The 61,669-nt window shown below is 38.9% G+C and overlaps 5 protein-coding genes across 6 annotated transcripts; 3 read left to right on the top strand and 2 right to left on the bottom strand.

The window, feature by feature from the left end:
• Positions 1-973: 973 nt before the first annotated feature.
• RB195_009118 (uncharacterized protein) lies at positions 974-1,174 on the top strand (the record flags this gene model as incomplete). Its single annotated transcript, XM_064195960.1, has 1 exon — positions 974-1,174. The coding sequence occupies one exon, from the start codon at positions 974-976 to the stop codon at positions 1,172-1,174; it is 201 nt and encodes a 66-aa protein (XP_064047105.1).
• A 7,899-nt stretch (positions 1,175-9,073) lies between these two features.
• Positions 9,074-39,565, top strand: RB195_009115 (uncharacterized protein; the record flags this gene model as incomplete). 2 transcript variants are annotated; one of them, XM_064195956.1, is made up of 21 exons in its annotated part: positions 9,074-9,140; positions 13,437-13,616; positions 16,401-16,529; positions 16,603-16,727; positions 19,395-19,478; positions 19,628-19,746; positions 20,488-20,545; positions 21,201-21,316; positions 21,496-21,559; positions 21,612-21,788; positions 21,935-22,102; positions 22,865-23,038; positions 23,098-23,170; positions 24,286-24,385; positions 24,492-24,645; positions 24,712-24,771; positions 24,991-25,108; positions 26,326-26,502; positions 26,649-26,763; positions 30,115-30,241; positions 39,296-39,565. In XM_064195956.1, 21 exons carry the CDS (start codon positions 9,074-9,076, stop codon positions 39,563-39,565), a joined length of 2,655 nt encoding a protein of 884 aa, XP_064047101.1. The 2 variants fall into 2 exon arrangements, with proteins under 2 accessions (XP_064047101.1, XP_064047104.1); XM_064195957.1 differs by lacking the exons at positions 9,074-9,140; positions 13,437-13,616; positions 16,401-16,529; ... (2 more) ...; positions 30,115-30,241; positions 39,296-39,565 and adding exons at positions 30,970-31,066; positions 34,153-34,317 and having other exon boundaries at positions 16,626-16,727.
• On the bottom strand, positions 36,193-36,828 carry RB195_009117 (uncharacterized protein; the record flags this gene model as incomplete). Its single annotated transcript, XM_064195959.1, has 1 exon — positions 36,193-36,828. One exon carries the CDS (start codon positions 36,826-36,828, stop codon positions 36,193-36,195), a length of 636 nt encoding a protein of 211 aa, XP_064047103.1.
• On the bottom strand, positions 36,949-37,254 carry RB195_009116 (uncharacterized protein; the record flags this gene model as incomplete). Its single annotated transcript, XM_064195958.1, has 1 exon — positions 36,949-37,254. The coding sequence occupies one exon, from the start codon at positions 37,252-37,254 to the stop codon at positions 36,949-36,951; it is 306 nt and encodes a 101-aa protein (XP_064047102.1).
• A 21,237-nt stretch (positions 39,566-60,802) lies between the features above and the next one.
• RB195_009114 (uncharacterized protein) lies at positions 60,803-61,578 on the top strand (the record flags this gene model as incomplete). The annotated part of the gene is made up of 3 exons (XM_064195955.1): positions 60,803-60,876; positions 61,115-61,174; positions 61,488-61,578. 3 exons carry the CDS (start codon positions 60,803-60,805, stop codon positions 61,576-61,578), a joined length of 225 nt encoding a protein of 74 aa, XP_064047100.1.
• Between the last annotated feature and the right edge of the window lie 91 nt (positions 61,579-61,669).

Genomic DNA, 61,669 nt, shown 5'->3' with positions numbered 1-61,669 from the left:
ATATTTCCGCTGCGTGATCCATGTGTCTTCGGACAACTTTATAGCGGATACCAATGTGTCCAACCTGGTATCATTTTTCGCTAGAGCACTTTTATCGAACCGGAAAGATTCTATTTGAGACAGGCGCTGATCTCTATATGATTGCCGTTTCTTTTAGAATTCAGGTCGTCCAATCTTATCTCTTACTCTGTCCCAGTTCAAGCTTGAAAATAATACAATCTCTGTATGTTCTGTAAAAAAATCTTCTCCTCGAAGGGGATAAGCAATGAGTTGCAGCGGATGGATTTCTTGCAGAGTTCACTACTTTTATCACAGCATCCTATATCGAAATGAATTCGTGGAATGATAGTGTCAAACGTGTGGCTGGTTATCTACAGTAGGGTTAAAACGACATGAGGCTCGGTGCAACTCGGGAAGCGAATCGAAGCGACACGGTGGGTTAAGATCGATGGAGGACCCTCGCTAGCACCAGTCTTCACTGGAGTTCTCGATGGTCCCACCTCGATTGCAACCGTTTCCTTCACCGCGCCGCTTCGAGTGCAGCCGTTTACGCAACTGCACCGTGCTTCATGCCGTTCTGATCCTACTATACTTCCATGTTTTTCTTCCACCAATTCTTAGAAAAACAGGACTTCGATGTTGCGGAGCTATTTTTACTTTTCTAAACGAAATCGTTTTCTTTCAAAGTATAGATAAGATGGTTATCGGTGAACAGTCGAAGCATAAAAACCTTGACGTTTGCTGGAGACGTCATTGGATGAGTAGCGTCCGTGGTGCTGTGGTTTTCAGTCAGTACCAAAGTATTGGGATATTATAGTCGGGTCAAAACGGTATGATGCTGGGTGCAGTTGCAGAGATGTCTTCTGAAGTTTAACCGGCACACACAACACCTAGCCGGTCTCCGCAGCTCCGACGTAAGAGGAATGTCCCGTCTTCGCGAACCAGCAGAATATATATCGAAAGCAAAGCATAGATGGGCCGATCACATTATGAAAAGAATCGACGATGGATTAAAAGAACGCTAGAGTGGATCCCAAGAGATGCTAAACGCCCTCGAGGGCGACCGCCAACGAGATGGGGTGACGCGTTCACTACACGGATGGACCAGCTGAGAGCTCAGCTGGATACGGCTCAAGGACCTCGTCAACGTCACTCGCGAAACTTGAGAACTTGACAATGGCGAGGGAGCGAAACGAGTGGAAGAGATGCTGAGGCACTCACATCCGGTGAAGACGGGTGATCTGAGTATCTAAGTAAGCAGTTGCGTAAGCGGCTGCGCTCGAAGCGGTGCCATGGAGACAGCGGTTGGAAATGAGGTGGCACCATAGCGCCTATGTAACTGTGCGTGCTTCATGTCGTTTTGACCTAACCATATCTTCCGTGAATTTAATCACTGGGATGAACAAGACATTTTAAATCATCGGCACATCTACGCACCCAGGTCAAAACGTTTCGACCTATGGGGGATCTGCACCACCTAACACCACGTATATAGAAGTTCTTACTGTATTACTTTGAGGTCGAGGTGGGACTTCCACTAGTTCCATCCGGGCTGCGAAGTTAAGCGAGGTTTTGGTTGTAATCGTTTACGCAATTGCACCATAAGTGAAGCTGCTCAAACTCGACAGAAAACACCACGTATATAGAAGTTCTTACTGTATTACTTGCTCCGTTTCAGAAATCTTGGAAAAAACCATGGTAATCACCTAGCATTACGTCTGAAAAGCTGAAGAGAAACACAAGAAGGAATTCCGTTTGCAACCGTACAGCACTACTTTTGCATAAATCCTGGATCGTTATTCTACCTAATCTTGCACGTTTTTGTTTTTTGGTTAACACCGAAATTTGAGAACTACTGCCTTTCTCAGATATTACTATTGTAGATTCAACAATGGCTAGAATATGTGAGAAGATCCATGATTTGAGGAGTTATGAACACGTAAGTCTATTGACAACATGCTTCAGTAATATTTAAGACGGAGAAAAGAATGACCATGCTTTTCAATCAATGGGATCTACAGAAGAACAAAAGAACAAAGAACAACAAAGAACAGAAAAAAAATGCTTTAGACAATAAATTTAGTTCTATAAATGAGGGGTCCTTTAGTTTCTTAAGGATCCTGGAATATTCTGCGATAAGCTTAGACTTGGTATATATACTACAAGGTGGCTGCTTAGTAAGCAGGCATCGGTCACAATCGTTCGAAATGTCGTAAATTTCCCAAAATGCTCCTATATATAACATTATTATATTATTCTGTATTATATGCAGCTAGAAATGGAGGAGGCACGGTGCTCAACAGAAAATGTTAGAAAGATTTGATAAAATTTATTTTTTTCATGCGTTATTCCTATTCATTGCTAACGTTTATTTAACTTAAACAGCTGGATACCAATTTTTCTGTCAAACAATTGAATTGGAAATAAAATCTGTGGTATTTCATTGAATCTCTATCTGACTTATAATAGATTTATGTGAATGTGAAAAAAAAAGATGTCTGCCAGCAATATCAGGATCTGCTACAAAATCTTGTTATTTCACAGCAGTCTTTTGCTAATTTCTCATTGCAAATGTAAAAAAAATCTCTGTAACATATAAAAATGAAGTGAAGAAAGTGTAAAGAAGCTGCGCGAGAATTCGTGGATTTGTTGTTTCACCTATAAATAGCACAGAAAGTCGAAAACAACACGTTCTACAGTAGCTGGAAAACTAAAATGAAACTAAACCTTATCTAGTGCAAAATACTGTTATTTGCACGGCTGAACTGGAGAAAAAAAGATATTTCTTGTTTCTTCAATGTTCTTAGTTATTGTTAAAGGAACTTCCTTGTTTTTAGTTACTGTTGAAAGAGGTTGAGGGAAAAATATTCTGTAATGATATAAAATTATAACTACATCGTGTGATGAGAAACAATAACAGCAGATGATTATATACGTTTCTTTCGAATCTAAAAAAAAATAATAGAATCCTATATGGCCTGGTGATTTTTTTCCTGATCTTATGTGAGAACGATTCATAGTTAGCGCCAAGTTTGTTCAACCAATAAACGGCTAGCGTCGATTGATACGTCGCTGTTGCGACGAGGAAATGCATGTCAAACAAAGAAAGAGTGTGCGCTGCGTGCAGACGCGTCGCGGTCAGCCGGTTCAAGATATTTGTTGCCGACTCTAGCTCCCTTATTAGCTATTACAAAAACTTCGTCGTTCTCAAATAACTTCCATAATAATTAACAATAATTAACCTCATAGAAAGTAATTATCAAAATTCGTGCGGAAAAACCCTTTTCTTTTCTATTCTGCGTTGCTATTGCATAACATCGTGCATCGTAGTTTATTATTCAACAATTTCGACTATATTTAACTATATTTCAACTTATTTCAACTATATTTTGACCACTATTCCTAAAACTCCGTTAGTATAGGTCATAGAGTGAAGAGAGATCATTCAAAAGTGAGTGATGTCACTGCCAATTCGTGATTATTGACCGTGCGTTATGACGTGACGCAACGTTCGGTTGATGATCACCAATCGTAGAGGTGCCATCATAACGGGCCCCTCATGCTGTTCAGTTGAAGGTAGTCCCAAGAAATGAACTAGTAACAAACAACCTGTAAACAGTTGCTTCGTTGGGTGATTTCATCTCTAGTCCACTTTAATCGCTTTCATTTTATGGTTCGCTCGTACGCGAAGAATTGCACTGAAGGTGAAGGTATCAGTTTGGTGCGCGTGATGGAGTTGATTTCTGGATTTGGATGTTTCGTGTTTTTACCGTACTACTTTACAGTTAAAATGAATTAAACTTAAACACACTTTGACCATTGAACATTTCTTTCTCTGATGGAGCTGAATACTGAATCCAAAAATCCCAGTAAATAATGAATACATTCTTAATCCCCGGGAACACTATCCAGATTATGCCAGGAAGGAATTCCACCATAATTTCCAAAATCTCCTTGGCATGGAACAGGAAATGGCCATGAATTCAGAATCTGTATTGCGTGAGTGAGTTATGCAGTCGATAGCACATCAACTCATAGCTTCGAGCTAAGCTCATACATTCAGAATAGCCTTCTCGGTGCAAACCTCCTTGCTGCGAGTGGGAATGACACGAAAAAACGCTTCAAGAGGTTTACGAGTGTGACTCATAAGAGTCCGCCGTTCTGCAAACATTTTCAGACACATTGCACACACTTCTATGTATAAAATCAGAGACTTGGAAGGGGTCCCATACGTTTGAATGTTATAAGGCGAAAAATTACTCGATCTTAAGCTTGTGATCGACCTCAAAGAAGTTAATAGAACCACAAAAAAAACTATCTAACTAAAAAAACAAACTAAAAAAGCCTGATATCTCAATTACAAACCCGGCCATGAATATGAATAAGGGACCGGATTGTACAAAATAAAAAAATTCAATGAAAAAGTTCTTTGTTATTAAAGACACTACCGTTGAACATACCCATCTCCTCAAAAATGTGAAAATGTTAGAATGAGCGTTAAAATCCCACCAAAAAACCACCAAAAAATGCAGCTAAAAATTCTAGAAAAAGTCTCCCCATGCCGAATAAAATCGAATCGGTTCCCCATGTTTCAAAATCAAATCGGTATTTAATTTTTCCAAGTCTCCCCATACACAGAATCGAATCGCATCGGTTTCTCATAATCATAACATAATTTCTTATAATCATAGTTGAATAGAACAGAAATCGCTTCAAAGAAACGTCGACCAAAATCAGGAAGGTTCTATAGTCTAAAAATTAGGATAATATAGTAATTTGTCCGGAACTCTCCTGTATTGAAGAAATTACAAGATATATGACTTATTTTCTTTGAAGGGATGCTCGGAAAATGCTGGATTTTACTACCCGTTGTAATCCATTGGGACCGAAGATCAGCACGAACACCATCGGATTGACATCCAGCACGTAAACAACAGCTACAAGTCCACTTCTTTAGTTCCTTTGTGGATCAGAGCTCCACATTTAGAACGGAGGCGAGAAAAATGGGTGTGGTCGCGTGTTTGGGATGGGATGAGCTGATAAGTGCCGGTGACCTTTGTTTCATAAAGAGTTCCCGACAATACTGGAAATAAAAATAAATAATATACAATAGAATAATAATAAGTGATGACAATAAAATAAATAATCTAAATAATAATAAGAATAAATATTTTATTGACTCAAAACGATGTCAGTTCATGTAGAGCTAATCAAAAATCAATTCATCATCCTAATATGCGGAGGTTCATTGAAAGTCGAACTTTCCGAATTTCAGTTTAATTTCATTGAAAACTTATAGGAATACCAAGTGTTCTTTAACCATCATCGGTATATTATTCCACAAAAGTCTCAAAAAAGCCGGATTTCCACGTTTCTCGTCTTTTCTGAGTAAGCGTTGCTAAGTGTTGCTGTTTTTCGGACCATTTATAGTCGGTGCCAGATGTGTTCGACTTGATAAGCGCGGCGCTTCTGCAGCAGCGTGCGTCGTCTTCCTCAGCTTCATATGCACTTCATTTTCTCACTTTTCTCCCCCAATCGATGAGCTCTTGGAAACCTCGCAACGGCAACGTACAACGTCCAAAATTTTATTGGAAAAGAAATGCCTTCGAAATTTTCTGCTTGAGGAAAGGCCACAAAACTTCGCCACCTTAAATTTTGAATGAAAAAAGGAAAATAAAGAAGATAAGCAACAAAATTCGTTATGGAGTAATAATATCAGCGGAATCTTTTCGCACAGCACAGTAAAAAAAATGAAAAAAAGGTTGTACTTCTATTTATTTTGGATAAACGGTCTTTTTCCTGATTCTCTTGTTCCAGAGGGTTTTTTCCGATTTTATTTTGCTTTTTCAAAGTTCACTCAGAAGATTGCGAAATAAAAAAGTTGCGAGGTCTGAATAACGGCATGTCAACATGCATTTCTAACTTTTATCTAGCAGTGGAAAATTTTAAAATTCTCTAAATCAATTTAGAGTAAATACAAAAAAAAAATGAAAGGAGAGGTTTTCAATTGAAACTTAGAAAAGTGGAAAGTTAATGAGGCTTTGTAGAGAAATGTTGACAGGGCAGTGTCGTCGGAAAAGACATCTACGAAAAATGTATGTACATTCAGGTCACATTTGTATTGTGTGAAATTTGTGTTGTCGAACAATTTCATATCTTGTTTAGGAATCGGCGGAGATCGCTATCAGTAGAATTTAATTACGATGAGTTTATGAGTTCGTCCTTATGCCTCATTTGCTAAGAAATTCCAAAGCGCTAAAGAGAAATATGATGTAAATAAAGTGGAATCTCGTCTTTGAATTAATGCCGGATCATAGCAAGATCCACTAGTTTTCCGCGCAAAATCCGCTAAGAATCAAACTTTTTGCTTTCCTTATCTATCCACTTATCCTAGTTCTAATGCCCGAACTTTAATAATTCAGAAGGATAGAGGATAAGGTAAACTAAAAAAAAATGTTGAATACTAAAAAACGGGTGATGTGAAGAGTTTATCACAGATCTGCTGAATTAAATCTTGATCAACAATAATTAAACTTATAAGGATTGTTACTCTAAAATTGTAAACACTCAGTTACTCAAATTTATGGAGATTTAGTTAATGTCAATGATTTCGATAGATACAAAAGAGCATTCGTTATTACCGTAACCTCTCCTTGTTTTTTTCAACTGAAGGATTTCAAAATAGTTCAAGTGTTCTCCGCATGTAGAACTGACCCTTTTAAAAAGAAAACTATAAAATCTTTCACCTAAATTCATAAAAAAGAAAACAGCGTTGTTAGAAAAACGCAATTCTAATTTTACCGAAAATGCCACCACTATTAATTTTCATTGATCAATGAAGGCGAAGCAAACAGCACAGAAAATCTGGTAGAGATAATCAAAAGGTCATCTATGTCAAGCAATTTTTTACAGGATCTAGGTTGAAAGGTAGTATGTATGTAGCAAACAGGTAGGTCTAGGTAGTAAACAAACTTACATCTTTTTCTAATTTTTCACTTTTTTATAGTTTTATTTATTTTAGATAAAACTAAGTATAAATTCATAAATAGAAAATATAATAAATTTAGTAGTGAATAAAATAAATAGATACTTAATATCAAATATATGTAATAAATGGATATAAACTGCTACGATTGCACGGTTAAATAAATGAAATACAAAGAAAATACTAATAAAATGCTAGAATAAAAAACTAAATAATTAAATAAAGTCTACGAATTTGCGTGTGGAGGCAAAGATTCGTGGAAGTATTTCTGTGGGACGGAGGAAGTGTATGTACATAAGAACAGTTCCGTGCCCTCCATTCACTCTAACCGATCTAGACTTTTCAATGTTCCCGCACACGTTTTTCGCACGATTCTTTCAGTCAGTGGTGCCGACAAAACCGCACCACATTAACGCAGCCGAAATACGTACGTAACATTCGTATGCGCGAAACAAATATACTTATTGGATTTTATCGTTCTATTCGATATTATTGTGGTTAAAGGCATCACCCCACAAATCTGGAATGGTACAGATTTCCGGTGGAGTATTCGTATACGGGATAGTAGATTATGGAGAGCCGGGTGACGCTCGAAGCCGTATCTTCTGGGCCGTTTTCTCACGGCAATTAGGAAGAAATGGCGGAATCACCCCCCCCCCCCCCAATCCTTAATCTACGATCCCGTATACGAATACTTCACCTGAAATCCGTAACCCTTCTGATTCGTGGGTGATGCCTTTAAGGATGCTTTTCTTTTTTTGAAGGATTTTTTAATAAAATTTAAAAAAATTAAAAAAAAAAAAAATTTTTGAAAAAAAAAAAAAATGACGGATTTAAGCAAGATTTCTTCGTAAATTTGTAAGATGAGGCAAGACTTTGAGAGATTCTGCGCAGAGCGCTTGCTTTTTCGACAAAATGCAGCAATCACGTCAAGAAAGTGATGTTTTTTTTTTGAAAAAAAAAGGAAAGAAAAGAAGAATAGAGAAGAATGATTAAAAAGTGATCGTATAAGTGAGCACAGCTGAAAAGGAAAAGAAAGTGCGCAACAAAAATCAGCTCTTTTTCTATCTATTGCCCTTTTTCACAAAAAATGTCTAATGAAAAAATGAGAGAAGGAAGAAATATGTTGTAGATTTTAGATAAAACTAAGTATAAATTCATAAACAGAAAATATAATGAATTCAAAAACTAATTAAATACATAGATACTTAAAATCAAATGTAATAATTAAGTACTATTAATATAAATATTTTCCCGTTGAAGCAGAAAACGTCTGGGAAATACCGACTTCACCAGCCGAAGACTACATGCGAGAGAGGAAGAAGTGACGCAGCACAAGGAGACCTCGATTTGCTTCCCGTCACATTTTTATGCCACGCACACGTATATTTAAGGAAATGAGAAAAACAAGCATTTCTTCCTGGTGGTGCGTGCAAGGATGGTCATTAGCTGGTTGCAAAAGTGTCAAAGTAATGCGAACTTCAGGATTGTCTTTATTCCTCGTATGGCTTTCGTTCTGCTACCATCCTGAAAGAAGCATATCACTACATAAATTGGCATTAAGATCCCCTATGCAAAAGACAAGCATTTCTCTTCAGGAGGAAAAGTGTATTCCTAAAAATTACCATTTTGATCACACTCGAGTCTCTCTAGATATCAAGGAGAACAAGTTTGAAACTGTCTTTTATGATCCCTTCTCCCCAACGATACAACTTATTGCGGGGACGGGAACAATTGCAATCTGCAACGCGAATGAACTATTGGAAAGTTTGTTCTGTTTATTTGAGTTATACTAGTTTGATTCCAAATCCTGAATGTTGATGTAATTACCTGAGTTCTATCGCGCAAGAAGTTGCATCGTAGGTGTGACCGGTGCGCCTAGGTTATTTCTTTTTCCTTTTTTTTTCTAAATTATTGGACGAGAATAAGCGTAATAATTTTTATAGTCGTTAACTAAATTCTTAACCTTATTTATTCGTGGAGAAATTCCAACATCGCCAATCCAATATGCTGCTGCATTCATCCGCTTAATGAAATGATTTCCAGCGTAATCCAGTATAGTAGGGTTCATCAGGAACATTCTTGGAGATGGGTGGGGTGGGGAGAGGTTCACTGGAGCTTTCTGAGTTAAACGACTATCCGCCACAACTTGGAAGTACGTGAAAGACAACCAATTCTTAGCAGCAGAAGTCAAAAGTGACATGGAAACGGATAAAAATTGATAAAATGGAGGAAGTTAAAAATACAATGGCTACTAGGTTAAATTAAAACTCTTGCACGAGATAATTTTCCATCTTACAGTTTTTCAAGGAACGGCTACCGTATCTTGTGGAAACGAGAAAGAAAATGGAGCCTTCTCGATCCAAAAATAACTGAATCAAAAGGTGATGGACAAAGGCAAAGTCGAAAAGATCAAAAGAAGATCGAAAAATCAGAAAAATCAAAGAATTTAGCGGTACTCGGGTTCCGAACAGTTTCCCATCCTCCGTATTCATCCGGTCTCGATAAATATGGCTACTATCTTCTAAACAACCTTGAACACTTTCTGCGAGAGAAACGCTTTTATCAACTACAAAGATCCTAGCCTTTTCTGCAAAAACACATTGAAAATTGCAAAACACATGAGAATGTGTTATCGATAGTGATGGTGATTGTATTATAGAGAAGTAATGATTGTGAATAAAACTATGAATGAAATAGAAGGAAAATATTTTTGTCGAAGTCGAAGATTTCCTACTTGACCTAATAACAAGTACTAGTATTCTTTTGTAATTGCTGGTGAATCCTGATGAGCGAACGAGGCCAGATGGGTCGGAACAGGGAAAGAATAGCCGCGCAATTTGGACAAGCAAAAAAAAAAAGACACAGAAGGAGAGCCGGGGAGAAAAAAGTGGGAGAGGAGCAGAGAAAGACAGAAGTCAACTAGATGTTCTTACTGCGTTCCAATTTCTTCCTCACTACTTATTTGAACCACGAAATGATAAAGGTAATCTAGCAAGTTAGAAACATAGTTAAAGTTTTGAATTCTTTAAATCTATTTTTTTGAAAATAAAAATTAAGGTAGTATTGATGTACCGAAATATGTTGATTTTCTTCGAACCTACCTCGAATGCTTTAATGTGTCCGATTTTTCCAAGACCAGAAGGTAAAAGCTCTAATTTATTATTATTATTATTATTATTATTATTATTATTATTATTATTATTGATTATTGATTATTGATTATCTGATTGTTTTAGTGGAATCTATTGAAGAGAAGGCAAAGCTTCTATTTTGTATTTTTGCAAAAGTCAAATTAGAAGCACCAACTCAGTCAGTAGTGACAAGTTTCTGGATTTCAGCCTGGTTTCTTTTCCACAAAGATAAATCTGGATGTATACGGTCGTATTCCCGTGCGGTTCATGTTTCATTCCTTAATTTACACACTTTTTGATGTGATGACTACCAGAAAAAGAAAAGATGCATTTGTAAGAAGATCTTCGTCGAATGCAACAAAAACCATTTGGTTCGTTCCCAACGTATTTTACGACCACGGCCACATGTGCAGTGTGCGGCGTAGTAGTTTCCTGCAGGTGGCCGATGTCCTCGAATCAAATGTCGCTTCCGTCGTTCCCCCGTTATTGCAGAAGTTGACTTGAAATTTCCTTGTGTTAGAGGTTTCGTAGCTGTACAGAAATCTACTCAGACTGATAAGTGTTCTATCCATGAAAGAAACATCGTTATGGAACGAGTTCAACAGACAAATCCAAGATGCTGAAAAAAAAGAAAAAAGATATGTATGAGGTCATAAAAGAATTAACTCTGTGCTAGCGGGAGGCGATAATTTCGTTGAAATGAGAAAGTGTCATACTGAGTTAAGGCATTGTTTTACGGAAGTTTTCTACGGAGGTTGTTTTTTGAACCCCTTATTTTTAAGTGGACGTGATCAGCAGAAAGAATAGATCATCTATGGTCCCAAGCATAGAGTAAAATGGATATAAGGTGTCTGATATTAATGAATTCGCTTGGGGCGCGCCAACGCGTTCACGTCAGCTCAGAACCGTTTGAGGTTCACGATCTCGTGTCTGCGATTACTTACGAGGGCTAGCCGTTGTATCAAGTCACTATTTTTTCCTCCCTAACATATCTGGTACAAATTTATCGACCCCGGAGGGGAGAAAGTTTGGTTGGAAGTAAGGCGGTTTCGAATCATTGATGGATCTAACCAAGCACAGCAGACACAGCGGAACCTCTTACCGACTGCGCCACATTCTCTCCCTCTTCAGTGTTACGTTAGTAGTGCGAAATGCGAAACTTCTAGAAGTTTTTAAATGCCAATCTTAAAAATTACCTTACCTACGTCGTAGTTACAGCCCAAATGCTTAGAAATCCACTGAAAGTTGTACAAGGACTGCATTGGTTTCTTATCGGAAATATAACATTGAATTTACACCCTTGTAACTGTACTTGAACCATACAAGGAAAAACCAGAATAAAAAACGGACTCTTCACTCGTAAACAGCACTTGCGAAAATCTCAGGAGAAGCAGATTTGAGGAATTCTTGAAATGCACCATATGGACTTACGACTATACGAAGCCCACTGTGCTATACTACCTTTCATATCCTAATACAAGATTGCCTACAATACAACAAAGTTAAATATGCAGATAAAATAATTAAATATTAATGCAGATTAATTAAAGGCATCAGCCCACGAATCTGAGGTGGTGCAGATTTCTGGTGGAGTATTCGTATACAGGATGGGAGACTATGGAGAGTTGTGCGGCGCCGCACAATGCTGGCGCGCTCCAGTCGAACTCCTTGTAGAAAATGGTGCGCTAGAACGCCTAAAGCCGTGTCTTCCGAGCTGTTTTTTTACGGCAATTAGGAAGAAATAGACGGAATCACCCCTTTCTCCATAATCCACTACCCCGTAAACGAATACTCCACCTGAAATCCGTACCACCTCAGATTCGTTGAGTGATGCCTTTAATAAAGGTTACCAGTCATAGAGGGACGACAAGCTTGACTGGCACTACGGCGGTTTCGAACAGTCGACCGCGCACTCCCAGCGAAACCACTTGCCAATTGCGCTACACCCAATGCAACCTTCAGGTTACGGTGTGATTTCCAAATCTGAGCTAAAACACCAATATAACAACATTTAAAGCCAAAAAAGAGTCAACCATCATCGTTACGACCGACGTAACTGCCAGATAGCGCAGTTCTGGTGAAATTACTGTTACACTGTCTTGTACTCCCATACCATAGATCCTTAGTTAGTGAATTCGAGCACCGTCATAAGGTACATGTCACGGTCGTAGGTTGTTGTTTTCAAAAATTTCATGTGCAGCGCAAAATTTCGCACAGATACTGAAAAAAATTCGGTCGAAAGTTCGCGAATTCATCAGTTTACTTGACGAAAGAACACTTTACACCAATTATAAGATGAGAGCATGTAAAATTTGGTTTCATCGCTAGAACACAATATGTTAAAATATTCTGTCTGGTTAGGCCGAATCCATGCGCTTCTCGCATTTTTAGCTGAAAGAAAAACTGTCTCTCGCAATCTCCAGGTCCTCTCGACTGAAAATCCGGGCATTGTGAATCGGATTTATGTTTTGTTGTGGTGCAAACGAGATTTTGGTGAAATGTTATGGGTGGGCTGACGTTTCGAGAACTTCGCCTTTATCAACGTCCTGAAAAAGTTACGAGGTCTTTGATGCTGTGAATATCCCACCGAACTTCTATAATCTCGCCAAGCCTCGATATATATATATATATATATATATATATATATATATATATATATATATATATGTATCGATCCTTATAGGTACATTACGCAAGAACTCCATATAGAAATAAAGCAAACTAATCAGTTTCACCGCGACTAGGGGGCTCAACGCGAATTAGATCTACGCACTGTGCAGTATCCTTAAGTACTAGCTTCTGGATAATGCTAAAGAACCGGATGCAGTACAATCATATAACTCACAGATTGTTACGAACAGAATTAAGTCAGTATTAGTCAGTAGTGAATGATAAAAGTCAGTCAGTAAGTCAGTAGTAAATGATAAAAATTCATTTTTGTCATCTCTCAATAACTTTCTCCTGAAATAGTCCTTAAACTTTCAATTTTGCACACTCTTCAATGTTTGCACGAGCTGCGAGCTTTCCAGAGGTCGACGATTATCGTCTGTTGCCGTGGTGTTATCCGGTGAGCGCCATAGTCCCATTGTCCTGATTAAAATGCGAAGTTCTTTCGACGTTTATGGCATATGGTAGTGCAGCTGAATCAACATTCGAATAGCGAACAAAATCGCTGGGAAAAAAAATCCTAGTGAAATCTGTCACACAGCACAGCACTTATGCAGCTGCTTCCACTACGAATATTCAGCTTTCTAACAGGTTTTGCTAAAAACTCGGTGGAATTATTGATCGGGTCTTCTAACGTGTGTTTTTTTAAGTTACGGTAGGACTTGCCGTAGGACAATGTCCTCTAGGTTTATACCCATTCCCAACGATATATCAGCCTTCAACGTGCTCTCCACAAGATGTGTGCGCATGCCAAATCCAACGACCTGGTGCTGCATGTCAGTACTCCCAACAACATCAGAAGTACATCTGCTGTGCTGGACAGGCACAAGGTGGGCCCTTAACAGAATTTGCGCTAATCTAGTACATTTATCAGTTTTCACAACTTATTCTACTCTTTAGCAGTAATGTGTTAAGCAAAGAATTCCTCTTTTTTTCACCTGTTTTCATTTCCGAAGCCATTGGGGACAATTTTTTTCCTACGAATATATGCACGTGTGTCTCAATTTTAGACTAAATCCAAATCGTTCTGTATTTTCACCATAGAACTAATTGAATTTATAATAAAGTAACAACTATAAATACTTGAAATTATATCAAAATTGAATAATTTAGAAATTAAATTTGAAAACGAAAAATAATAAGAATAAAATTCAAAAAGTAAAAAACATGATGTGAAATTTATACATGTTAAATTACATGACATAACATAAAACTAGCTAACGATGCACCCTAAAATCCTTGGGGATACCTAATAATTTAAATTCGGCTAAAAAATAATGCTAACCTCGAATCTTTGAAAAATAACAACAACAACAACATCAGAAAACAGTTCTAAAAGTGCGACCATGCGATGAATTTGAGCTATGTGGACGAGTTTATACGGATCCTGTCTGCCGACTGCACATGTCATGTCCGACTACACTTATGTACACGGGAACATTTCAAGCAGCTGGTGCATGGTGAAATCTCGCGACTGGTTAATTTATCAACTATTTCTCAGCGAATTTTTAATGTTATTCGCAATCAGGGAGTTCTCTGCAAGACCAGTTTTTTTTTGGTTCGAGAATTAATTAGAAGTTTAAACTTCTATATAAATTCTATATAAACTCAAATGTTTGTAAAAAGTTGTCTTGTTGCTTAAACTGACTCTCGTAAGATTTTTGAATTTCTGACTTGTAGAGAAGGGTGTTTAGTGTGATATCCTGAGAACTGCGTCCTGAATTCTATCTAACAGTGAGGGAGGTATCCTCGATCATTGACAATAAGCATATCGACGCTTGTAAAAAGTTGTTTCGTTGAGTAAATTGAGGCTTGTATGATCACTGGATTGTTGATTTTAGGGGGGATTTTCACTGAGGTTTATGAGAACCACATCCGGAATCTTATTCACCTATGGAGAAAATCCCCTAGAACACTAGCTTTAGACATTTCTTTACAAAACCTCTACAACGACTTCTCCAATAATCTCTAATTTTTCATCCAACTCGTATTTTTTCTGCTGCGGGAATTAGATGGTTAGAAAAAGATAGGTCCCGTTAAACAATACTAACGGATCACCATGACAAAAGGATTTTTTTCAATCTCTTAAAATTCAATATCTTAGCCTCACGGATTCGTAATGAAACTTCCTTTCATGACTTTTTGCTATTATTTTTGTAATAATTAAAAGTTTGAGTTCGACAAACTCATTCACTAACACAATCGGTAGATGAGACTATAACTTTTATTTTCAATCTCAATGTTTTCGCTGGCTACACATGTAGTTTATACGTGTTTGATTATTTGCATACCGTTTGCTTGCTATACGTATCGTTCGCAAACAAACGACAATGGAAACACGAATCGCAAACGTCGTTTTTGGCTTAGGAACACCTCGCCGACTCGTCGACTGTACATCCCTTGGATATTGAAGGCATCACTCCACTAATCTGAGGTGGTACGGATTTCAAGTGGAGTATTCTTATAAGGGATGGTAGATTATGGAAAGGAGGGTGATTTCGTCCATTTCTTCCTAATTGCCGTAAAAACGACCCCGACGACGCGGCCCGTGCACAAGGCTGGCGCGTTCCAGTCGAACTCCCTGTAGAAAATAATGCGCAGGCACGCCCGAAGCCGTATCTTCCAGGCCGTTTTTTTTACGGCATTTAGGAAGAAATGTACGGGATCACCTCCACTCTTTAATCCACGTCCCCGTATACGAATACTCCACCTGAAATCCGTACCACCTGAGATTCGTGGGGTGATGACTTTAACGCCAGACACTTTATCCTTTTTATCCTTTAACCTAAACCTAATCAACACTAAGGAATAAGGAAAGAAGTTGAGGTTTCTATTTATAGTAGTCTTCTCCTATTCCTGTACTTTCCACCAATCTTCTGCTTACTTTTCGTCTAAATTCATTCATTCTTCTCGAACATTCCATATAAGCTTCCCAGATATCTGGCCAGAGTGCAAGTTTCATCGCAGAAAACCATGCTGTACCTTACAAGCGTTACGAGAAGCGCTTTAATTGGTAGCAGTGGGAAAAAGAAGAGAAGGGAGAAGAAATATGGTCAACTGGAGAAAAAATTAAAGATGTGTGGTGAATTTGCGCAATATGGATGACGTCCATTGTTCCAGCTGCGGTATCCACTATCATTTATTTAATTTCTTGACCTCAAAATCGGTGCTACAGTACTTCGTTGCGGGACTGTCCGTCGGAAAAAAAATTGTCAGCGTTAAAATAGGTGGATTCATAGTCGTTTCCATGGCGTAATGCATTTTTCCCTAGACAAATTCTAATTGGATAGAAATACATCCAATTTAGCTATCCGCTGGAGTACCTGATTATCATAATATGAAAATTATATTTTAGATATAATTACTACATTACTACTAATTACTTCTAGATATAATTACTTACTATTACATATGATTTTTATGCTTTAGATTTCGATTGCATTAGGTTTTGAATGAAATTAGATTACTACTACTACTACATTACTTTTGTATTTGTATTCTATTTATATTGTATTGTATTTGTGTTTATACTATTCATATTCTTATTAAATTATTTGTATGATTTATGTTAGGTCCTAATTTTGAATGAAATTATGCTACAATAAACATTTTAGAATGTGGTGCGTCTACCTCTCCACTCATCTCGTACACTGGTCAGAACGTGCAGTGTCGTGAAAACGGCAATGAGTGTCTTGAAGGATATTCCTGTACGAATGGTATCTGTTGTGCCAGTAAAATAAATCGTGAGTTTTCTCATGTTTATCTCGGTAGTCCACAGTTTAGTTCTCATCGCTAATCAAATCCCCCCTCGTTTAGCTGCTTGTGTCGCCGGTCAGTGCATGAACGGTCAAGTTTTCGTGAATGGACAATGTTTGAATCGTGCTGCCATCGGGTCACCATGTCAACGAACTGAACAGTGCCTTGGTGGTTCGACATGTGTGGTAAGTGTGTGCGTGGCGGAGTTTGCAAAGGTTCCAAGAAAAATTACCAACTGAACCTCCTCAAACTTTTTTAAATTCAAAGTGAAGGAAAATTCGAGAAAGTTCAGGTGAAATTAAGAAAAAAAAGAGAGGAAGAGGAAAAGCTTGTGAAACTTCTAATCGTTTACTCAATATTTGCGACTTGTTCTTTAGCCTCCTCTGTGCAGAGGTGGTTTGATCCAAGAGTGCAAACGAAACGAATTTTTCCGGAATTTCTGGATTCGAAGTTTTCTGGATTCATCAAAACTTTGTAGACCACCCAATACAGTTGTTCCTAACTAATTTTGAAATTGCTTAAGAAGGTGCCTTGAAGGCAGCACCACGAGTCTGGCGTGATAAAAAAAAATCTACTGGAAAAGCTAGAGAAGAGGATGTAGATTACAGGATCCATGATGGTTCCGTTTACTTTTTCCCACGGCGTGGAAGACGCCGTTTTTAACGACAATTTCAGTTGCAATGCGCCAGCTTTGTGCACGTGCCGCACGTTCACGTGCGAGCGGTTGAAAATGAGTAATGTCTTTTCACCAGCCTATTCAAGTGAAACCAATGAATGGACTATTGAGGGGACCGGAACGTGTACGCGTAGAGGAGCGTTCTAACGTACTTGGTAGGAAATAAAGCGGTTCCCACGCCATTCTTAATGACTTTTGAGAAAGAGATGAGCGGAACCAACCCGGATCCGCAATCTACAACACCATCACTAGTTGTTCCACATCACGGATCACCTCATCACCCCAGATTCGTGATATGCTCCCTTGAAGGCGCCGGTAAATTGATGGTGTTGGGATTTCTTGGCAAATCGATAGATTTAGGGGTAAAGTGTTCATTAGGGTGATCACGTCTCGCATACGTGACACGTTGTTCGGAGCCTCGTAGGGAGATTCGGCGCGACAAGTGCGCTCCACACCGTGCTTCTGGATCTTAAGCGGGAGTTTACCGTGATCGCATTCAAACTCATGAGCTCCATCCTTAACTACATGTGTTGGTGGAGAGATGCGAACACTCAATTTTTGTAGAATGCTGTCCGTAATCTTAAGAATCTCAACTAAAAAAAACAGAAAAATATAGAAGAGAGAGAACGGCAAAAAAAAAAAGAAAATGGGAAGAGGCTGAATTAAGCATCGGATAAAACGAGTTCCTGGACGATCACATGGTGCTGGAGATAAATGAAACCTTGAACTTTGCACTGCAGTATATGTAGTTTGATGCTGACTGCCTGTGCTCTCGAGCTATTCCACTCGAGCTGCTCTCGAGTGGAACTTGTCCCCGGCACTCTGTCTATAACTGAGGCTTACACAATTAATAAGAAGGAAGTAATCATCCATTCACAGTTCAATTTTACATTCAAAATTTAATCGAACCCAAGATTATCCGGCCAACAAAAGTACGGAGATGTGTGAAGGTTTCCTTACTCAGTTCCGTAGTCGTCGTCGATGCAATACGCACTCGGTTGGAGCAGGGAAGAGGGGTGAGAGTGTGTGTGTGTCAAGTAAATATCAAGCAAGTTTAATTACCCAAGTTTGATGAAAAGATCCAAAGATTTCAATGGTCATCATCGCTGTAACCATGGATTTCTGGAGCTTCCATCTATGCGACACATGAGCTGGTGCGGTTAATGCTGTACGCCACGATGATATTAACCAGTGCGACTTTCCGCATTAGGAGACAAAAAAGCAGGGATTATCAAGCAAGAATTCAAACTGGGGGTCATGCTGCCGTATCCGTCTCGATTTCGCCAGCATGAAGATATTCGACACCGACAACTTTCGTGAATTACTTCTCCGCCGAATTTTGCACACTTGCAGCATGCCTGAGGGCGAAAAATACTGGAGTTTGCCACCATACCATGTCTTCTGTGAAATTTCTCTTGTACACCGGGCAATACTCTCATAATTATTCTAATAATATTCACTGAAACGGGAAAATTTCATCTTTTCAGAGGATGTTTTCAAAAACTTTCGTTTCTAGTACGAAAAAAATGTTTGTTCATATCTTACTAAGTGCAGTTGCAATTCTCAAAGTAAAAATTACATCTCCTGAGTTCCAATAAAATTTTATTCGATTGAATTTGAACCAAAGTTTATATAGTCAAGTTTATTGATACATTCCACAGAAAGAGAATCGCTCTTTCACTTTGTTTTATCCTTTTTTTAAATTGTATTTTCTCAGAGCCACGGGAAAATTTCATCTCTCTGAATGTTTCCTCTCTGAAAGCTTCGTTCTCCCATTCGTCTAAATCTAACACTTTTTTAGGAACATCTTACCGAGATGGTTTGCTTATATCAACAGTAAAAGTTCCATAACATCCCGATTTTCGTTATCTTCTAATTTTTATCTGTATGCGGCGGAATTTTCCAGCAATGACCATGTTAACACCCTTTATGAACTATAACTGCCTTTCATTGGCTTTTATCGTTTAACGAGCGTTGTACGAGTAATGAATCGTATTTTTAGAACTGAATTGAATTTTTATCAAGAAAAAACAAAGAAAAATAAAGTGATAATAAAAGAAACTAGGAAGGAAAATTAAGAACGTAGGGAACTTCCTGGAATACTTTGTAGCTTCATCACATCCGTGTCAGTAGCTGATTTTTCGATTAACTCAACCCCCAGCAGCTTTTTTTTTAGAACAATCGATGCCAATGCCAGAAGGGTTCTTCTAATGTCAATGGAGAATGCGTTCAATTTGGAAGCGAATGCGATCTGGGAATGGTTTGTAGGGAAAATGTTACCGTTTCCAGTACTTTCTTTTTCTGTTATTCTCTTTATTCTTGAAGAAGTTTTGGAAATTTTTTCCTTTTGAAAGTTTTTGTTGCGTTTTAGATTTTTCTTCTTAGAAATGAGAAAAAACAAATATTTAGGTGATGGTAAATGGTGAATGTGAATCGCTATCCTCTCCAGGAATGAGCTGTATAGCTCAAGAGCAATGTATTGATCATTCGCAGTGCGCAAACAGCAGATGTCAATGTATTCAAGGATAGTAAGTGTTCTCTTCCTTAACATCAAAGCGAAAATAGGATTATTTCAATCGCGGGTTTTTTTTTCTACTGGGCAGCGTTTCGGGATCTGATTTTTAAGAACGACAGCGAAAACGTAAAACATCTGCTAGTAAGTGTTAGAGTCGAGTTCGGAAATTAAAAGTACGGTGCAGTTGAACCTGGAACTATTCCTCGCTGTAGTCCGCTGTGGTAACACCTCAATTCCAATTGCTCGCTTATGCGCGCCGCTTCGAGCGCAGCCGCGTACGCAAATGCACCATGTTTCATGATGTTTTGAGCCGACTATAGGAGTGGTGATATGAGGACGCAAGCTCTTCCAATATTCTACATATTATGCGATTTTTTTTTTTTTGGGGGGGGGGGAGGAGGGAGGGTGTAGCGCAGTGAGAGGTGGCCACACGGTCGATGGTTCGAGTCCGTCCTAGTGCCAAACAAACCCTTCATTCACCGATAAATTGGAGCCAGAGTTGTTTTCGAGGATAAAAGCACTGCCTCGACACTTCGGATGGCCCGTCCAAGTCATTGGAAAGGCCAACACGCGTTCCAAAACCTCAACGATTACGAATTGCAGTAAAACGCGTTGGTGCATCCCGAGTGGATTGACACGCCATTGACTCTACCCTTTTTTATGCATTGAAAAATCAGTCATGGACTGATACCTATATAATGACATGGTTGTCAGTACGGAATAATATGAAAAATATAGTAGAATTTCTCTTTAGTCAACTGGTGAACGGTTACTGCGTGAGGAATAATGGAGGATCTTGTCCACCCACACAGGTTTGTTTAACGCTATCCTCACCAGTCCCCTAGAAATTCCACTTATCTATTTACTTGTTTATTTGAATAAATCGACAAGAACACGAATCTGAGGTGGTACGGATTTCAGGTGGAGTATTCGTATACGGGATCGTAGATTAAGAAGAGGGGGTGATTCTGTCCATTTCTTCCTAACTGCCGTAAAAAACTGCCCAGAAGATACGGCTTCGAGTGTTCCGGCGCGCTACTTTCGACAAAGGGTTCGATTGGAGCGCCTCAGCCGTGTACACACGCTGCATCTTCTTCTTACCACCTCAGATTCGTGGGGTGATGCTTTTAAGCTAATTGCAGTTGCGTAGGCGGCTACGATCGGCTGCGGAGCTTGCGGTCGGAATCGAGACAGGACCATCGCCAATTTTAGTCTGCAGCATTGAATGGAGGGTCCCACCTCGATCCTAACCGCTCACCTCACCGCGTCTCTTCGAAGTGCAGTATTACGCAACTGCATCAAGCTTCACATCGTTTTGACCTAACTATAACTCATGTCCATTAGAGCACAAGTGGAAGAGAAATACTATAAAAGTATCCTATGGATGCTAATAATAGTAGTTGCGATAACTTTTTCCTGAGAATCCTATCAAATACTAAAATACTGGAGTACTTGTGCACGTTTCAGACATGGATTAACGATCGTTGTGTGACCTACTCGATTGTGGGCGGTCCGTGTTTAGCAAATGTTCAATGCGTGGGCGGAGCTATATGTCAGAATTCATTCTGCGCATGCGACTCAGGGTAGGTGCGGTTTTACAAAGTGCATAACACGCACAATGTATAGTTTCCTACAAAGTAAACATGAGAAGACGGGGTAGTGTGGACAACAATCCAGGAAACCCCACCTGCAAACCAAGTCGTAATGTTCCCAGCCGGCTGAAATCAAGGGATTGTTCTGGAATTCCCGGAATTTGTTTCAGATATGCTGAAATGTTCGGTTTCTGCATTTTGGACAACACACGTCCTCGTTGTTCTGACTCGGAGGTGCTCCATTTCTCTTCCAGGATTAATCCATACGTTAAATGGTTTCTTTTAGGTTCTTGTTAACGGAAAATGCATTCCAAAAGCACCCATCGGCTCTCCATGCCAAGTAAACGAACAATGTCTTGGCGGCGCATTGTGCAATTACGGTCTTTGTCAATGCCCTTCCGGACAATCGATTGTGAACGGAGTTTGTTCAGGTGGTAACGGTGGTGGATGCCCTTCAAATCAGGTGTGTCCACTAATTTTTTTCTGTTTTTTTTTGCATAATAATAAATACAATGTTTTATTTATTCAACAGATGGAAAGTAAGGATAATGCAGAGCTTCGGATCTTATCCCTACCAAATTTGCAACACATTTAGCGTCTCAATTGTAGGTGATGGTAAACGGGCAATGTATGCCAGCGGTAGTGATCGGATCGCGATGCAACTACACCCAGCAATGTCTTGGAAAATCAGTCTGTGTGAACAATTTGTGTCAATGCCCTTCTGGTAGCACGCAATACTACGGATTGTGTAGCAGCCCGGAGTGTCAACGAAATCAGGTTTTTTTTAGGATTGGATTTTGTTTTTTTCCCCTCGGCAACAGTTGGTGATATCAATGGAGAAATCCACAGCCAAGATCGACTTTAGTTTTAAAGTTTGGGTTACTATACTTCCAAAGTTTCTCATTCTCATCACCATTTCTTTTTTTTCGTTCCTCAGCTTTGCTGTTCTCAAATTTCAACTGCGAACCAGTGTACTAAGGATATACCCCAAGTAATCTACTTACTTATTTATTTAATTGTATACTCAAGCGGGCGTACTTTTAGCAAACAACGATGTAATTGCAGTAAAGCGCGATAAGCATGACCTGAAGCTCCTTAGCGGCTGCGCTCGGTGAAGCGAGTGGTTGGGATTGAGGTGGGACCCTTGTTACACTTATCGCTGCAGTCCGGGTAAAGCTAGCAGAGGTCCCATTTCATTATCAATCTCTCGTTCAATCGCGCGGCCTCGAGCGCAGCCCCCTACACAACTGCACGGAGCTTAAGGTCGTTTTGACACGACTTTAGCAGAACTAAATAAACAGAAGGACAAACAAACAAACAAAACTACTTACCTAGGACTAGAAATAGGAAAAAAAAAACTTATGAGATAGAGCATGTAAAGCAGATCTAAGTTAGAATGTCTAAGCCAGCCAATATCGGCTGATATAAATCAGGGTCTACAAAAAAACCCAACCAAATACCAATTGAATCCCAGCGTCAATATTCTTCCAGATTTGCAGCAAATGATACCAAAATTACTATAAACAACGTGTTTCCCAGGTATTTGTAAACAATCAATGCGTCCCTATGGTTTCCGTTAGCGGTCAATGCATGTACAATGAACAATGTACCGGCTACTCCCAATGCGTCAATGGATACTGCATATGTCCGAACGGTGCAGCACCGACTAATGGAATGTGCAATGTGCAAAGCAATGGCTGCAAACCATATCAGGTACGAAGTGAATTATTCAATTCATTCCAATATTTTCAAACACACAGAAAGAATTCTAGGTATCTGTGAATAACCAATGCTTTGATAAAGTATCGATAGGTCAGAGTTGTACAAATGTCGCTCAGTGCATAGGTGAGTTAACTCCAATCATTTCTTTTATTTTTTTTAAGTTTTTTTTTTTTTGATTGCAATTCATGACAAAATGACTAGGATATTGGGTGAATAGAGTAAAAGAAAAATACTTCTAAAAAAATGTTTCACGAAGTGTTGGCTGCTGAAAAAACCATAAAAGTCGCTTATTTAGACATCTACAAATGTAATCCGCTTAAAAACACTATATCATGGAACTAGCGATCTTGGGACCTGTTCACTAGTAGATAGTGCTAGGAATAGTAGATAGTGCTAGGAATGTGGTTCACGAATATGATCGTGACTACGCTTAATTCCTCTTGTAGTCCACAAAAGGAGTGTGAGACGGTCTCATGCGATCCCCTCCCTTCCCGACGATGCAACTTTTCACGAGTGATAGAACACGGGCAATTCCTTTGTCGTCTAGCTCCCGCAATCCTACCAATCTATTTGGAAGAAGCAGCAGAAGCTTAATTTGAACATCCTTAGGCTCTTGACAGTATTCCTTCGCACTACTGTCAGTAATAAGTTGCATCGAAAGGATAACGAGAAAGAAAGAGAGAGAAAGGATAACGCAAGGCTATTTCCCACCGCTTTTTCCGGATTACTAGTGATGGTAATTAAGTGATGATACTCATAGTTGTGAATTACACTCGCACCACTTATATATTCGTGGATAGCTGGTACTATTGTCACTTTTATGGTACACTGCTTTCAATTAACTAAAAGTTACGATTATGTTTGCGATAACTCAGCTGTGTAAAGCTATATGTTTCCACGCTCTTAGAGAAATAAGTCGTGTTGAATTACTTTTTGAGGACTCATTGTTTTTTTCCGCATACTCATAGCTGATTACGTCAGTCATTGTACGATAACAAAGTTACTGTAAGGTTAATTTTAGGTTAATTTTATCATGGGTTCTACGTACGATAAAAATCAACCTGACCCAGATTGCAATGTGATTTTTGTCTCATATTTCCTACCTATTTTTGATGTGGGGCTGAGTGGTCATAATTCGTCGATCCATTCAATTCGTCCTGAATATGGCTACGCAAAGCTGAATTTGATGTCTCTTCAGCAAAATGGTGGCTTATGAGAAAAACTGAATAAAATTCCAGCGAATGCGAGATGTTCATCCACATGTGAATGTCAGTATCCGAGCGCTTACAATGGAACCGCCTGTGTCAATGGCATCTACTACTGCTCTCCCGGAACAGTGTTCGTCACCTTCTGTCCTTCATTTACATTTATTTTTATTTTATATTTCTCCTGTATTATGTATTTTTATTGGTTAAACTTCTAGAACATAGGCATAGAATTTCAGATCAGTTTCAAATCGCTGTCTCAATCTGGTGCCGCTAGGGCAATCGTGTCAGAATTCCGCTCAGTGCATGTCGTTCGGAGTTTGCACGAACGGAAGATGTGCCTGTAGAACAGATTCCGTCGCCGTTAACGGAACTTGTAGATCAAATGAAGAGGTGAGCTCATCTTTTAGATCTGACGCCTTTTAATCAAATAAGCAGATCTAACCTGTCCTTGTTCAGATGTCCGGCTGCAATGTGAATGAAGTACTCGTTGGTAATCAGTGCTACCCTCTTTCACAAGTAAAATTTACATTTGAAGAATATTATTCGAAAAATTCTTTTAAGAGTATTTAGATAATTCTAAATATCATAATACATATAATAATTATATTAATATTGAATATGCATCAATGATAATTGGTAACATTCAATAATAGATACAAAAATAGGTAATAATAGATGATTTAATGAAAGCATTTCTGCTGAAAGTGGGAGTATTTGAGAGAAACATTACTATAGGTTGGAGCGAGATGCACGTTTACGCAGCAATGCCTCGGCGGATCCACGTGCCAGTCCGGGTACTGTCGATGTCCAGCCAATACGGTAGACAACGGAGATGGTGTGTGCAGAAACGGAAGTAAGTATTAATTAATCGCTGAGATTCGCATTAACTGCAGCAAACGCGATTTTCATTTTAATACTTGTTGTGCCACCTGTATTCCTATATAAGGTGCTTAAACAGTTCTTTGCTAACATATTTGAAGTACGTTTTTTATCAAACGAATCATCAAAATACCGTTTCATACCGAATAGTTATTTGAGACCGTAACAACATAGCACTTATCTGCCTCATTCCGCTTTCGAAGGCGTCTATAGTAGGATTAAAACGACATGAAGCTCGGTGTAGTTGGATGAGAGGCTGCGCTCGAATCGGTGCAGTGGAGCGTAGCAGTTAGGATAGAGGAGGGATCCTTGCTAGCAGTACTCATCGTAGGTCCCACTCGATCCCAACCGCTAGCTTCACCTCGCCGCTGTAAGCGCACCCGCTTACGCCACTGCAGCGTGCTCCATGTCGTTTTGATCGGACTATACCAAAGTTGTCCACGGTGTTGGCACACTACGTTTCCATTATTTTCTCTCAAATGAGCCATTTTCAAAACGACACTGTTGTTTCTGAGAATTCTCATTACAAGACAGAGCATAACGAAAAGTCCATTAGGTTAAAATCGTGCCAGTGTGGAAGTTTCTAACTTTTTTTTCAACGTCCAATCTAATGATTTGTATAATTCTTTATTTTCTTCCATAGTAAAGCTAAACATCATCAGATTGTTACATTAAAGGCACCATACTATGAAACTGACGTTGTTGGAATCTGTCCACGAATAGATAGAGTTGGGAAATTAGTTCACGAATATAGGGGAGACATCACGCTCAAGTTTCCTAAATTATACAGTAAAACGACATGAAAAATGTCCTCGTGATCGTATTATCTCACGAGGTACCTAACGACGCGACACGTCTGCGGGGACAGGCGCGCGCGTCGTGTCTGCCACCGAGCAGGAGAGGTTGTGTCAGCAGTCCACTCATTGTACGTTTGCTGGAAGACGCACGGCGCGAAACAGGGGATTCTAAAAAAAATGATAGTTTTACGCAAAAAAGAACTTACTATATTTCCTTAGCAATCCATAGACCTTCGACATTTCTAACCGAAATCATGAAGTGAAAATAAACACAACATCACTTAAGATGTATCTATGTAGTCTTCTTAGGACAGAACCTTTAACGCACCTTGTATAGTACGGTTGCAATAATCCCTTTGATAATTTGTGCTGAGAACACATCCTCTCCGTTCAGATTCTGGTGGTGACCAGTACTGTGCGTCAACAAACGAAGAAGTCGTATATGAGACGAACAATCCGGCAGTGCCCATAGACTGTCAATTCTCTCGCTGTCCTAATAATAGTTACTGCTATTTCAATCAACGACTCCAGAGGAACTTCTGCTGTCGACAGAAGAACGGCGGCGGATCAGGTGGGTCTTGCAAAGAAAGCTACACGTCCAAGGTCTTACTATCATTGGCGGCTCATATTTTTCTTTAACTTCTACAACTACAACTTCAGGTAACTAACAGTTCATTGAGCTGTATTCATTACATTAAATTTTATCTTTTTCTTTAGGAAACTGCTCCAATCCCTCACAGTCGATTGTATACGAAAATGGAGTGCCGATCAATTGTTTATTCGCTCATTGTCCTTCCGGTGGTCATTGTGAATATAGCCAGAGTTTACAACAGTACGTATGTTGTCGATGAATTATTACTCGTAATGGATAAATACTACAGAGAAGTTGGAAGGTGAATAAAAACAACAACTAAAGCAATAAAAGAAATCGATAAGACCATCCATTTGACTACATCGTGCTGTGCTTTTACTGAAAGTGGGCAGCCAATGAACTGCAGAGGCTGTCTCTCTCGCTCATTGGCAGATCCGGCGTGTACGCAGATGTGGAACGCTGCAAGGAGCTTCGTAGGGGAATTTGACCATCAAAGCTGTTCCCCATGCAGTTCTCTAGAACTATTGAAGGAAATTGAGTGCAATGAGCCCTTACAGATTGTTGTTGATGAAGCTGTTGCGGGAAACTCTGCCCCCGTTGCTACCATCTATCCAGGGTCTCATTTTTCTATTTATTAATTTACATTCCGAATGGTGCACCAAAAAAGAGCAAAATACGTCTCACTTAGTCGGAACATTTGAGAAAAAGTACATCTTATGCAAATCTTTTACATTTCCGTACCTTCTTGCATCCTGTACCACCCAAGAAGAGTTATTGTCGTGACCCTTCAACTCTAATTCATAACACAACGCATAATTACACATTGTGCAAATATATATCACATTTATAATTTTATGTGCGTGATTTCAACGAATACCACACGTGCGCAGCGATCGATATTTCAAATTTTTTGACTTTGCTGCAACATCAAAGTTGCTAACGCGACAAGCAACCTAACATATTTAGTATAGCCGTTATGTAGATCCGTGCATACTACATATGATTTCTCATCTTGTTGCTTATGAGGAGGACAACTGCCGATCTGCCTCCGTCAAGGCGGACACCTTCTAAGAAGCTACAGCTACGTGATAAGGTGGAAAGAGTTTTTCACATCTACATAACGGGATAGTCGGATCAAAACCACCGGGAGCTATGTGGTGTCGCGTAGGCGGCTGTGCTCGAAGCGATTGGGCTGGAGGTTGCAAGCGACTCCGACTGTAGCTATAAGTGAAATTGGCGAGGGACCCATCTGGATTCCAGCGTTTCACTCCTAAGCTCTACCGCGCCGCTTTGAGCGTAGCAGGTTACGCAACTGCAACACAGGTCGTTCTAACCCGACTATATCAACTCTGGTAACTTTTTTCTTCTACCATAATGTTCCTAATGGCCAGAAATTGGATTTCCTAATTTTTCTACCATAAGGTTCCTAAAGTCAGGATAAAGTCATTGGCGTATCAATCCACTTGGGATGCGCCAACGCGTTTTACTGGAATTCGTAATCGATGAGCTTTTGGAACGCGTGTTGGCCTATACAATGACTTGCGGGGGCCATCCGAAGTGTCGAGGTAGTGCTTTTATCCTCGAAAACAACTCTGGCTCCAATTTATCGGTGAATGAAGGGCTTGTTTGGCACTAGGACGGACTCGAACCATCGACCGTGTGGCTACCTCTCACTGCGCTACACCCTCCCCCCCATCCTCCCTTCACTGCATTGGTGACAAAAAAATCACACAATATGTAGAATATTGGAAGAGCTTGCGTCTTCATATCACCACTCCTATAGTCGGCTCAAAGTCAGACAAGTCTGGTACCAATTTATCGACCCCGGAGGGATGAAAGGCTTGGTTTGCACTAGGGCGGTTTCGAACCCTCGACCGTGTGGCTACAACGAAACTCTAATCGACTGCTTGATACCCACCCCAGCATCCTAAAGGGGCGGGTGTAGTATAGCGACTAGAGGTTCCGCTTCCTGCACGATCGATCGGAGGTTCGAATCCGCCCCAGTGGTCACTAAACCTTTCATCCCTCCGAGGTCGATAAATTGGTACCAAATTTGTCTGGGAGGATTAAAACACCGACTTGACACATCGGCTAGCCACCGCAAGTCATTGTATAGGCCAGATACACGTTCGAAAACCTCAAACGATTCTGAATTGAAGTGAAAGTGGGGGCGCATCCCAAGCGGATTGATTAACGCCAGAAACTTTTAAATTTTAAACTTTAAGGTTCCTAAGGTCGGAATTTTGATTTCCTAATGGAAGCCTTCGTAAGGGAGGTATGCTGAGCACAGAGTCAACATAAAAGACAGTCTCGAGATCTTTCTGTGTTGGATGAACACGTCCTCACCTTCACTGAACATCCACTGAACAACTGAATCGAAGGAATTCTCTGACCGATAGGATAGCTATTGGTGGAACTGTCATCGTGGTATGCTCGAACCGTTGTCAATCCATAGTCGCCTTTCACCCTTTGAAGGATTTAATTCGCAAAGAGAAATAAAAAAAAAACTACAAATACAAATAGGAAATGCGCAAGACTTCAAAGAAAAAACAAACAAACAGAAAAAACTGCAGCTTTGCAAGAACCGTTGGTGAGGTATCGGATTACTACTCTAATGGGAATAAACTCTCATCATTCACTACCTTATGCTTCCAGAGGAGCACCACCATTATATTGGTTATTGAGGAGAAGATGTTCTTCTTGTACGATTTCTTAAAATGGAGCTTACGATTTCTTTTTTATCTAAATTTAAGATCGCGGGGGCGTGATTTGCTATATTTTCCACAAAGCAAAAAAGTGAACTCCACTGCAATAAATGGTTAGGAGTACATTTAATTGCTACAGTCTACCATTTCACAACCCATTAAATTCACAGGAGATCGTAAAAGTTCATCCGAGTACAAACTTCCTAAACGTCGTAAAGCTACTATTGAAGTACAAAAAAAAAATTAAATAACCAGATAATGGTTTTAGAGTGCACACGGATTATTTAGCTGAGAAGTCTACTAAAATTACCTCAAACATAAGGGAAAAAAGTATGAGCAGTTGAAAATCAAAGAATTTTTACGGTCTATGGTACCTCTGAAAACGAACAAACGTTATGTTTGACCTTTACGATTCCACGTGTGAACTAAACAAAAAAACTAAACAAAAACAAGTAGTTTGTTGAAAACAATCAGGGATTACATCTCAAAAAAAAAGTCTGGAAATAAATAAATAAATAATTAGGCATTGATCTCGCCATCATATCGAGTCAAATCGACTAGTGGGGGTCATAAAACATGGATGATCTTGGCGGCGTTAGTGGTCTCACCTAATTTTCCGATTAGTCTGATTCTCTCTGGAAGTAAACTCTTGGATTCAAAGTTGCTTGTAAACGTAGTAATTCCTTTTTCTCTACATCCCAATAGTTGGCTTTGCTTCCAGGCAATATATCCATGATTTATTTTTTTTTATTTTTTCAGTATTTCTACTTTTTGGATCACTGAGAACCTAGCAAGTTGCTTGGTCATTGTTTAGAATTCGCGACAACATTGCTGTTACTGTCGATCCTGGGAAAATTCAGGATCTGTTAAGAGATTTACGTTACAGGTTCTCAACGGAATACTTTACCATTCATAAACAATTGGTCCCAATATATGTACTACATGCTGCTGGCACCGCTATCAGAACCGGTTCGGTCCCCTCCCAACGGCGCGGCACGGCGATCCCTTTCAGGGTTAGTTTGTCGCACTCGCACTGATAATTCCGTCCATTTGACCTTTGGTGGATCATTTAATTGTTTCATCGTCACAAATGATTTCCGCCGAGAAGAAAAAAAAATTATCGGCTATCCCTAACATCGTCCTTTCTACAGCAAATCGGCAGTTCCTGTCAACGTTACTCTCCGTTCGTAAGAAGAAAAATTCCAAAAATTCCTCAATTTTCTCTCTTTCTCTCGCTGATATAATAATACACTGTAGTAGAGAAAAAAACCTGTTCGGCTTTATTACGATAGGCTGATGGGGGCTAACCCGTCGTCATCTAATGATCGATGTGAAAACGCTTCATAGGGAAGGGATAGGATCACATTCTATACGCACTACATGAATGATACTTGATTCTTTCGTTTGTTTTCGATGGTCTCTACGATGAATGCGGATGACTTTCCTTTTTCTTCATTTTCCTGGAAATCAAGTTTTCCATTTCATTAAACAGCGACATTTCTTCGTTTTCTTAAATGGAATTGTCCTCTTTTGGCATTTGGTGATTCGCGTTTGTGATTCATAAGTTGTTTGTTTACTTTCGTATTTACTTGTTTACCTGTTGCGGCCACAGAAAACTAGTGCGCCGCAACGCCGCAATAGTAGGACTTCACGAGAACCTCTCAACTATCAGTATTACCTGTTTTACTTCTACTACTACTGTTTATTATTTATGTATATTGTTATATCTTTCCCCATTTAGATGGTCTATAAACTCTTTATTATTATTATTATTATTATTATTATTATTATTATTATTATTATTATTATTATTATTATTATTATTATTATTATTACTAGTATTATTATTATTATTATTATTATTATTACTGTTTATTATTATTATTATTTTTTATTTTATTATTATTATTTTATTTTTATTTTATTTTTTTTTTTTTTTTTTTTTTTTTTTTTTTTTTTTTTTTTTTTTTTTTTTTTTTTTTTTTTTTTTTTTTATTTTTTTTTTTATTTTTTATTTTATTATTTTATTTTATTTTTTATTTTATTTACTTATTTGTATTATTATTATTATTATTATTATTATTATTATTATTATTATTATTATTATTATTATTAGTATTATTATAACTGTTATTATTGTAGCTTATATTATTTTATAGATTATATTATTTTATAAATGGTATTTTCCATTCTAACGACAAAAAAGTCATTCGTTCATCCTTCGAACTTTCCTTATTCTTTCTTTCATTTCATTCCCAAAATGCAAGCATTCTTTGTCTTTTTATTTTATCTTCCTGTTCCACTATATTGACACATTTTACTGCTCACTTGAATTTACTCATAAGAAAGTGAGAAAAGTGCATTAAAAATTTATGTAAAATTGCGTTTTCCTCAAGACTATTACTAACTCTTATTTTTCTAGTAAATATAGTCAAATATAAAAGATTTCTTGGACATCTGCTTAGCATCTACTGAAATCCATACCGGATTATTCAGGATATGCAAAATAAGTTAGAAAAAATAAATGAAATAAAAATAAATAGGTTAAACCAGTGAGATTATCTTTTTTTTCAATTTGAAAGAAATAATTACGGATTCTTAACTAGAACATCACCGGAACTACTACGCCTTAACTTTTTTGGGGGTTATGAAAAAAGTTTTTATAATTTTTCACAACCTCTGATACAGAATTCCTACTATGTTTCTGATCTAGGAATATTTTTACAGCAAAACCAGTTTAAATAAAACTGAACCAACTTTTAGCCGCATTCCGATCGTCATTCCTGCCCTGCCTAAATTGCTGTGGACGACGAATGCGGTTCTGCAACATAAATTGTTTTTGGACATACGCATATTTCTCTCGCAAATTGTGAGGCGAACATTTGTTTTTTAAAACCATAGAAATAAGAAAGTTACATTTCCTTGACCACCTCGTCAGGATTCGTGACCGCATAGAAACATTTCTGATCGCATGGAAAGGTATCCCATTTTGCTAGCTGATTTCGTTCCGTTTCCTGATCAGGAAATGTTCAAATTTTTCTTGGATACGGATGGCATCCGAATCCTTTCCTTGACCAACTGAGCTATTTACAGATGGTGGGCGTTACCACAACGCTATTTTCCAGGCCATGCGTTTCATACGTAAACCCAAAGCTGCAGGATCCATTGCACGCCTTTTTCCATAAGTTCCGCTGCAAGGAACCTACTTCGAAACAATTTTGTCGAACACACACCTAACTAAACTCGACACGCTCCTATTTAAACTGTGATTACAGTAATTTCTGGATATAACGTTCACAGTCGCTGGCGAACGTATTCAAGTGGGTTGATGCTACACGTCCGCGCCAATGTCATGTATTTCCGACTTGCCCGCCTATCCGCGGAGCACGCACCGCCAGCAGCCGCGTCGCGTGAGCATGGTTGATCGCGATTAGTTACGACTATACGTATGTATAGTTACGTCATTATTCGGTGTTCAAGTGCACACTGTTTTACTGCTCTTCCATTCGAGACTGTAACTTTACTTTAATTAGACGATGCTCCGTCCTTTTTGAATCAGCTAAAAAAACCTCTTTAATGAGATTTAAAGATTTTATCATACTATAGTGTAATGTAATTATCCAAGTTATTAGCATCGGAAACGATTCCTGAAGAGAAAAACTATCATTTTCTCACTGGGAATGTGTTGCTCTCCTACACGACTCATCTTTTCAGCAATTAAAGGACATGATAAATGATATGATCAGCGTGTGAGGAAAACTTCTCTCTAACACTGAATCCACCGAATCCGCTCATTTTTTTCTTTTTCATCACTGATTTTATGACATGGTTATGGTCGCAAGACACTGTGGACACAGGACACAGTTACTGGTTTACCAATTACTTTTCAATCGGCAGTGTCTCACGGAATTGATGTAGAGTGGAAACCTGATGGAGAACATGGGATTTGGGATATAGATTACGAATATGAGTGTGGTTCCGTTCACGTTCTCCTAAGGATAAAAAAACGCGGCATGGGAACGTCGTCTGCCCCCCAACCCCTCCCCCCTACGAGGTAAGTTGGAAAGAGCCGCATTCAGGTGCACGTGGTCGTTAGTCAATAAGATCTCCCCGACAGCCTACTTAAATAAAACCATTGAATATTTTCAGTGTTTGTGAGAGGATCGGAGCGCAAACAGGCGCGTTCTAACGTGCCTCGTTGCACCAATCCCCGTTCCCATGCCGTTTTTCAGGACGATAATTGGAAATTGAGCGATACCACGCGCTTATTCGACATATATAGTTAGAACCATATGTTTTCCACCAGCTTCCACTATACGCCAATTTCGTATTGCGGTGACTTTAATGACGAGAAATACAGCTAGAGTTGTATAGGGAATTCCCATTATTATCGCCGCGGGAGTACTCACATCTCAATGAGACAAATCAAACCAATCTGGCACATTGATTTTTTTAGCATTGAGCACCTGTGTTATTGTAGGAATCGCATCATTAAGAGCATACCCCTCCTCTTTTTTCCCAGCAGTACGGAGAGAAAATTGAATGTGTATGAAGCTGAGGGAAGAACCTGCGCTGTGGTAGACGCGTATCACCATGCTTAGCACCATGAACACGTCATTACCATTGGGTCTTATTTATTAATTTGTTTACTTATTTGTTTTTATGTAGACGGAATAAGGTACATATATGTCAAATCCGCTGAAGAACTTTGCCAGACATATGATAAGAAATGAAAGTGCATCATGTAAGTCCAGAACCAGCACTGTCTGTAGGATGATAGAAAGAATGGTATCTTTCGATTATTGAGCTAAGCAATTTCGATCCAATCAAAAGGTGAAGTTAACTGCACGGTTAAGAAGGAGAACAATAATGTAGAAACCAATGTAGAGGTACTGAAATGGGCTCGGAATTGCTTAATGTTTAGGTCATACTCTCTAAAGCCAGTATCACCTCTACCACTTCTGCTTCCGTTGTCATCGATTTGATCGAACAGGCACCAGTAATACTCCCATTTGCCTTAGGTCATGCGTACGCGAAAGACTCGAAGAGAATCGTATCTTCCCTCGAAGGACTTCGTGAAAAGGTCTGACCATCAGGCCCGCGGTCTTCCTGTAGTGCGCTTAATATCGCGGGGAACCCAGTCGCTCACGGCTCTGGTTCAGCGGTTGTCGTTAAAGCGCATCACGTGTCCGGCCCATCTTATTTTACTTTCCTTGGCAAACGAGGCGGCGTCTCTGATCTTCGCCCAGGACTGAACTTCGAATCCCCTCTTTCAATTGCGTGAAGAGGGATAGTCTCAGCATCAACTGAGCGTTCTATGACCGCTGATCGCATTTTCCTGCTCCTCACGAAACGCCCAAGTTAACGAGGCGTAGCTCAGAGTAGGAAGAACGGTGGTGTTGAATAAATGAGCATAGAACCGGATGTTGTTGGTCCTCTTCACTATACTCTCTATGCTCTTTTGAACTTCCCAGTCCACTCGTTTCCTCCTGTTCAGCTCAAAGGTTAGGTCGCCCATCATGTAAGTCTAAAACCAGCACTGTCCGAAGGAAAAAGAAGACAAAATCAGTGCACCTCTTTTAATCGTAAATTTTAAAAAGGCTCAGGTCAACTGTAAAGCGTAGACGACCTTTAACGGAAGTCAACAACGAAGAAAAAGGTCCGCCCCCGATATCTGTGGAAGAGTGTAGCGTAGTTGCTAAGAGATCCGCCTACAACTGCATGGTCAAAGGACATTTGACATTTGTACTAATCCAACCAAGGACTCAAATCGCTCTGAGGTCCATAAATTGGTGACAGGCTTGTCTCGGAGGATAAACCAACCACTTGTTACATCGGCTAGCGCAGTAGCGCATTGTACAGGCTGCGGCTTATAAGTCTCAAACGATGCACAACTGCGCACTCGTTGTTGGCCGCCAACGTTCTATCACCATAATAATAACCATAATCATAATAAAATGCATCGTTGGGGTGGGAACACACGAAACTGTTCAAAACCTCTTTTTTCTGAAATTTTTCTTCCAGGGAGAAAGTTGAGAGGGATTCAGTGCTTCCGAGGTACACCTTCATCACTATCCACTCGTCAAAAGACATCAAAAATTTCGTGATGTACTGCCTTCAATGTGTCATACTAAGTCCACTTTTACTGTCATCATATTTCATGAAAAATTTTCACGTTAACTTTCATTTCTTACGTCAAAGCGAGGATCGGAATTCGCTTCTCAACATTCTTCATCGAATCAGTTTCTGGTGGTTGTAAACTCAAAAGTCATGCTACTGATCTTAATCCATCTGCTATAAGTTTTATTTAACTTCTCGTATGTTTTCTCCTTCACTGCATATTTCATTTCAAAATAAGAGAAAAAAGTACACTGCTGCAGGCAGCAACAATAAGATCATAGGTGAATTTTTGAATGTTTGCTGTTTTCGCCGTCCTTAATCCATCAAACTGTTTACGCTCGACAATGTGACGAGTATCGGAAGTCTTTTTGACTTTCCACTCACCTGACACTATTCGGGAATCGTTGTAAATATTCCCACCACACAAACGTCCACTGTATATCAGTCGAACGCACAATGGAATATAAGAAGGTTACCTTGATTATCTTGACTCCCGTTTATCTTCGAATCAGTCGAGTGGGCGCCAGTAATTCTTCCATTTTTCCCGAACGCGTGCCAACTTGGCTCAGTTGTTCCTCCTTTCGCATGGGACACGAAGAGCATCATAATTTTCTTCAAAGAACTTCGTGAAGAAATCTGACCATCGGGCCGGCGGTCCATACTCTCTAGAACCAGTATCAACTGTACTATTTCTGTTTCCGTTGTCATTTGCTCGAGCGGGCACCAGTAATATTTCCTTTTGTCCAAGGCCACGCGTATAGGTTGCCCATAAGGATCTCTTCTCGCGAAGGACTTTAGAACCATCGCATCTTTCTTTAAAGAATTTCGTGAAAAGGTCTGACCATCAGGCCGGCGGTCTTCCTGTAGTGCGCTTAATATCTCGAGTAGCCCAGTCGCTCACGGCTCTAGTCCAACGGTTGTCGTTAAAACGCATCAAGTGTCCGGCCCATCTTATTTTACTTTCCTTGGCAAACGCAGCTGCGTCTCTAATCTTCGATCGCTGACGTAGGAGAGACCTTCGAATCCCGTCCCTCACTTGCGTGAAGCGGGATACTCCATGCATCACTCTCAATTGCGCGTTCAATGACGCCCACCGTTTTCTTCCTGCTTGCGAAATGCCCGGGTTTCTGAAGCATAGGTCAAAGCAGGAAGTACGGTGGTGTTGAAGAGGTGAGCACAGAGCCGCTTGGTCTTCTTCACTACATCCTGGAGGCTTTTGAATGCTCCCCAAGCCGCTCGTCTCCTCTCGGATAGCCGGCTCGGCGGTCAGGTCGTTCATCATGTTCAACTCCCGACTCAGATAAACGTAGCTGGTGCATTCGGATATGTTCGTTCCGTTGAGCGTGAATAGGGCATCCGAGACCCATAAGTTACGCTTGAATACCGTCTTGTGCAGATTCAGCTGAAGTCCGATGTATCCACATGTTCCGTCGAACTCGGTCAGCATTCGTTCCGCTTGGCTGATGCTAGATGTTATCATTACAATGTCATCAGCAAAGCGTAAATGGTATAGATGTTGGTTGCCGATCGTCAACCTTCACTCTCATGTCGTCCCATTCCAACCTTCGCATTGCGTTCTCGAGGGTGGCTGCGAATATTTTTAGTCAGATTGTATCACCCTGTCGGACCCCTTCTCCATATCAATGATGATGTTCTTGTAGAATGGCGAAATTCCGGTCGTGAAGTTACTGTACAACTCTCGAAGTACCTTTATGTACTGAGTAGGGACGCCTTGGTTGTCCAAGGCTTCCACGACCGCTTCCGTCTCAACTGAGTCGAAGGCCTTCTTTAAGTCGATGAAGGTGAGACAGAGCGGCATCTTGTACTCTCGTGATACCTCTATGAGTTTCGAAACAGTGTGCTTGTGGTCAGTCGTGCTGACTCCTTTCCGAAACCTTGCTTGCATGCATGGCTGTCCTTCGTCCAAGACTTTTTCTATTCTATTGAGGATCAGTCTTGTAAAGAGCTTGTAGATGAAGGACAGTAAGCAGTTTGGGCGATAGTTGCCGATGTCATGTAGATCTCCCTTTTTATACAACGACACAGTCTTGGTGGTCTTCCACTGTTACATCTGTTCTGTTTGTTTATAAGAGGATAGAATGAACAAAATGAATGTGTTTGGTTGTAGTGCTCAGTCACTTTAAACGGTTTCAGGCCGTCAAATATGTGGATGTAGGAGTTGTGTCGTTCGGTGAAGTGATGCTTTCAGTGCTCCTTAATTTCTGCATTTCTAGGCGCTATTCTGTGGTTGCATTGTAATATCTGTAAAATACGCATGTCTCGAACCTTGCCTAATAATAGGAGAATTTTTATGAAAACTCTCTCTTTAGATAATTGGTGGATTCAAGGAATGTTAGACATTTTCAAACTTTGCCGTTTTCCCGCCCTGTGGTGGTGCCATTAAAAGTTCCAATCGTTGGAAAAAAGGACATATCACTGCTGTAATTCCTCGGCACAGAACAGAGTTGTTTAGTTTCATGTGGGTATTATAGCGCATTAGCCTCTTTCTGTATTGATTCGTTCGAATTGCGTATTTTTAGTACTATGGTTGCCATTCTGGCGGAGAATTCTTTCATTTCTTACTTTTTCATCGCGTATTTCTGTTTCTGCGGCTATGTTTCTATGTGTAAGTTGGCAGTGTATGTTCATCTTTTGTAAAAAAAATCAATGCTTCTAAAAAACCAATTCTTCTAAAAAAAAGAAAAATTTTCCCAGTGAAACAACCAAAACTCAATAGCATATCTGGAAAGCGTCAAGCAATTGGATTACGATAATTCTGACATTCTGCAACCGCACACGGAACGAATCCAAATGTCTGGATTTCGATTGTGAGTTTAAAGACAGAAACCCTTGGTGACTACTTCGCTGGGAGCTGCGAGGAAACTCTTTCAAATAATTTTTCGCTCTCCGAATTTTTGGCGGGTCGGTAAGGTGATTTCCCAATGATTTCCTATTATGTATCCTGCGCAACCTTTTCGGATGTTACATAATGTTGATTTTTTTGCACGCTTTGAACCGAAAAAACAAGGGGGTGTCAGAATTGGGGTCACATTTTCTTGGCAATTTGCTGATATTGTTCAAATAAAGTTAAAGGATAACGTTTCTGGCAGTAATCAATCCGCTCAGGATGCCCCTTCACATTCACTTGTTCAAATATAGCTGTCCATTCATTCATTTGTATGCCGTTCCATTTCAATTTTTTAAAGCGTCTTTTAGAATTTTATTTTGAGTTTAATTTTAGGTGATAATGTGATCGTTACTTATGCCTATGTTTTCTAATTGTGTGGCCTGCGAGATTTCGAAATGAAACCATTATGACGTTGAGGTTTTGGCTTTTTAGGGGGGCTAAAACATAGGACAATATTACGTTCGTTCTGACAAGTGCCACACAAGACCAACAGATTTTTCTGCAGTCATCCATACATAATTCAAGCATTTACACTGCATAATCTGTTGTTCTCGATTAATGATTTGTAGGCCACCTAAGGTTTAACAAACCGACTTGTTCTCTGTTCTTTACTCTCATGAAAGCGCACGAATTGAAATCCGATGAGATGAACTCAACATCAGCGGCCACATTCAGAAAGAAAGAAAGGCCGTCAAAAGTTGTGCGCATACATAGTGTGCATGGTGTGGGAGGACCACCGGACCGAACTTCGTGATCAATTATTAAAATTATGGGATAGATTTTGTCTAAAATACCATCTCATTCGTCAAACAGGCAGGGTTTTTTTGAACGCAGTGCGAGGGTTAAGAGCAGCTGCGTGATTGAGACCTCTGATGTGACCTCACTCTTCATGAATAAAAAACACACATAAAAACAGTGAGGCGCCACAAGCTCTATCTGAAATGATAGGTTTACATTGTAGCAACTTGGAAACATATGGCGTCAGAAAGGGTTGCATAATAACACTCATCAAGGAATGCCTAAATTGCAACATTTTCAGGTGCTCTGGGAATTATTTCGCACAATTGAGAGGGCTAGCAATGGGCCAACGATTACACCAGTACTGGCGATCTGCTTCATAAGCAGAAGTGAAGGAACTGTGCTCTCACGTATACCAATAAAATGTTGCAGATACATCGATGATTGCTGCATCATAACACAGTCCGAAATGGATGAGTGTTTCCGAATACTAAATCAACAATCGCAATACACAAGACTCACGCGAGTACGCCAAAAGAAGGCTGGCCCTCTTATTGCAACACACAAATGAGTGCTTCAAATGGCATTATTAGTGTAGAGTGGTGTCGCAAAGAAAGTTGCAAGAACATCTTATTGTATCCCAAATCCGCACATCCGACTAAAGTTTAAGGGACAGTGATTCATAGTCTGTTCAAAACCGCTACTAATGACAATGGTGAATCGCGAAGGCCACCTCTGAGAATCGCATTGCCATACAAAACGTCCGCATTACCGAAGAACATCCGCTGTAAATAGCAATGTTCCACACAAGAACAAACTTCCCCTTTGAGTTCCTCTCATATCTGTCAGTGCCGCCGTTCAACGCAGCGTTGTTCAAGCACAATTACAAGATTACGTGATTCTGGTAAATATCTCTAATGCGAACATCAAAAGCCAGCTTGTTGAGAACAGATTATGCGACAGATACTGCATCCGTGCAAGATCTGTTATTTGCCCTTAAAAACAGGCGACTACGCACCAATGGAGGTGATATATGAGATTTAGTGCTTGATTTGCAGCGCAGTAACATTGTGGAATCTTAGAGTGATGATTAGTAAACATATGTCGGAAAAACGGTGTGAAAGTTCAATGCCACCACTTGAAAGTCATAGACATGCGACCCACAACGGAAAGATTATGACGTGCTAGCTCATGAAAGAGAAACTTCGGCAAAGAAAACGTTGGAGACGTTTTGGATTCTTAAGATAAACCCTTCAATGAATAACAGGAATGAATGCTTGTCGACAACAACTGGGTTCTTGCCACTTATACCGCTCTGCGACCTATCACTGTCTGATATTGTGTGTGTAGATGGAATCATCTGTATCGTCGCTGGCGGTCCTACACAGCAATACTCATTCGTTGATACATTGAGAAGAGTACTAGCAACCGCACCATATCCGGTGGAACAATACGTAAAACTATTTTCAATGTTCAAGCCACCTTTTTTCATTACCTTGAACGACTATTGAATCACTGAGCCAAGGTACTGTGGCACGTGATGGAATAACCGTGAGATTGTTTCAATCAACCTCTATTTATGCCTCTGAAGACGGCGAAAAAGCAGGCAAATGAAGGTTGTTATTGTTTTATTTTAATTTTATTCCTAACATTCATCTCTGTTCTTCAATTTTCTTGTTATTTTTTTCTGTGGAAAAAAGTGCTGCAGCAGCTTCTTTTTTTCTCTCTACACTTACAACGTCACTGTTGAATTCGTTCTGTCTTCGGTTATGTAGAAAGAGCGAAGTACGGCACAATTTCATTTGTAAAAGTACAAACACCCCACCTATCCTGACATTAAATTCGCACCATTGAAGAATTATCAAAAACTGGCTCAATTTGTTAAAGTAATGAATGATGTTTTCCGTTTTACACTAGAGCGTCCGCCGTTTGTGTACAGTGTAGTACGTTGTTGTGGATAACCGTCTGAATGACGGCGACGTCGTTGTTGTACGCTACGCCGCCCCACCCACCATCACCCGTTCATCGCCAACACATTGTGAACGCAGTACGCGGCACAAAAACATTCGTCGCTCGTCACGCCTTTTAAAATAAGGCGGAAGTCGGAGTTACAGTACTGGTTTTCGACTAATCGAAGCTCCTAAAATTGTTGATCGTTGAACAAATCTGATTCGAATAGGTACGGAGAGAATCGAATTCGTTCGAAGATCACTAGGCGACAATTTTTCAGTGATCACTAACAGGGTGTCATTTACATATTTCCATTACGATTTTCTACCAGTAATATTCCTGAGCTCCTATGTATATGGGTCGTACCATAAATAATGCTATGCTCTGTATTTTTGCTACCTTTATTTTTGAGACTAAAAGAAACTTTTTACTTCTTTTTTCTTACTTTTTTTAAAGTTTGAAATGCACTCTCCTTTATTTTTTTTACAACCCTTTTCCTCCTATTTGGTAGATTTTCAACGACGTTCTCCCAATGTTTGCCGTCATACATTAGTCCACGGGAATGTAAGAACACTTCTTCTATTTAGTGACCTAACAAGAGTAAATGTTTCCCCGAAGCTTCTTTCATTTCCTTGGAAACACTTCGCAGGCTTTATATGTATTAATTAAATGAAGTTGACCGCAGAACATCAGGTTGTTCCATAGGTTTCTTTCATACTTTTCTAATATTTTTATTTTTTAATCAACAACAAGGGCATTCCTCCAATCCATCGCATAATTAATAGAATAGTGAACAGTCTTCGTTCATCGATATTTTTGATTCTTTTGGGTTTGGACTCAGATTGCTGTGAGATAAATTGTTGAAGACGGTGAAAAAAATCTTAGGTGAATAAAAAGTGGACTCCAACGTAAACATTTCTTTGAAACCTTAGACGGAGTCGATTCCTTCATAGCGTTACAAAACTACATAGTTGTTGATGTCAGCATTTATGCTTTCTAGGAAAACTTTGGCTCCACATGAAATATTTTAGGTGTGGACGAGCTCGAGTTTTCGAGGTAAAATGAGGCGATAGCATCTTTAAAGCCTTATTTGGATGTTTTCATCGCGTAATCCGAAATCATTATTGTAGGTTTTACGTTTTTAGGAAGACATTTGCTTGAGTTACAATAATTCCAAACCAAACAAGTTAACTATCGGTCATTTTTACGAGCAACAACCCAAAAAAGGTCCGCGAATAAACAGATTTTTGGATTTTTCTCTCCAAAAAAAATTGTGTTGTTGCCATGTAATTACAGTATTTGAGCCTAATCAAAATTATACAGATTTTTCCTTGAAAATCGAGATTCAAATGAGTTTACGTTGAGATTTTAGTGAACATTAGGGTTTTTCTACTATTTAATGGTAGTACAACAAAAACTAGTTATAGAAAAATAATACAGCATAGATCTTAATAGTGTAATCTGGAATAAGTTGATTGAAGTTAAATTAATTCAATTAAGGAAAAAATAAATAAATAAAATGAAATCTGCTTTGGTTATTTAATCGTTAAAAATTAGATCAGAAGAAACTCACTTGACATGAAAGATGCGGAAGAGGGAGGAGAAGAGAAGAATTCCAATAATTATAATAATAGATAATTTTAAAAGTTTTTGGTACATATATATGTGTCTTTTTCCAGAGGATTCCGAAAAGTAATCTGAATATAATGGAATGTTTTTTTTTCTGTGGCAGTTATCGTAATCTTCTATTACATACAAAATTTTGGCGTGGTGTGACACTTTAAGTAAAGTTTTATTTGTTTTGTTTTTGCACCATATTTGTAAAGTAATGCTATAAATTTTGTTTATTTGTTTATTTGCCAAACCATCCAACCACGCCGGGTACGGTAAATGAACAATCATACCGATGAAGGACATAAATTTAAGAAAAACCGACAAAAGAGAGACAAATGGAATGTAGTATGTGTAATGTAGTAAACACAAGAAACTAAGTGTTAACTCTTGCTTGAATCTTTCTACCTTCTTTTTGCTTATTCACTTTTCTCAACAAATTACGTTAATTTTCAAAATGGGCAAATTTGGACCAATTATCAGCTCAGAAAGTCAGACAAAACTCGCTTTTTTATGTTGGACCATTTCAATTGCTTCTGGAGTTTTTTTTATTTACTCTTTCATCCTTTTTTGTTGCACTGCTCACTTATTTACTTTTCTAATACCAGTTTTTGTTTGTCGAAGAAATGGTCCATTCATTCATTCGTTCGTCCATTCATTCATTCGTTCGATCAGTCGTTCGGTTAGTCGTTCGTTCGATACCCTGCTCATTCACTTGTTCATTCCTTTAGTTAAGGTCTTATAATTTTTCATCTAATAGTCAGGTTTTCTACATTCAAGCCATTCCTACTATACTCATACTTATTATACTTATTATTCACATCCACATTTGTAGACTCCTTATTGTCTGATAACACTTTCTTCCATTCATTCATTCATTCATTCATTCAATCATTCACTTGAAATAGTCAATCAATTAAATCAGCTAGATCTAGAGATTTTTGATCCAGCCCTCTATCGTTCCAAAATTTCCCTGTTTCGTTTTCGTGTTTGTTTGTGCATTTGTACCACCGTCCGCACTTTCTCCTCTTTTCCTGCCTTTCTTTTGTTCTATAATTCAATCTTCAATCAAAAACCCGCTCACAAACATAAGAAGAGGTTGACGAATAAACCTTTTCGTTTGAGAAAAAGAACACAGTACTTAATAGCATTACATTAATCTGAGTACCGAGTTTGTTGTTTTCGTCGTTTTATTCGATGCTAAACCACAGTCTTTGTGGTGGTTTTACTACGTTTACGTGGGAAAAGACCCACCATGTCTCATGAATATCCTATATATTTCAGTTTTTTTATTCTTTTTTAATTTAATTAATTTTATTTATTTCTTGAGCTCAGTTGATAGTAACTCTCCAAACCACCCATTCTATCACCACTCATATTCATGAATGTGTAATCATGTATACAACACAACATAACGCATAACAAGTTACTTACTTACGCGAAAAGTTCAGTTTCTTTAAAACTATTTGATCAGATTCGATCCTCGAGAACAATAAGCAAGCGCTTTACATTCGTCTTAGCTTACTGTTGACTACTGTATCTCGATTTTGTTCCGCGTTATGGAGTAAGGTGACGTATGCGCATGGTTATATAAATATTTCAAACAGTTCCAGGATTAATTCTCCTATTTTCTGCTATTCGTTATTTTCTTAAATTCCTCGTAGTTGATTTTATCAAGGAATTCTGTAGAAATTCTAGACATTGGAGAATGGAGCAGCTGTCAGCATAAAACAGTAGAAGTTCTGAGCTCAGCTCAAGCACCACATGACTATTATATTTGAATTTGAAGAAGAATATGTAGCGATTGCATAGCTCCCCTAGCAATCTTTCGGCTGCTGAGATTCGTGCCAGTTCACTTATAGGCATCACCCCACAAATCTCGAGTGGTACGGATTTCCGGTGAAGTATTCGTATACGTGGACGTAGATTATGAGGAGGAGGGTGAAATCCGTCCGTATCCGTTTCTTCCTAATTCCCGTAGAAAACGGCCCGGAAGACACAGCTTCGAGCTTTCCGGCGCACTATTTTCTACAACTAGTTCGATTGGAGCGCGCCAGCCCTGTGCGGCGCCGCATCTTACGGGCCGTTTTTTTACGGCACTTAGGAAGAAATGGACGGAATCACCCCCTCGTGAATTCGTGGTATGCTGCCTTTAACGAACACTCGTATGTTTTTGAATCACTTTAACCATACACGTTTCGATAACTCAATATGTAATAGAGCCTTCCGATGTCACTGCATTGTACACGAATGTCTCCAATGTCTCCGCTATACAGGCGGGTAGCTAAAATTTCCTTAGCAATTTTAAACGAAGACTAATACATGATCGCTTGTATGACTGTATTTGAACTACACCGGAGTCCAAAATGTTTCGGAATGTGATTGCATACGTTCATGTGTTGTTTATCTGATTTCATATATGATGTAGGGTGACGAATACATAGGAGAAACAGCTAGACCACAATGTATTCGAGTCAAAGAGCACTTGGACGGCAAAAGAAAATCACGTGACTCCGCTGCGTTGGGTGCTCACAGGCACGGATTCCTAAGGTTTTGAAGTTAGGATACGATACTGGCGCAGAAACCTAATACTGCCACGTGTAAGGCTCTAAAGGCGTTCGGGATCTACTCCAAAAACCCGAGGATGAATAGCAAGAAGAAATACCTGTGTATTACGCGGGAACTCGTCCCCTATTTGAGGACTCTAGTTGACTGCGCTGGTCACCTCACCGTGGGTATCTTGCAGAAGCAGGAAAGTTCTCCGATCCTAAGCTACGATCTGCACTTTGACTTGTAGCTTTGGGATCTAACCTCGAGCTCAAGACTTTCTTTGTTGTATGGATAAGGCGCTTGCTCGGATAAATCACGTTGAATTTTACCTTCTTAGGTTCTGAAGAATGTGAACTCGCCGAAAAGTTAGTCAAGAATAAAGCATTATAATAACTTCGTGTTTACATCAATTTAAAAACACAAAAAGAGACTGAATTCTCTGACGTTATTCAATCCGCTTGCGATGCGTCACCACGTTCACTTCAATTCGGAACTGCTTGAGTTCACGTACGCGTGTCTAGCCTATACAACAAGTTGCAGGGGGCTGGCTGATATGTGAAGTCAGTGTTTTTATTCTAACAGGCAACTCTGCTACCAATTTATCGACTCCGGAGGGAGGAAAGCTCTGGTGAGCCCTAGGGCGGATTCGAACCTCCGATCGATCGTGCAGACACAGCGGAAGTTCTTACCGACTGCGCCACATCCGCGACCTAAAGACATTGTGTACACATAGTGATTGGCACTTTTTCATATAGTCTTAATATATTCTCTTGTATGCATTTATTTGTTTATGTCATTGTATTTATTTATCTCTTCTTTTTATATTATTATTATTATTATTATTATTATTATTATTATTATTATTATTATTATTATTATTATTATTATTATTATTATTATTATTATTATTATTATTATTATTATTATTATTATTATTATTATTATTATTACCTTATGCCTTATGTAGATGCGGGTCACCTAATAATCTACAGTAATCACAGGGATGATCTGCATTGAATACAATCACATTGTATCATTATTATTACTATTATTATTATTATTATTATTATTGTTACTATTATTATTATTATTATTATCTTCCTGCTAAATTTCTTGAATTCTTCAGAATCTAAATTCTAACTCATCTCACCGCCTCTCACCTCACACCATCAGTTTCCAGTTTGCTGTTTTCCATGAACAAACGATTTTCATGCGATTAGTGGTACAAGTTCTTTTTATCGCCGCTCATAACAACTAGTGCGTTGATGCGAAGGGAAAATAGGAAAATTCGAGAAGGAAAAGTGCATGTACCGTCCTGTCCCCGTTGCCCTGTTCGGTTGATGTTGCTGCTGCTGCCGTCACTCAACTCTCCATTACTTCTCAGTCCGTTATTGTCATCAACCTAATGCATTTCACTTAATGTCTATCTGTGTAGAGAGAATCAAGGAAGTTTTTAATGTGGTGAGTTTTTGTCCATTTATCGTCTTTTGACTAATTTACCAGTTTTTTTCGATAACATCATGTCGTACAGGTTCTTTTTGACTCTTTCTATAGATTTAATTCTAGCCAGAAGTGGAATGGAGTAAGGAGACCATTGAACAATTTCATTCGTTATTTTTCATTTCTTCCTTGTGCTACCAGAAGTCTCCGGCTTTTTTGTTCTTTAGCGAACCATCTAGTACAGTGAGTTGTAAAAGTGAACGGAATATGGACTATCGATAAACCTCGATATGATTATAAAACCTGCCAACAGTATGGAAAATGTCACTTAAAAATTGTTGAACTGTTAAAAATGTAGGATTAATGTTGTTAGACCTTTTCATTATTTCATCGCTATTATTTCATTGTTATTTTTTGTTATTTTTTCCATTCTGTGTCTATCTTCACATTTCTTGCCCTCCATCAACAGCCTCCTCATTTAGAGGCAGCTCACCACAAATCTGGGGTGGTACGGATTTCAGATGGAGTATGCGTAGATGGGGTCGTAGATTGTGCAGAGGAGGGTGATTCCGTCCATTTCTCCCTTCTTCACTGCAAACAGCCGCCTTCAGCATGCTGTTACGCACGACGCCATCTATTGGAACGCTCCACCCCTTGCGCCGCCTCCGCCCTGCGATTCGTCGAAAATCAATTCGGACTGCCCCGATAGGCAGTAAGGGGTTCTACGTGTGCAAGGGTGGCGCGCTGCAATAGAAGGCATCGTACAAAACGGCATTCAGGGGCCGGCTGCTTGCAGTGACTCAGGGAGAGATGAGCGGAACCACCCCTCTCTCCATAACCTACGACCCCGTATACGGATACTCCACTTGAAATCCGTACCGCCCCAGATTCGTGGTATGCTGCCTTTGAGATAGGGACGCTACTGTTCATATGCGTCAACTCTACTCTTCTTTTAAATTTTTCTGATAAAATTCCATAGAAGCCTTTTCGAATCAAAATCTACACGTTGAAAAAACATCGGAAAACCACGGGTACTCGTCATTGTCATCATTTCCAGTTTCGATTAAAATTTGTTTTCTGCTGGTCCTAACACATAAACTATAATCGATTGTGATTTGCATCAAAGTTCACCACCATTTCACTTTAGAAAAAACTAGGTCATAAACTTTTTTGTCTACCTGTCTATTTCTGTATTTTTTATTTCCATAAACTATTTGTCCATTTTTACTGAGACAACTTTTTAGGATCAAACATTCTCCATAATTTCGATTCGTTTGTTGAGCTGCAGTGAAGATTTATATTGATTTTTCTTTATCAACAACTATTATTTTCTATACTGTTATGTGTTTTACGAACACATAACAGTATAGAAAACGAACGTCTGTTCGCTCATATATCTAAGTTATATTGTTTCTTTAAATTTATTTAAAATTCATTCTTATTTTAGTTCTTCTTTAAATTTATTTAAAATTTATTCTTATTTTAGTTCTTTAAATTTATTTAAAATTTATTCTTATTTTAGTTCGTCCATTTAATCTCACTTGACTACTCATTGCTCGGATTTTTCTTCTTTGACCATACCCATCGAACATCAACAGCTACTCTATTCTAACAGGCATTTCAGAGACATTTATTGATTCTCTGACTGAAATTCATTATTGTGTGCGTTACGTTTTCCCGGTTCATTTTCGCTTACTAGAATTTGTGAATTCAGAGACATTTTCGGTGGAAAGTACGTAGAAAATATCGAACTGGTTCATCAAACCACCTTTGAGTGCTTCTGAGAAAGAAAAACATTTGGAAATGTACTTTTGCAGCTACGCTCTGGCCCAGAAACGTGATTTGAAGCGGTTTTTTGCTTTGTATACGTTTCATACAGTAATTATTATATGTACCTTTGTTATATGTACTTTTTGTCAACTTGTTATTATATCGCTGTCAAAGATGACAGCAATAATTTGAAGCAGCTACAATGCTTCCTAACTAATACGATTACGGCTTTAAATCAAGATTATTAGAATATTAGATAGAAAATAAATAAGAAAAGTGTTATTAAAATAATATACTATAAAATTGGAGAAAAAATAACACTGAATAGTTGAAGTGCTAGTGAAATAAAACATTATAATATAGTTGTAATAATAATAATAATAATAATAATAATAATAATAATAATAATAATAATAATAATAATAATAATAATAATAACAATAATAATAATAGTAATAATGACAATAATAGTAATGAATGAATGAATGAATGAATGAATGAATAAATAAATAAATGAATGAATGAATGAATAAATGAATGAATGAAACTATTACGAAATAATTCGACGAGACGACGATTATATGCATGAACTAACCAGTTGAAAAGTATTGTTATGGAAATCGAGCTACATACGCTTGTCATAGATTCACTTTCCATAATTTTAGGAGATTTCCTATTGGCTAATTTACAAGCGGTGCTACGATAGGCTGGAAATGATTGCGCACATATTCGGATTATGCTGAATGATTTTTTGAACTTACCGTAACATCAGTGCTGCATTGTTAAGGCACCGCAAATTTTGGAGCTTTTCTTTTTTCAAGAAGTTAAAAATTATTATTTTTATAAGTCCTTAGCTTAGCACACGGCGCTACAGTAACTCGCTTAGTATAGGTGCTACTTACCTTACGTCGGTATGTCATAAATTAAGAGCTTATACTGCTTTAGAAAATTTTAGGCAGACAGTACATAGTTACTTACGTTTAGTTCGTAGTTACAGCAGTTACTCAGCCATGATGTACATATATATTAGCAAGTATTGATTGGTTAAAGGCCGCATACCATTAATCTGAGGTGGTATGGATTTTCCACGAACAACTTCACTAAAATTGGAATTATTTCTTTTTCTCTCTATTTTACGCTCAACCACTTACTATACGAATGAAAAAAATCTCTTCTTAACGGTGAAATCATAATTTCTTAGGGCGAGTTTCCATTTATCTACCTCAGTAATTGAGGGAGCAATGATTGAAAACAAAAATCTAGTTCTATTAGAGATTTTATATTCCTCGATTCCTTAGTACGAATTGTTACGGTACATTTGGTTATTTACTTCCAAAAAGAACGTTTTTTTTCACGAGTCGAGCATTATCGACGGTGATAAGTACTGTATAGAAGTGGGCCAAAACAGGTGTACTCTCAAGGAAATCCTCTGGAAAAAATGCATAAATTTCAAAATATGCTAAACAATAGTGTTGTAGAGAAATACTGACCCGGTACAGTATCGTACATACAGTATCGCTAATAAGAGCCATACTCCTGCGGAAAACATGTTAATGGGCGCTGAGCTGATGGTGATCACGTGATAGAATGCGCAGTATCTGCTTCAGATTAGTGGTGTTTTTAAGCGTGTTTTTAATATTAAATGTACTAGACAAGTAGATAAATAGATAAATAAATAAATAAATAAATATCCTAGGAATTCAAACACGAACATAAGCGCCGATTCCTGCACAAAAATTTTGTAGCGCCTAAACAAGTGAACTTTTTGCTATAATTCAAGCTTAACTACATTTTAAATTCATTGATCAATAATTTCAGATGTAATACAATTTTGTAAGTTGATAGAAAGGGCATAAATACGAGAATTTTCCCCTGAAATAACGATAAAAGTTTCTTTGACTTCATAACGTCTTCGAAAAAAAATTTTGTCTCTACCGCTAAACTATAAATTTCGAAGCTGGTCTTCGGGACCTATAGCTCAGAGCTAAAGCCGAGCGCTACCCGCGCAATTCTCGTTCTGTCAGCATAAAACATGATCTAATTCGGAACATATCCGATAATAAACATAACGATGTTTGTTTGTTTCTTTTTGCAAACAACTTGAATGGAATTCTCAGCCTGTTAAGGATAAGTTTTGAGGGATTTCTTATTTTTCGGAAGTTTTTTGTTTTGTAATCTCTTGATATTGAATATTAGATGTAAACGCTCTGCGTATTTTACTTATTTATTTATTTATTTATTTATTATTTGTCTATGTATTTTTGTTTATCTCTCGCATTAAATGCAAGCGCTCCTGTTTATGACTTTTATACATTCTAAAAAAAAGAGAGATGTGACGGTTTGTAAGTTAAGAACTAATTTCCGCTATCGCAGGAAAGTTTTTAGAATCACTATTAGTTTCTGGTGCTTGAGAATTTGTGTAACGATCATAAATATTGTTGAGTGTTTTTGAATGGACTGCTGAATAATAATAGACGATCCATCATATCAACACTTCCACCCGCCCGTCTACAGTAATCGAATAGCCGTCGTGCAATTTGTCATCTGCTGACTTTCGTAGCCGTTTTGTGCCGCAGAAATCTTTTTTTTTTTGATATTTTTTAAACGAAAATCTTCACTCTCCAACGGTTGGCAATTTTCCAGCGCACATCCGTACTTTCTACTCGATCTGCATTCCTGTCATTTCTCTTTTTTTTTTCTTTCTTTCCTTGATTCAATGGAATTTGTCGTTTCACATTTCCGTGTCAGCAACAGTGTCACGCTTGAGGAGGACGGTGTCACGTATGTTTAGGAGAAATAATGGGGGATAGTGCATCTGACTGAACTGACTTGTGTACGTGTTTCTTGCTTGTCAAAATGTTTCAAGGCAGCCAACCACGAAATTGACATCGTTGGGATTCTTTTGGGAAAAGATAATGTTAGGGGTGTAGGTATAGAAGTATGAACATGTCTACGTTGAATTCCCCCTAATTCTACTGAAAAACGACGTGAGAAACGACCTTCCTGTGCGAACCTCCCTACGAGGCACCTCATTATGCTACCTTCGCGCGTGCGTCTCGCGCTGCATTCAGCAACATATCCATTGCTCTTGGTTGAATGCCGAAATCTTGTTGACTATTGTCCATCCGCTCGCGTATGAGGCGCGTGTACACGGTGCGCGTCGCAATGTGTTTCGTAGGAAAATTCGCACAGGAGAGGCAGTTTCTCACGATTTTTCAGAGCGTCTAGGAAGAATTGAACGCGTGTGCACGTTTATACTCGTACTCAAAATCTATAACTGTAACCCTACCTTTTCCTGGAGAGATCCCAACATCGTCAATTTCGTTGTATGGTACTTTTAAGATGGTTAATGTTCTAGACATGATGTGTTCATTCCTGGTTTTAACCGTTTTAAACGAAGATCAAATTTTTTAAATATTAAACACTCACAACGGGGCGGATGTGGCGCAGTCGGTTAGAGGTCCGTTGTAGCACATGGTCGATGGTTCGAAGCCGCCCTAGTGCAAACCAAGCCTTTCATCTCTCCGGGGTCGATAAATTGGTACCAGACTTGTCTGGGAGGATAAAAACACTGACTTGATCATCGGCTGACACGTGTGCCAAAACCTCAACGACTACGAATTCCACTAAAACGCGTTGGTGCATCCCGCGTGGATTGATACGCCAGTGACTTTATCCTTTATCCTTTTAAACACTCACAACACAAATACACAACATCTTATCTAGAACAACTTCACATCCTCTTATTTCTTTTTTTGAATTTTACTTTAGCTTGTTTACCTTATTCGACTTATCGAATAGAAATAAGGATTTATTGTCGGTAAAGTTAAGGATCATAAATTCCCATCTCAACGCTCACAGCTTGTTAAAGACTAGAGCAGCGGCTCAGATTAAAGGCATCACCCCACGAATCCTAGGTGGTACAGATTTCAGGTGAAGTATTCGTATACGGGATGGTAGATTATGGGGAGGAGGGTGATTCCGTCCATTTCTTCCTAATTGCCGTAAAAAACAGCCCGAAAGATACAACTTCGATCCGTCGCGCTACTTTCTACAACGAGTTCGATTGGAGCGCGTCAGCCTTGTCTGCACGCGCCGCATCTTCCGGACCTTTTTTTACGGCAATTAGGAAGAAAATGACGGAATCACCCCCCTCTCCATAGTCTCCCATCCCGTATACGAATACTCGAACTGAAATCTGCACCACCTCAGATTCGTGTGGTGATGCCTTTAACTCTACGAAAAAAAAAACAGGCAGAGGTCTACCTTTCTGAAGGACGCACCTCTGGAATGACTTTCCTATAGCGATCTGAACCTGTGATGATGAGCAAAAGATTAGAGTTCTTACACGAATTTTCCCAATTTTTTCTTTAAAATTGCAAATATTTTACCAGCGTCTCCGTTTTTGCATTCTACAAGTCATGTAGCCACCTCACGCTATCCTCTTAAGATCATCTTATGATCATCCCACCGCCCTTCTCCCGCCGTTAGTTAATCCAGACCATTCGTTACGCTGACAACAGTTGCTGGATTGATTCTATGATAAATTTTATTTGACATGAAAAAAAAATTGTGAGAAAATGTAAGTACCAGCGAAAAAGAAAAAAATAACTGTAAAATATGAAGCAATTCTTTGGAAAATTCCTCTCACAACATGATCAGAAACAAAGTAAAGTAAGTAGAAAGAAATGAAATAAAAAGAAAAAGAAGAAACACTTTGAGTTCTTACTAAATGCAAAGAAAAAGATCTTATTAAGGGCATTATGAAGAACATGTTTCGACAATAATGGAAAACAAATGTATGAAAATTCAGGAGCAGTTCCAATAAATGAGTAGAATCTGTAGTGTAGGTGTAGAATTAGAAACTGAGTTACAATTATTAATAATAAGTTACTCAAAATTAACAATATTAATAATTATAATTGATAATATTATTATTATTAATTATTAATATTATTAATTATAAGTAACACTAGAGGAAAACATTTACGCATAAATTTACAATCGCCGATTGAGAGTTGTACGAAAATTTCTCCTCTATCTCCAGAAAAAAGACTTCGACTCGTTCTCGCAAAGGTGAAATGAAGCAGCTTTTTTACTTTTTTTTTGCTTTTTTCTTTCCTTAGGCTTTGATGCGTTTTTTTTCACTTTATTGCTACTCGTTTACTGCAACTATAATATTTCTTTTTGAATTCTTCTCGTCTTCAAGTCATACTCCTTCCGTTCTTTCTGAGCAACTGTAAACTTCTTTTTGTGATGTATGTTACAAATTTGTTCTTTTTCCATCGCTAGAAAGCCTGGTAGGTTCTTCAAAGTCATTCAATGCTTTGTGGAAACAGAAAGAGGTTTTAGAGAGATTCAAAAAGCTTAACTGAGGTTTAGTACCGGTTCTCTTCTGCTGGTGAATGGAGCTTTTCGTTCATACCACTTCCGGTCGCGCGAGAATTTACATGAACGAGAATTCACGCGAGAATTCACATCGCGATCGCTTGTGGCAGCCGCGAATGTTAGGTGTTAAGCATTTCTATGATTTTAACGAGAGTCTACGACAGTCACTGCACTAAAAGCACTAAACGTTTACGTATTTCAGAATCTTCTCCTTGTTTCCAATACATTTTCGCTAGGAAAAAAAGTAGTGTTTTAGTTTATTTTGATGATCTCTTCCACTTTACATAAAATTCTTCAAATTTTACATAAAATTCTTCAAATTTCTGCTAATCGTCGAGAACAGGAATTTCTTTCTTCCTCATCCTTTTTTTCACTTTGTAAACTTCATAAGGTAATAAGAAGTTACCGTTCGCATCAAAATTTTCGCTGTTTTTCTTTCCCAGAGTTCTTGGATAACACATTGACCACATAAAATACAACTCTTACACGGAGTATACACAAGGGTTGAGGAACTGATTGATCTTTTTCTTTCTGAAAAGTTGACAATCCAAGTCAAAATTAGTTAGTTAAAAGTGGGGCATAGGAGTAATGGAGTGGAAACAAAAAAATAGAAAGTGAAAATACTAAAAATAAGTAAATAAACAAAGAAAAAAAACAAAGAAATTTAATAAATAAATTAATTAATAAATGGAAAGAAATCTAAAAATAAATAAATAAATAGGAGAAACAGGCGAAAGCTCTTTCCTCTCTGACACAGAATTACAATTAAGAACTTGCATGGGACTTTAGCCACAATTACAGGTCTAAGCTGTTCCCACTTTTCAGGTGCATCTTCTTTAAAAGCACCGTAAAGCAACTAGGTATAATTACAGTGCACCCGATGACGAAGAAATATCAGTAGCTAAAGATTTCCACGTCTGTGCCCTACAACTTTTTCGTGAAAAAAGGAAACCTGTCAGGAAAAGGAAATAGGAGTAAGCGGAAAGAACCACGTACTTCCTCCTCCGTTAAATCTCTTCCCTTGCCTCTCTCATGTATATATTAACTCGGACGACATTGGCGTAGGTGCTACGATCGTCGACGAATGTGTTCGCTCAGGTGGACGCAACGCGTCAGCCGCAACACACTTCTATTCTGTTTACACTCTGTTTCCCTCCTACCCTATTCGAATCAAATGCGCTTTGCGCTCATTCGGTCAGAAAAACATAATTTGCACCAACTATATATGAGATGTTATTAAATATTAGGTTAGCGCGTTTTCATAGCTAAAATTATTTTTAATTTAGTTAAAACGATTTTTAACTTTAGTTTGATTCTTAAATCAAAGTCACTTCCCTCCTGGTCTATTCCTCTAACTGACTGCACCACACCTGCCTCAGTTTAATTTTTGATTTTACCTTACTCTTCGATTTTAATCTAGTTTTTAACTTCACTTTTATTTTTAATTTCAGTTTAATTAATTTTTTTTATAAATTCACAGTAGCACAAAAAAAATGTCTAGTTTCATGTAGGCATCAGTTTCATGTTGTTCGAAGGGGATGTCTTACCCTACAGAAGAATGTTTTTGGTTTTTTATGCTTATGCTTATGATTTAATTTTTTTTTAGTTCTAAGGTTAATTCGTTAAACTCCGCCTATCGAAAAAAGCAGAGGATTTAGTTCTTTTTCACACAAGAACCACGTTCAATACACATTCCGTATTTTCCATAAAAATGGCTCCAACATTCGATTTGACTCTAGAAGTAGGAGCAGCTCTCGTAGTGAATCCACGCATCGGATCTTCACAGTTGCATACGTATGGTGGGGGTCAGAACGACTTGAAGCCCGCTTCATCGCACCATCGTTTTGTTAGGAGCTCCCATAGCCTTGGTTGGATTACAGTGATGAGTGGAGTTAGGTACAGTCCCATTTCGGTCCCAACCTCTCGCTCCAGCGCGCCGCTTTGAGAGCAGCCGCTTACGTCAGTGCACCGAGCTTCAGCTCCTTTTCAGCCGATTATACGAGCGTACGTAACTCTAAACATGCTATGTAGCCCGTCAGAAATCCGTCTGAAACTCCTTTTAAAGCATCCAGACAGTGTAATAAATTTAAAGTAGAGACTGGTGTCCACAAAAGTGCACATTTCTGATCATTATCTTCTCAGCAAATGCGCTTAACCACCTACTTTGCTCTTGTCACTGTTGCATTTTTGAAGTAATTTTGTGTAAAAAAACATTTTTTGTGTAAAGTCATTCGTAGGTCCTTCTGATTGTAATCTCATTTCTTAGCGTTCACTTTGCAGCTTGTACTTTTATCGTCTGCAAACATCGTAAACTTTTTGAAGGGAACATGAAAGGAAAGACTACTGCAGAATAAACGTTGAACGTCACCCAGCGATGACTCACAAAAAATTTTTCGTTTCTTTTTGCCTGAGATGTTGATAATTCCTTTACTAAATGTGGTAGCATAGTGTGAATGCGGATTCATTGTCCTCATTAGCAGGATCTTTGAGCTCAACTACGAACTATGAACGAACTAGAATCTCAACTCGTTCAAAAAGAAGGTCCCACAACAATTTTTTTTACTATTATCGTAACTAACCAATAACTATTCCGCATCCTTGGGCGGGTGTAGCGTAGTCGGTTAAAGCACCCGCTGTGACAACACTGTGATAAAAACACTGACTAGACACATCGGCTGTATCCTAAATTGTTACGCATTCGCAAACCTCAAGCGTTTCTACAGTGAAGGCGGTGGCACATCCCAAGCGGAATGACTAAAGGCATCACATCACGAATCTGGGCTGGTACGGATTTCAGGTGGGGTATTCGTATACGGGATGGTAGATTATGGAAAGGGGAGTGACTCCGTCCATTTCTTTTTAATTGGAGTAAAAAAAACGGCCCGGGAAATGCGGCACGTGCACACGACTGGCGCGCTCCAGTCGAACTCGTTGTGGAAAGTAGCGCGCCGGAGCGCTCGACGTCGTATCTTCTGGACCGTTTTTTTACGACAATTAAGAAAACATGTACGGAATCACCCTTCTTTATATAATCTACAATCCTGTGTACGAATACTCCACCTGAAATCCCTACCACCTCAGTTTCGTGGGGTGATGCCTTCAACGCCGTACACTTTATCCTTTTTATCCTTAGACCTAAACCTCATTAGCCCCAAAAACCTCACGCTGCAAATGTTATCTTTTGCTCTACGTGAGATTTTCTGTTTTCTTCCGTTTTATGAACTTCTTATGCACTGTAGGAGGGATGAGATAGCAACCTACGCTTTCCTTCTCTTAATTTCCGGAAAGGGCAATGATTTAATAAAAACGCTTTCCTTCGTACTGAAAGGATTTTCATTCAATTGTTGTTTTCTCATTGTTCTCCGATGAATCTATCATCTCTTTCCAAACCACTAGAGTTCGAGGTGTAGATTACACTCAATTCCACCTAATCATCCTGAAGCACGGCGTGGGAACCGCGTTTGTTCCTATGAGTTACGTGAAGACGAACCACCGTTCTGTACGCGCTGCATCCAAGAGCGAGCGGTCGAAAATCAATGGGATTTCTTCAGCAGCTTATTCAAGACTGACGGATAAACAACCCATTGGGGAAGCCGGGCGCGTAGACGGGTGGCGCGTCCTAAGGAACCCTGCAGGAACTACAGTACAGTTCCCCTGCCGTTTTGTGGGGCGATTATGGAAAACTGACTGGTACCGTGCTCATATTCATGATCTATACCTCAAACTCCATGTTTTCCAGCAGGTTTCCACTCTAGGTCAGTTCCATGATATGCTGCTTTTGAAATATTTTCATAGTTTCGTTCTTTACACCTTTATTAACCACTTCAACTCTTCTGTTTCAACCTATGGAAAATGGGAATCATGAGAAAATCTCGTTTATCTTTCCATTGCAAGACATGTACTCCTTGGTGATTCAATTGGGACCTTATTTTGGTTCTCTTCAGATTTACTTCATTTACTCTTAAAGGAATGCATGTCTTTAAACCCTGCCGTAAAATCTATATACTATCCCGTATAAGAATACTCCATCTGAAATCCGGTTATATGGAGGACGGTGATAATTGCCGTAAAAAAATGCTCCGTAGATGCGGAATTGTACAAGCATTTAACAAAAAACCCCTGTCTTTGTCTTTATTTCTTTGAAAGAAGTGAATGAAGCAGTGGCTGGATCACGTTCGTGCTTTGGTCAATAGATTAAACTTGAAAAGTCCGCTGTTGCAAGAAAAATCCCTCGTTTATAGTTCTCTTCACAATTATGTCACGTGAAATGACGAGCATATTTGAAAAATCTTTTTTCTTCTGACTTTGGTGTTCGTGTGCAATTATAACACTCTCAAATGGTTCAAGTAGTTTTCTAGTAACTTCGAATATCCATCACTTGAATATGTGATTGTACTAATCGAATGTTCTACTCATACTTCGAATGAGAACAAGAAATCTCAGTGATAACTAACATATCCTGCAATGTTCCTAGGAATTGTTCAATTATTTAACAAAAAATAGATTCTATAAGTATAAATAACTGTATAAATAGCCCATGTTCGACTGTTTTTGAATCTTGGCATGTTGAAACGTAGTTTTTAATTGATTTAAATTTTAATCAATTCAAAAGCTGTTTTAGTACACAGTGATTCTACTCTGTTTCATGAATCTATAACTTTTATTAAAAATTTTCGTATTCTGTTTATTTTTATTATTCTATTATTTCTTCTTCTGCTACTATTTTTATTATTTTGTTTTTCTTTGTAAACTTTTTTTTTCTGTCTAGACGTCGTGCAATTCCTTCATCGATCCGTAACTTCAACTATTCAACACTGGTTCATATTTCGGTTCCAGTTTGCAACTTCTTTCCTAAAAACTATCTATTAATCTTGTACCTTTGCGACGTCGACTTTGAAAGTATTGTTTTTAATTGCGGTCTGCGAAAATGGCTAGAACAAATAGCATAAGCGCTCTGATTTCCACACACTCCAATCGCTCCAATCGTAATGAATTTTGTACAACTTTGTGTGGCAAACTTAAAGCAATCACCCCACGAATCTGAAGTGGTTCGGATTTCAGGTGGAGTATTTGCATACGGGATAGTAGATTATGGAGAGAAGGGTGATTCCGTCCATTTCTTCCTAATTGCCGTAAAAAACGGCCCGGACGATATGGCTTCGAGCGGTCTGGCGGGCTATTTTCTCCAAGAAGTTCGGTTGGAGCGCGCCAGCCTTGTGCACGCGCCGCATCTTCGGACCGTTTTTTACGGCAATTAGGAAGAAATGAACGAAATCACCCTCCTCTCCATAATCTACTATCCCGTGTAAGAATACTCCATTTGAAATCCGTACCAACTAAGATCCGTGGGGTGATGCCTTTAAACGTAAGGATAGTACTCTTTAGCTTCTGCGGATTTCTGAGAAAGCTTGAACGTTTCTTCTCTCTGCACATTTCTTACCAAAAAAAAGAATGTTATTCGAAAAGGTTCTTGTCCGTTTCTCAAATATCTTCTCCTAAACCAATAGATGAGTTAGAAACTGCGCTATGTACAGTTAAATGTTGTCTTGACAATCAAACCTCAACTGAAATGTTAGCAGATTTTGATGGCTTAAATGAACACATTAAATTCGTGCCGTAAAACTCACTACCTGGTCGTTCGCTAACGGCAGAGTTTCATTCTGAGTGATCAGATTTCCAACAAGAAATTCTAGCAACTGCATGCTAATCCTACGTATGTTGGCTGAACTTCAGTAGTATCATTACACATATGAAGGGCAGAACTACTAATTTTCCCATATATTCATATCCAGCATATTCATTTACTATGTATTTTTATAAATATTATAAATGAAAATAACATTATTCGATGACTCCCATCTTTCCAGTGAGAATCGAAGCAATATTTTCTTGCAGCTGCTTACTATGATTGTACACACTCATTCTCCGTTATGCGCACGGTGAGACAGGCAGTCCTCTCCACTCGTTATGCTCAAGAGGGTTCGAAGAAAATACATTGAAGAAACTGTTTTATCAGACGGAACCTGTTTTGGAAGAAAATCAGTTGCACGATTGCTCAATCAAACTATTCTGAGGTATTTCTTCCGAAAACGCAACATCATCATTGATGACAACACCTCCCTGAAATATTTTCAAGTCCTTTCTTCCTTCTTTTTTGATATTTTCGTCGCCGGAGACTGTGCTTTTTTAGGTCCTTTTGTTTTTAGGTCTCAAAAACGAATATTTTCATGAAAGTGTTAGAGACTTGAAATAATTGAGAGTCAGCTGTGACTCTTAAACAGCTATCCGAACCGATCTATATTATCTCGTATCGTTTGCAGATCTATTGTCCTTTGTCAATCGAGGGATGGAGATGATAATCAATGTTTATAGATTGAATCAATCGCAAGGGACCGATAAAAAAAAGTGCTAGGTATTGGTCATTGTGTATTTCTGGAAGCCACCGCACTGCGATGTAGCCCGTGCGTACTCTGCAGGCTCGTGGACAGGGTCCCGTCTCCCTGTCCCGATTTCCCATTCGAGGGGCTCGGGTTATCTTCCTCATCACCAACACAAAGCAACAACGACACTATACATAAAACGAAAGGCCACATGGTACTGATTAGGCCACGTCAAGATGGTTGGTAAATGGCCCTCGGCTACATTTGGTAAGTGATATGCGGTTCGAACCCCGTTACAGCCAGCACTGGTATATGTGGTTATAAGTGGTGAACGCTCGAATACGACAATCCACTAGAGACGTAAACCACAAGAAAAGAAAAGGAACTTGACTCCGAATGCTAGGAGCCAGCCCTTATATACGGCGGCTGGCGCGGGAAAGCTAGCGTAATACTTTGCCATTGGCGAGATTTCCCGCGCGCCCCCTGGGAAAGTGGTGCCAGCTGAAAAAGTCGTGCCGAGCAGGATGTTACACTGTGATGTTAGCAAAGAATTATTATTTCACCTATTCTGTTTTATTCAGAAATTCCAAAACGAAAAATATGTCTCAGTTGCATAAATGCCAGCAACAAATAATTTGATTTCTCGATGGCACCATAGGTTCTAAAGGATTGTCCATTCATTATGTGGTTCGGCGATTTTTTTCGTAGACGCTTTGAAGATGTTCCTAGATGAGTTAATTCCTGGCGAATCGCTTCGCGTTCGTCGTGGTCAAGATGATCGAATCGCTATTGGGTGGGTTGAAATTTGGGTCCTGCCATAAGACGGAGACATTGCTCAGCGTATGGCGTGTACCAGTAGGTAGACGATTCTACCGTATTCGTTAGTCATTGAGGATGAGGACGTCGACTATATAAGATTAATTTCCGAACCATCACTATAGGGGACTGCGTCTGAAGAAAGGCAGCGAAGCCGCGCTTCGGTGACATGCTTTGCATTAGTGGGTTACGTCGTAAAAATGTTAACTATCCAGAGGCGAGACAGAATATAATAATTCGTATGTCGATAATGCCCTACAAGAGGAAATCGAAAGGTGATTCATTAATAAGAACTCTAAGAATTTTGTATGATTATTCTTCAAAGTACAGTACTTTTTTGTTGTTTGGAAATGAACTCAGAAAGAATTACAATGAAAGTCTATCGAATGGATAAGAGAAATTTCTAGAAAATGAAAAAGAAAGAAAGAAAAAAGAAAGCGAGGAGATTAGGAGAGATTTTGCTCACATTGAACATTGATTTCTAAAAATGGGCGAAGCAAAAGTAGCACATTATTTACGTGTTGACCCGAAATTATGGATATTTACTGTCAAATATTTTCAATTTTGATTGCATCGGCGCTTTTCCAGGATGATTGTATCGATATGGCAACAATTCATAGCCGAATGGATTGAATTGGATGCGTGCGACGCACCTTCAATTGAAACAATACAAAGATAGCTAAAAGTGTGTGCTAAGGTGGAGAAGCGCTCGCGCAGTCGCGTCGCGCTCACTCGGCTGAACACATTCACGGCGAAGTGTATCTCTGTGT

The sequence above is a fragment of the Necator americanus genome, chromosome III (assembly GCF_031761385.1).
Source record: "Necator americanus strain Aroian chromosome III, whole genome shotgun sequence".
NCBI lineage: Eukaryota > Metazoa > Nematoda > Chromadorea > Rhabditida > Ancylostomatidae > Necator > Necator americanus.
This window is presented reverse-complemented; position numbering and strand designations above follow the sequence as displayed.